General features: G+C 36.0%; 5 protein-coding genes across 10 annotated transcripts in view; 1 reads left to right on the top strand and 4 right to left on the bottom strand.

The window, feature by feature from the left end:
• LOC129269473 (large ribosomal subunit protein uL3-like) overlaps positions 1-9,073 on the top strand; it is a 12,206-nt gene extending 3,133 nt beyond the window's left edge. Inside the window, exons 2-9 of the mRNA XM_054906975.2 lie at positions 2,777-2,969; positions 3,409-3,577; positions 4,170-4,305; positions 5,398-5,584; positions 6,070-6,332; positions 6,739-6,834; positions 7,657-7,776; positions 8,710-9,073. Coding sequence (XP_054762950.2) covers positions 2,777-2,969; positions 3,409-3,577; positions 4,170-4,305; positions 5,398-5,584; positions 6,070-6,332; positions 6,739-6,834; positions 7,657-7,776; positions 8,710-8,757 — 1,212 coding nt within the window. The 3' untranslated portion in view covers positions 8,758-9,073. The remainder of the gene's footprint in view (positions 1-2,776; positions 2,970-3,408; positions 3,578-4,169; positions 4,306-5,397; positions 5,585-6,069; positions 6,333-6,738; positions 6,835-7,656; positions 7,777-8,709) is intronic.
• Positions 9,074-16,246: 7,173 nt separating this feature from the next.
• LOC129269472 (uncharacterized) lies at positions 16,247-24,936 on the bottom strand. 2 transcript variants are annotated; one of them, XM_064105815.1, is made up of 2 exons: positions 24,409-24,936; positions 16,247-21,508 (listed from the first exon to the last, which is right to left on the bottom strand). In XM_064105815.1, exon 2 carries the CDS (start codon positions 20,580-20,582, stop codon positions 19,116-19,118), a length of 1,467 nt encoding a protein of 488 aa, XP_063961885.1. In that variant the 5' UTR covers positions 20,583-21,508; positions 24,409-24,936; the 3' UTR covers positions 16,247-19,115. The 2 variants fall into 2 exon arrangements, with proteins under 2 accessions (XP_063961885.1, XP_063961886.1); XM_064105816.1 differs by lacking the exon at positions 24,409-24,936 and adding an exon at positions 22,746-22,956.
• A 1,702-nt stretch (positions 24,937-26,638) lies between these two features.
• On the bottom strand, positions 26,639-37,681 carry LOC129269471 (uncharacterized). The gene is made up of 2 exons (XM_054906973.2): positions 37,172-37,681; positions 26,639-29,504 (listed from the first exon to the last, which is right to left on the bottom strand). Exon 2 carries the CDS (start codon positions 29,419-29,421, stop codon positions 28,468-28,470), a length of 954 nt encoding a protein of 317 aa, XP_054762948.2. The 5' UTR covers positions 29,422-29,504; positions 37,172-37,681; the 3' UTR covers positions 26,639-28,467.
• Positions 37,682-42,446: 4,765 nt separating this feature from the next.
• Positions 42,447-60,747, bottom strand: LOC129269469 (testis-expressed protein 2-like). Of its 4 annotated transcripts, XM_064105811.1 has the most exons (7): positions 60,494-60,747; positions 58,773-58,802; positions 55,680-55,781; positions 52,095-52,211; positions 49,753-49,953; positions 48,847-48,967; positions 42,447-45,874 (listed from the first exon to the last, which is right to left on the bottom strand). In XM_064105811.1, the coding sequence occupies exons 1-7, from the start codon at positions 60,736-60,738 to the stop codon at positions 45,791-45,793; spliced, it is 900 nt and encodes a 299-aa protein (XP_063961881.1). In that variant the 5' UTR covers positions 60,739-60,747; the 3' UTR covers positions 42,447-45,790. The 4 variants fall into 4 exon arrangements, with proteins under 4 accessions (XP_063961881.1, XP_054762947.2, XP_063961882.1 ...); XM_054906972.2 differs by lacking the exon at positions 55,680-55,781; XM_064105812.1 differs by lacking the exon at positions 58,773-58,802.
• Positions 60,748-70,927: 10,180 nt separating this feature from the next.
• LOC135155735 (testis-expressed protein 2-like) overlaps positions 70,928-72,089 on the bottom strand; it is a 14,306-nt gene continuing 13,144 nt past the window's right edge. For both annotated transcript variants that reach the window (XM_064105807.1, XM_064105809.1), the window contains one exon: positions 70,928-71,839. In XM_064105807.1, the coding sequence (XP_063961877.1) occupies positions 70,931-71,839 (909 nt within the window). In that variant the 3' untranslated portion in view covers positions 70,928-70,930. The remainder of the gene's footprint in view (positions 71,840-72,089) is intronic.

Here is a 72,089-nt window from a genome sequence, read left to right as displayed (position 1 = left end):
CCCTTTATGATGATAGACATCTTCTCTTCAACCTCGTGGTGATAGCGGACCCCGCCGTGAACTTCAAATTGATTTGAAAACGCTAGCTACCCAAAACATTTAAATAACATATTTCAAATCATCGTGCGTGCTTGCGTCTTCTACTACATTTTAATTGCACTTGCGACTTTAAGATGATGCGTCGTAAGAGATCATTCCAATAATTCTAAATCGCTAGCACCTAAAAATACTTCTAAAAGATGTCCCGCCGATCGTTCATTAACCTGTGATCTATGAGAAATATTTTCATTTTATTTTCCTTTGCGCCTTTGCTCGGAAGATGCGTCTTTCGTTTATCTTTCTAATAAAAATCACTCGGTTTATTTTAAAGCAATAACACCTCAAAACCCCTGGCTTTAAAACATGTTCCAAACGATCGCGCATGTTGGCGACTTCCATTCCAATAATGCATTCGTCTTTGTGACTTTGTCAGGAAGATGCGCGCGACTGCGAACAACATTTTGATGTATTCCTTTGTTTTTAAACATCGCCGATTCGATTTTCGATTCGATTTCGATTTTAGAAGCTTAACTGCCGATCCGATTTTCGATCTGATTTTTGATCCGATTTACATTACATGGGATACAACTTCGTTTCCGACATTTCTACGATATTGATTTCATTTATAAACAAGAATTCATTCAAAAACCAAGAAAAATGTTATGAAAAGACAAGAAGAACTCACCACCGTGTTTACGTCGCCATCTTGATTTCATTGTCTTTCGCTTGGCGACAGCACGCAAATCGCTTGATTTGCGTGCCTTCATTTTTTATTTTTAAACAAGAATTCATTAAAAAAACAAGAAAATGTTATGAAAAGACGGGAAAAACTTGCCACTGTGTTTACGTCGCCGGCTTGATTTCATTGTCTTTCGCTTGGCGACAGCACGCAAATTGCGCGGTTTGCGTGCTGTCGCCAAGCGAAAGACAATGACATAACAATCAAGATCAGAACTAGTAATAGAAGCGTTGGTCAAAAAATTGGGATCGTGCCAGCTTACAGGGACTGTCTCAATTTTCAAAGATATCTCCATTCAAGAAATCTAGGAAAGTTCATTCTCTTGTCAAGCGCTGACACCAATCAAGTGCGCTAGTTAATGTAAACATATCAGGTTTCATAACAAGATTGGTAGATGGCAAGTCGTGAAAAGTAGACGGTGAACTGGGGGGGGAATTGAGGTCAATGAAATGACATTCTATTTTTTAGCACTCAATTCCCCGTAATTGCCGTCTAGATTTGTATCCCGCAGGGGTAAGTGTAAAAAAAGACTGTCCCATATAACATGTATAAACAACTAAAACAAGGACAATCTCAATTTATCAAGACATGATTTGTTTTGGTTTATGAGGATACCCTTGTTTTCTGGGACAATCCCAATTTTTGGACCAGCGCCTCTACTGATATGATGTAGACTATACAAAGACTAAAAAGCCTTTAGTAAAGGGAGTAGTTCTAACGTTAGGCAAAACTTTAGAATCCAATGTCATAATCGTTTATAAAAACATGGATAGGTTCTAACGGTAGTGTTGGGAGGCATCACACACACTACATTATTTCACATAGGGTCTAGATCTGTATATCAAACGTTACATCTAATCGATTTATGACATTGGATTCTTGTAAGCTGACTAATACCTTGGTCACATTTGCTCTACGGCGGCCGTACGGCGAGTCGAAAACAGCCGTTTTATTAATTTTGATTCAAACAACCTAAATGTAGGTGGACAAAAAATGTTAAAACGGCTGTTTTCGACTCGCCGTACGGCCGCCGTAGAGCAAATGTGACCATGGTATTAAGTGTGCTGCGTTCATTGTGTATCTTGTTTTATGATGGTTGGACCTAAAGATACGCACTTTGTTACAAACTATAAAAACTGCCAATTTTAATACTATTTTGAACAAATCATCTTTCACCAATTTGTGGTAAATAGATGTTATATAAAATTTTGTCATGTTTGTTAGTCTGCTTTGTAGCCAGTCCGAATTGCTCTCTTCAATCACATCTCATTTTCGCACTTTTTCCCCTCCATTTTAAGAAGATTATTATTATCTCAAGGCCCATACTCATTCTCCAATATCTAACTTCTAACTTTTGGCATTTAGATAATTGATCACCTGATTTTCAGCAATATCAGCTGAGGCTGGGCATATTATATTCATGGCTTTAATCTCGACACCAAACTTTATTAAACCTGTGTGCTTTAGTGAGGAAGAAGTTCGACAGAGAATTTGTAAGACAACATTGTGATCAAAGCCGAAATAATTTTGCTCCTTTTTTCATGAACTCTGAAATTGCTAATGAGAGAATTAGTGTTGCTATTTTTGTATGTTATTGTGTGAATTAGGCCCAGAGGTCTAGACTGTCCAATATTTTACAGCTTTTGCAGATTTGACAAGATTCTCAATCAAGTCACATTGACAATGATTTGAACAACAATGTTAAGTAAAGAATGAACTAAGTTTCACAATTATATTGAGGAAAAATATTTAAATATGGTATTTTTCATATGATAAAATAAAAAGTAATAGCAAGTGGGTGATATCACCAGTTCCCTCATTTGTATATTGATCAGGATGTGTATGTAAATGTATGGAATTTGAAATACCTTAACTTTTTTATTTGATATCCAGTATCCTAATTTGATGAAATTTTCAGCGTTGAGCTTTGACTTTTCCCTTGTTATTGTTAGTATGACTGAACTTCCACTTTAAAGAAAAGAAAACCTTTCTTTCCAGTCTCACAGAAAATTCTCAGCTCCCAGGCACGGTTCCTTGGGCTTCCTGCCCCGTAAGCGCAGCAGGCGCCACAGAGGCAAGGCCAAGGCTTTTCCTAAGGATGACAAAAGCAAGCCAGTACATCTTACCTGCTTCGTTGGATACAAGGCTGGAATGACCCATATTGTTCGAGATGTAGATAGACCTGGTTCAAGTAAGTCTGTTACCACATTATATTTGGGATGGGGTTGTTTAATGTCCAATGAGACCCTATTGTTTCTTTTTTTTTCTTTTTTTTTTTTTGAAAGAAAGGAAGAAAATGTTCTAAATATTTGATCAAGCCAAACCTGTGTACAGGTATGTAAGTTTGGCTTAGTCAAATAATTTGAGACCACTCTTGGCAACATTATGTATGTTTGCATATTCCGGTCTGAAAACACACTTGGACTTAGGTTATTATTTGCAGACTTGAACACATTCTACTGTATGCTAATGGGAAATGTATTTGTAAAAGAATGACATAGTTCCAGTAGATTAAGCCTGTTACTATTTTGATCGGGTTATATTTGATATTTAAATTTGATTGTCTTTGTCTCCATATCCCTTTCCCATCGTCTTTATCAAATAATCCACTTTGCTCTTTTGTTCTGCAGAGGTGAATAAGAAGGAAGTGGTTGAAGCCGTGTCCATTCTTGAGACACCTCCCATGATCATTGTCGGTCTTGTGGGTTACATCGAGACACCATCCGGTCTACGTGCTCTCAAGACTGTCTGGGCTGAACATCTCAGTGATGAGTGCAAACGACGATTCTACAAGAACTGGTGAGCTAAAGAAGTTCGATTAGTGAAAGACTCTAACTTGAATTATGTCAAAACTTATTATAATTTGGTCCACAAATTATGCAGTTACAAAACCATATGCTTTCAACAAAGTTTCAAGAATTAGTGATTAAATTTCCTTACTTTCTTGCAAGTAGCAGTACAAACTATTATGGCTATCAGTAGCTTGGATTTATATCTTTGATAAGTTGTGTTTGAAAAATTACAAGAAGCCCAGCACGTGTACTGGGCGATTAAAAAAAATTGATTTCCGATCATTTCTATTTTTTATGTTACATTAACCAGCCCACAACATGGCTCCGCTCTGTGCTCTATGGGCATTGATGAGCTGACCTTATGACCATTGATACTAGAAGACTCCTCTCATGGTCGCATTGATGAGTCTTTGCCCCCAACTTGTCCCTGTCCCCTATATGGCTCCGCTCTCTGTACCTTATGGTAGCAGTGATGAGCCACTTGTGGGCCTCCGCTCTTGCCATCAAGGCATGATGAGGCCCCTCCTATCTCCCCCATTTTGAGCCCCCTGTCTTTTCTTTTCTCTTGTGTGCGTGTGTTTGTGGGTGTCTGTCTGCAGGTACCGCTCCAAGAAGAAGGCCTTCACCAAGTCCTCCAAGAAGTGGGCTGATGAGATGGGCAAGAAGGAGATCGAGAAGGACCTCAACGTCATGAAGAAATACTGCACCGTCATCCGCGTCATTGCTCACACCCAGGTACCGTAAACCAAATGCAAATAAATCATATGCAAATAAATCATTTATTTCTCCCTCAAGTATGAAGTGTAACGTCCATCACAATATATTGATTGGTTTCTTTCAAAAGCTCAACAGGTTCATTTTAAAGTTATAGTCATCTTCTTTGAGAACATTTAACAGGTCAATGAGAATTACCAGTGAAGACATGTGACGATAAACCATGGGATGTGCTATTACAGCACTCTGACAAACTATGTTGAAATCCCATGCTGCCTTCCTTCTGATGTCATCACTTTAAATTTATCAGTTAACCCTATCTAGGCCGGGGTATTTTGGGAGTTCATATGGGGGGGGGGGGGGGGGGGGCTCCCAGGCCCCCCCTTGAGATCTCGGCCGTCAATCGCGCCGAAAATTGGCACGCGGGTTGCCTGGGACATAATCTACAAAATTGTATAGTAATTTCATCCGAATGGCTTTTAAGTGATTATGTTAATTTATGCGTAATTAGTATGCAAAATCATACTTTTCCCTCTAACTCCCTAAATAAAGCTCCAAATGTTCTAATATTTGGTTTAGAAACTCTTTGTGGTGTTCTTAGCAAGTGTAAATGAAAAAATTGCGATATCAAATCATTTTCTTATGTATTATATTGTTTTTTGCAATTTATGTATTTCTTTGTTTTTCATTGTTTTTTCAATGGCATTTGTTGGGGACTCTTCTGAGATCATAAAATAAATACATTTAGACCAGCAAAACTAAAAATCATACATTTATGAATTTTGGTTGAAAACACAATTTGTATTGACTTTGTACACAAAACCACGTTTTTGAGCAACATGCACATGGTGTGACATGCACTTACATAATGTTGCGTAATTTCGGAACCACGTACCCGGGTGACGCAAAATTGGTCTCAAAAGTTGCTCAAGACTGGAAAGTAAAAAGTCAGCGAGCGGCGCGGTCAAAAAAATATCGCTCGATTCGTTGAGGGGGGGGGGGGCTCCAAGCCCCCCCAGGCCTAGATAGGATTAAACTAGATATTCATTATTTAGTCCTTGAAATTGTGATTAGAGCTTGGAATTCTTATTATTTTGCTGCTCTTGGTTGCAGATGAAACTGATGAACCAGCGCCAAAAGAAGGCTCATGTCATGGAGATCCAGCTCAATGGTGGCAGCATTGGAGACAAGATTGAGTGGGCCAGGGAACGCCTGGAGAAGAACGTCCCTGTTTCTGAGGTCTTTGGACAGGACGAGTTGATCAATATCATTGGTGTTACCAAGGGACATGGATTCAAAGGTATGTTTTAAAACTTCTCTTTACTTGGTTATCACGTGTGATAGTTTGGTGAAGATGGTCTAGCAAATTTTGTTATTTATATACAACTTAATCGCCATTTTGATCATTGGTGCACATTGAATTCAGTTCAAAGTCTTGAATATAAGATTATGTTATGTACAAACAAGCTATAGGGCAGTGGATACTCTCATTGGAATTTTCCATTACAGCAAACAATTGGTTGAGAACAGGGCTGGTTTAAGAAAGGACACATGACGATAAACCATGGGATGTGCTATTGTAGCACTCTGACAAACTATGTTGAAATCCCATGCTGCCTTCCTTCTGATGTCCATGTCTTCCAAAAAAAACAGATTTCAGTCAAAATTTCATCCAATATCAATGCAAGAGAGTTGCTCAAAGTTTTAATAATCACTTTCATTTTAATATATATTTAAAGTGTCAACCCGCTTGCCTAATCTAAAGATCTTTGTTTGCCATTACAGGTGTAACATCCCGTTGGGGAACCAAGAAGCTGCCCCGTAAGACCCACAAGGGTCTACGCAAGGTTGCCTGTATTGGAGCCTGGCATCCAGCCCGTGTGGGCTATGGAGTTGCCCGTGCTGGTCAGAAGGGTTACCACCACCGTACCGAGATCAACAAGAAGATCTACCGTGTTGGCAAGGGCTATCATTTGGATGGAAACAAGTTGGTGAAGAACAACGGAAGCACAATTCAAGATATCACAGACAAGAGCATCAACCCCATGGTAAGTCCTTTGATAATATACATTGTTTGTAGGATGTGTGGGGGGGGGGGAGTAGAGAATCAATTAGTGAAACCAATTTGCCATCTATTAATGAAGAACTTTACCCAATAACATATAAACCACAAGACTTTGTTTTTCCATGTGAAATAAATTTGCACTGATATTTAAAATGAATGAATTAGTTTATCCTCTTGTAATGCTGTCATCAGTAATAAGTTGTTTGTTCCTATCGCTTACACAAAACACAACTCCTGCGTTACGAGCATTTGTTACATTGCAGTGACCATGTACAATACCTTGTTTAGACTATGTTGCTGGCATGTTTTTAGAATCAGACAGTAAAATACTTCCATCTTTTCAGTATTTATAGTGTTTTCTCTCATATCTTTATTTTGTGTGATGATAGGGTGGATTCCCTCACTATGGTGAAGTGAAGAATGACTTCCTGATGATCAAGGGCTGTGTCATCGGACCCAAGAAGAGGGTCCTTACCCTCCGCAAGGTAAGACGGTTAATTATGTTTCTTTCATAGCCTTTTATATTAGATGGGGAATTCCCATTGATGGATATCTCAGGGGGGGGGGGAATATTTTCTAGTCATAGGTCTCTTCTACAAAAAAAAACCAGTATTGCAATTAACAACATTTGACATCAATATATTTTTACCCTTGTTTCACATAACATTGATATCAATGCCTACTGAGCTTGTTCATGAGGTGTACACCTGGTATTGTGATACTAGTTTGTTTCTTTCAAGATGCCACTTTTTAGCTTGAAAAACGATGCAGATGTCCAGTGATACATAAATAAAGTTTGAGCTTTCAGTAAAAAAAAAATGCAGTTGGTGATTCCATCATTCCAAAACCTTGTATTTTGTGTGAATTTGTTTTTATCCTGACTGCCATAAGTTCTAAACTGAGATACAGTCGTACAATACAAATTGTGTACTAGTATATTCTAGTTCATTCAATGGTATGACCACAGCATCTGATTGATTTGGTTTTGCGTAATTACTTTGTATTGTACGATTAATTGTTGGACACTGCACTATTTATTCTGTCTTTTTATTTCCCTCTCGTTTCAGCCTGGGTGAAAGAACATTTTACAATTGCATTTGTCTTGTTCAGAGAAATGGTTACAGAGAAAGTAATGGGATCATATGGAATTTTGTCTCTCCTTGAAGTGATTCTGGTTCAGATTAAAAAGCAAGGAATGCCAGTCACATCTGCATTCTTCATGTTGAATCGTCCTTTTCATCTATTGCTTTACTAGAATTTTTAATTCACCCGTGTATGTTTTCTTCATTGTTTTCTGTCCGATGCAGTCTCTCCTTGTCCACACCAAGCGTGTTGCCCTGGAGAAGATCACCCTGAAGTTGATCGACACCACCTCCAAGTTTGGACACGGTCGCTTCCAGACTCACGCAGAGAAGAAGGCTTTCATGGTAAATATTCAAGTCAATTTCTTGACTCTAAATTAGTATGACGTACAAACTGCAGGTATTTGCCCAAGTTGAATCACTGTGGACCACAAGAATTGCTCTACTAAGGCAAATTTGACTCTTAGAAGAGGCAAATGCTTTGCATAATTTGGGACCACTTTTATAAAGACCTACATATTAACTTTGCTATTTTGGCAACTACTATGGTGACAGGTTTCAGCAGCTAATCTCCATGGAAGTTAAGTTACAAAAATGGCAGTTGCTAGAGTTTTAAGTCTCTATAAAAAAGGCCTGTGGTCTGCAAAATTGCTTTAAACTTGGGTGTTTATTTGACTATTAGAATGTCCATCTTATTCAGACCCAAACTGTACTTGTAATGGGCTATAAGGGAACATGAATGATTGTGACAAGTGACGATAAACCATGGGATGTGCTATTACAGCACTCTGACAAACTATGTTGAAATCCCATGCTGCCTTCCTTCTGATGTCCATATCATTAATTGAAATCTGGTTAAATGAATAAATTCTTGCAATTGTTTCTTGGTACAATCGTGAATGTGTTGCATTCACTTGAAAAAAAAATATATATGTTTAAAAAAAAAAACCACAACAGTTGCTTTTCATTTTTTTTGTCAATTTGAAGGGGGGGGGATTCTTCCATGCAGCATAAATTCTTACAATTGTTTCTTGGTACTATCTGCCAATCTTGAATGTGTTGCATTCACTTGACAAAAAAAAAACAGTTGCCTTTCAAAAAAATTTGGTCAATTTGAAGGGGGGGGGGGATTCTTCCATGCAGCAGCTTTGTAGAAAAGAATGTAACCCACTTTGAAAACAAGCCTCGTTAGTTCGACATTTACTATACTCTTGTCATTGTTTTATAAGTGCTTTATTCATTAACCTGATAATGTCTCTGTCTTATCTTCCTTTGTAGGGTCCACTGAAGAAGGATCTCATCGCTGCCGAGTCGGCTGCCAGCTAAGCAGAGTAACCCATCTCGGAATCTCAATACCCGTTCGCAAAATAATTCGAAATGCCCTCTTTCACCGAAGCCAAACATCTGGTCTATACTACATCAGTCGCTCATCTTGTATCAAAATGCCCAATATACCAATTATTATTTGTCTGTGAGACTCACTCTCGCATACCATAATGAAAATCTGATCTAGCTGCAGCTCTTCAGACAGAACTATACTAATATTTCAAATTATCATTTTTCTGTGACATCTCTGGTTCCCATCATCTGGACCAAGCATGTAAATCCTACATGAGAATAAATGGATATATGCTTACACAAATTACCTGGTGTTTGGAGTTATATTGCTTGTGCTTTGTTGAGCTGTGTGCTGTGGTCTTTGCGCCAAAGGGTGTGTTGGAATGGAAGAGGCGTTGTCTGTACTTTGATGCGAAGCTTATCTGGCGTTGTTTACTGAAAGAAGTTTGATACATTTATAACAATTTGTGACATCAAGGGAGCGTTTCATTAAAGGATTTGTCAGTGCTATTCAGTGACAGATGATGATGCTACTTCTAATCTTTGCATCTGATTGGCTATAAGAGAATAATCAATAGTATTAATTGAAAATCACTGACAAAAATGAAACACTCCCTTGCTCTTGTAGAAGGAGAACATTTGTGTAAGCCACCCCCCCCCCCCAAAGAAAAAGTCTTAAAGGTATTTTTCATCTATGTGGGTCCCACTTGTAGAACCTATTGATTTTGAGTATGGATAAGAATTAAGATGTGTTTGTGAAAAGGAGCAAGGTGGCAAAGTGCATTGAGGATTGATTGTCGATAGAGCAAGAGTTAAGTGACCATGATATATTTCTGAATGATCCTCGTGGGACGGGGGAGACGAAGATGGTAGTGTTTGTTTTGTGGCCACAATTAGCAGGGCATGAGAAACGGAATGACTGTTTACTACTACATAGGCAATTCCATGAAATAACCAATTGTACATTTGGTCCCACTTTTTTATTTCTCCATGAACTGCCCTGCCAAAATCATGATTCTTATGAAAGACTGCCATAAATTTCTTCTAGAACGAGGAAACGCAATATCAGGAAGGTCCCATATTTTTGGGTCGCTCATAGATGTTTTAATGGAATTGCCCACATAGTTCGACCAATTCTTCCTTTTTAACGCTCATCTTTGATCCTTTTTTTACTATGTGAATAGTAGTCTCCTCTACCCGCGCCCATAGAATTTTGAAAGGAATTGATTATATTTTTTCATTGAAACTCCATTATCACATGAATTCAGAAAGGTTAAATTCTCTTTCATGAACCCAGAATATAGACGACATCCCTTCCGCAGCAGATATCATATCATGATGTTGTCAGCATTGCTGAAAACTGGGTGAATTGTACAAGTTAAATTATAAGTATGAAATAGCAGGAATGGAATGCGACAGGAAGGAACATAAATTTAAAGAGGAAATATGTATGTCGGTTATTTTCGTTTTGAATTCGCAAAGATGTATTTCTTGTTTAAATGATAGGGTTACCTCGCCCCCCCCCCCCACACACACACACAATCTACACATATAGCTTCATAAAACTTAGATCCATCGTCAATATTGATGTGGAGCAGCAATCACGGAACTAGAATTCCGTGGCTGCAATCCACATTTTTATATGGCTCCCTCTACAGCTATAATGATGTACATGTATTCATTTTTACGAATCCATCAAATAAGTATATTATATATGCAGGAGTACAATGGAGCAAGACCGCAGGAGTGTCTTTTCTTCATTTGAATAACGGGTTTACCTTAGACTTATTTTTACACCTTTCGTTCCTCTTTCATTTTCTTCATCTTCCCCCTCCCTTTCTTGTTTTCTCTTGAGTCTTTTTTTTATTGATTTATGTCAAGTCCTCTCTTTCCTTTGGATGTGATAATGTGGTGGTATCCATGACTTCTTTTGTTGATGTTCTTATGTTGGCAATTAAAGGAGAATGAAACCCTTGAAACCAGCTGAATCCATATCAAAGAGAAAAATCAAAGAAACATATTGTTGAAAGTTTGAGGAAGATTGAATGAATAATAAGAAAGTTATGAGCATTCGAATATTGATATCACTAGTGCCATGTAGATCCTCCCAACGGCAATGCGACCAAGATCTGTGATATCACACACGTACAACTCCCTCATTACTTTAGTACTTATTTCACTTATATTCTCACTTTTATAGAGTCTATCACAAGGTGAGGTGTTCTCTTTATGAGATGACAAGTACAGAGGTTTCACAACATTATATCATTGATGAATCGTTTGTCATATGATTAGAATGAGCAAAAAGAGATGTTTTGGGGTATATTTTCAGTGTCCAAATGGGAGAGTTGTACGTGTGTGACATCACAGATCTTGGTCGCATTGCCAATGGGAGGATCTCCATAGCATTAGTGATCTCGACATTCAAATGCTCATAACTCTTTTATTACTAGTCCTATTTTACTCAAAGTTTTGTTGATCTTATTCTTTGATTTTTCTGCTTTCACAAAAGCTAACTTGCTCCAAGAGTTTCATTCTCCTTTAATGACGCTTTTAAAAATTTGTCCATAGTAATGTCATTTAGCGATCAATGTCCCTAGTTATTGATTTTCCCCATTTATGGGGGATGAGCATTGTTGGCAAACATATAATTGGAAAATTGTCATAACGATCGGTTGCAAACATTAATGTTACGGAGCCATGGGAGAATTTCATTAATTTTATTGTAAAGTAAAATGTATTATCGTGTTTTTTTTTAAATATCATTAAGGGTATGTTCACCCTGATGCTAAGTTTGTCATAACAAAAAGCAGGGGGGGGGGTATTGATAAATGCACGACGAAAATCCATGGGAGAAAAGGGTTCCGTGACATTTGCTCCGGCCAAAATTGATTCGCAGTAAATTCCACACACAAATGGAATTACCAATTAGCTATACCCTATCCTGAACCTAAAATAAAACTCTATTGTAACCCTAACCCTATATCTTAGACGAAGCAAAGCCCGGATCAATTGTCGCCGGAGAAAATGTCGTTTCACCAGAAAAAGAGAGTCAGTGATGATTTTTTTTTCAAGTTTTTTCAAAGTTTTGACTCGATCAGTTTCCTCATGCGTCAATTTCCACTAACTACCATATAGGCCTATATATTTAAATGCGGTTCATTTGATGTCTGAATATATATGTCTTTTGTACAAGCGTGTATGATCCAAGTTTCTAATGATGATAATACACATGTAAGATAAATGATGAATGAACATTTGAAAATCATTCAAAAATGTCTGAGAAAATCGCATTAATGGGGTGCTGCTTGCGTATGACCTCACAAAATTAAAAAAAAACATAATTCATATTTTTGGGGAAAATTTCATCAAACCTCAATCATAATTTTGTGTTTTAATTAAGAATATTACCGTCCTAATGGACGCCTCTTTATAATTTGGTTAATATACAGGGGCGGCACCAGGATACTTACTTATCTATTATGGGGGGACGACCAATTTAGTTTCTCAATTGAATTACAGGGGTAATGTAGAGTTATACTTCTTATACCTTACTTTTATATACTCTTCTTTCTTTTCCCCCTTGTTTTTTCCGCTTTTCATTCACTCTATACTACTTGAAATATCATATTATGGTGGTCGCCCCCTACCGTCCCCTACCCCGTAGCGCCGCCCTGTACAAACGTCACAAATGTGTTCCAAGTTTAGTTAAATTTCAATATCAAAAAGAAATATAAAATCTGCCATTCTCTTGATTTATTTTTGTACTGCTGAAACACCCCCCCCCCCCCCCACGAAGTGGATGAATGGAAAGTGACATATGAAGAAAAAATACCAAAATAATTCGAGACTTGAATTAACCTCACAGCAAGACGGATGCACCCTTTGTCAAATTCAAAATCCTTAAGAATTCTGGGTCTAATAAAAGGTCATATTCTACCCTGGATTAAGAGACAAACTTTTAGCAGGTGTTTCTGCATTTATTGATAGTGACAATAATGATTTTAAAAAACGTGACATGTACATTTTAGAATAACAATAGATAAGAAATTGTTCACAAACAAGCTCAAATAAAATTGGATGCAGTGGCCAGCTATCCTAAGTAAAAAAAAAAAAAAAAAAGCTTGAATGAATAGCAGCCAGGGGGGGTGAGGGCTACATGAAAACCATTTAAAAATAATGGGGGTCTATCTTAAAAGTGATGTCACTTATATTACTTAGGAAGTAGAAACAAGGGGAAAGGGGGAAGAACAAAAGTCGAGACTTCGAGGCTTATAACGGTGCCCGGGGCAAGTGCTAAAACTGCGCCCCTTTCAAGGTGTATATACACACCCATATAGGCCTACCATGTATACTACTACACTTAGTAAACACAAGATATAATTTCAATATTAAGATCTTAAGACTGAATATTCAAAGTACTTTTTTCATCACAAACAATTGAATGCAAGCGCGAGCTGAAAAATATTATATTTAGACCTGAAATCGGGACATTAAAGGTCAAGTCCACCCCAGAAAATGTTGATTTGAATAAATAGAGAAAAATCAAACAACCATAACGCTGAAAATTTCATCAAAATCGGATGTAAAATAAAAAAAATTATGGCATTTTGAAGTTTCTCTATTTTTCACAAAACAGCGATACGCACAACTCAGTGACATGCAAATGAGTCAGTCGATAATGTCCATCACTCACCATTTCTTTTATTTCTTTATTGTTTGATTTAGACAATATTTCAATTTTTACATATTTGACAATAAGGACCACCTTGACTGAACCATATAATATTAAACAATGCTTATTCCACATGTTCAGAAGGAATTAATCGTTGTTTCCCTTGACAATGAAGAGAAAATTAGAATATTTCATGTAATGAAATACAAAAGAAATAGTGAGTGGATGACGTCATCAGTCTCCTCATTTGCATACCGATCAGGATGTGCATATAACTGTTTTGTGAAATTAAGCGAAACTTTAAAATGTCAGAACTTTCTTTTGATAAAATTTTCAGTGTTATGCTTGTTGGATTTTTCTATTTTTATTCAAATCAACTTTTTGTTGGGGGTGGACTTTTCCTTTAAGGGAGAAGTAATCCCACAATGCGTATCTAACTAAGCAATTTATGCAAGCCCGAGAGGTTAGCTGAAATTTTTTATATACTTACCTGACTGGGGAAAATTTCAAGAACTATTTGTAGCAATTCATGAAAAGGACAGGTATCTCATCGGCGTAATGCGAGCGCGAAGCGCGGGCTGATTTTTATTTATAAAATATATCATCAACTAAAAGGGAAATTTTAATGATTTTAAAAATTGATGAAGAGGATTTATACCTTATCAAATTAGCGCATGACGAAAAGCTTTGACAATTAAACCAGACAAAATGTGAGAACCGTTTGTAAGAATTAATGAAGAGTAACGTATCAAAATGCAAACCCGCAGATAGAGATGAAAAGTTATGATAATTGCGTTTAATAATAAATATTTTAAGGACTGTTTGTTGGAATTCTTGAAGAGAATAAGTATAACACTAACCGTAGTTGGCAAGGATATTCATCCAAGGGTAAGGACTTGCAATTAAGATTCATTTTCTAAATGTGTTGGGAACAGCATTACCATGGTAATAACATAGGACGGGGGTATCAATCACCTTCAGTGGTATTCCTTTTATGTGCCTTTATTCCTTGCCTTTTCTCTTCATTTTTTGTCTTCATTTTCTTTATTTGCGCTTTGCGCCCCCCTGAAAGCGGCGCCAGGGGCACGTGCCCCCTTGCCCCCCCCCCGTAGACACACCACAGGTGAATGTGCGCGTCATTTGATAAATTAATTCTAACTGCCATTTGATAAATTAATTCAAACTGCCATATACAAAGTTTCAAAGTAAATTGATACGATAAGATCCTGACATTGAAGAATGTGCATGAAGACATTATAATACTTTTATTCCAAGCTAAACGCATCCCCCTGTCTGTCGGTCTCCCCCCTCTCTCTCTCTCTCCCTACCCCTCTCTCTTCAATATTACTTCCCTCCTCCCCTTCTCCTCTTTCTATCTCTCTTCTCTACCTCCCTCTCTCTTCCTCCCTCCCCCTCTCACTCCCTCTCCATCTATTCCCACCCTCTCCCCTATTTAGGATTTCTATGTCTTTCAGATACACTTTTTTCAGCCAACATTGTATAAACGCAATATAAAAATTTGTTTCGATCCTTGCTTTCGATGGAATTACTTTATAAATATTTGTTGAGTTCCCACCGAGCCCACTACCAATATTTATTTTATAATGAACGTACTGAATGATCATACATGCAGAGCAAATGAACGGAGAAAACAAACGAATGGCTTGATTCCAAAAGGCACTTAATGCACTTGATTAAAAAAAATGAACTTTTGATATAGGCCCTATGTCAGAAAAAATAAATAAAAGGCCACTAGCTATCAATTTCTTAATAATTTGATGACCATCAATGCATTTTCATTCAGTCGTTCACTTTATTGTGTAAAAACAGAATTGTAAAATCCTACGAAATGTTATGCAAGAAAATGTTTATTAGGAATTAAAAGGCAGTATTAATTATCAAATGTAAATGATGACGAAACCAATCACGAATAAATGGTGTTTTCTAACATTACTTTTCCATGGACGCCTGTCCAAATCCCTATGGATTTTTTTTTACTACAGATATAAATATGGATTTAATGCCTTTTAGAAACACACTCTTCAAATCCACTTTTGCAAATAAAACATGATTTTACTGTGCAACGAAAATTCTTCTCGCCTAATTGAAAAGTCGCTTGCGAGCATTCTAGTCTGAGAAGAAGGCAAACTATCTATTTGCACAACAAATAAGACAATATTTGGTGAGGAGGATGCTCGATTTAAGTCTTAATTATCGAGTTAAAGAATTTAAGTGCTTTTCATTTCACAGTACGAGACTTGGAACACAAGGTGTATTGATTTGATAAACAATCAACTTTAAGGGTCTAGCCGACCATTGCTATATCCATTTTGGGGTAATGGGTAATGGAGAAACCCACGAACAGGAGGAAATCAGGCATTTTATTAACATTAACATTCATAAAAAGTGTATACACCCTACAGAGATTTTTATTTTGAAATTTGCTAAAGGTGCTGTTACTTTTTTTTTTCTCTCGAGGGGTATTAGAGTCAAACACCCAGACCTCTCCCTTTTTCACTTCTATCTCTCTTTTCTTCCTACTCTTCCTTCTTTTATTTCTTATAACTGAAAAGTCACGGGGCAGGGGCGCTACCCCTGTTCTCTTTTATTATCATTTTAATTTAAAAATAAGGAGAAAGTATATTACAAAATGAGAGGTTTGACTTGTTATCCTTATTAATTAATTTAAATATTTAATCATTATTTATCATTCGGTAAATATGGTAACATCATGACACAGAGCCCCTTATACAACAAAATAAAACACGGATGTTAAATCACAGAATAATCGAATTAACACAGTAATTAATTTCTATTGAAGGCACATCTTTCATTTAATTAACGATCTCTCACAAGAATACAATGATGTTAAATAGGCCATATACATGATGATAGCTATCGTCTCATCGGAATAATAATAATATCAAATTATCATTATATTTCATATCACTAATAAACAAGTCGAATCAATATCAGATACTTATATTTCACATACGATTGCAGCCACCTCCCAGCAAAAGTATACGTGGGAAATATCAATCCAATTCCACAACCCAATTCTAAATTCTCATAGTAGCTACATGGTGAAACTTTATAATAAAAAAAACATTGTATATCACTCTTATATTGTGAACCAAATCAAGTATTTTTGTAGCCTATCAAAAAGTTTAATGTCCGCAAAATACACAACATTATTCTAAGCAAGCTGGTGAAGGAAATAATTTTTATGTACTTCGAAGAAAAATCTTATGTTCGTCGTACCTTAGTTCTAAAGAAGGCTAAAGGCAATTTTAATATTTCAGTTGTTTCAGTCTATACATGTAAGTTTACTTCATACTAAACGACGAAAGTAGGTCTATAATATATATTTCATTACATTTCTGAAATCAGGCACTGCATGTCATACTCATTTGAAGGTGAAATCAATTCAAAATAATTCAGTAGTCACCCGAGTGTTTTTTGTATACCCAGTTCGAAAAGTTATAAACACTTTTAAAAGCTAATCTAAAGACAGATAGAATTCCTGAGGCACGTTCTTTTCTGGTACTAGAAAGATGTGAATGAAACGATCAATAATACTCGATATATATAGGTCGTAAAGCAGGTAAGAGTTTAACTTTTATCCTTTGTGCAAATACACCTGTCTGGGATAAAATAAAATTGAAGAGTCTCTATATAATGCAACTTGTTTATAGTGTAGTGCATGGTAATAGAATGTATGAAAATGGCATAAATGTCCTTCAGTGGCGAAATGAGCCAAAAATTGGAGGGAACCAGACATATGGGCAAAATTTATCGAAAAGTTGCTCACGAGCTAGCAAATTTTTTTAAATTTTTATAACAAAAATTCAATTTCGTGATAGATTTTGACATAAAATATTTAAAAAATACTGTCATATTTCATCCTCCTTTCTTTCCTTTTCTTTCCATTTCTCTTTTTTTTCTTGGTCGTGAAATATGGGGGGCAAGCGCCCTCAAGCCCGCCCCTCCCATCTTTACGCCACTGATGTCCTTAAGAAGGTTCGCTTCTAGAACGTGTTTCAGCATGCCTATATACTATACAAGCAGATGAAAATTATAGATGTATGTTTCAAGTGATTTATTTTTTTATCAAGTGATTTTTTTTTTATCACGTAAAAAAAATAAATGAACCAAACCATTAAAATCAACTTGCATCGGCTTAAGTTTTTTTAAATTTGATTCTGAAATAAAATCAGTCATTCCGTTTTAATCCAAATATCATATCTCAATTGCAGTTAATATCTCCTTCCATATATATTACACCATCTGGTTTTCGACACACAAATTTAGAATAAATTTTTTCAATTCTGCCTGACCCGAAATGGTATCAACTGTATGAGTCAATGTTATTCCAGAAGCGAATATAACGATTTTACTCTTGCACGGTATTCTGTGATCTGACTTAATTTCAGTTAAAGAAATCAAGAAAAGTATTTGTTCTGAAAAGATAACCAATATATCTGAGGAAATATGTCAAAGCACATGATTTTTACATTAGTGTACACTTTATTCTTTAATCGAGGGTAGACCAGCTGAAATGCGGAGTCAAAGGTTTCTTGAACATGTTTTAGTTGAAAAATCAATGGGTACAGAATTATAAGATGTATTTCGAAGCAATAACAATAATAGAAGGAAATAAATTTCAATGAGGAAAAGGGCGGATTGCAAGTTTTCTGGAGTTTAAATGTAAAGTGCAAAATTGAATTGATGTTACACTTACAATATACATGATGTATATAGAGCTCTTTGGAAATACGGAGAACATTTTTGACATTAGCAGTATTATGATCTACACATATGATTACATTAAAAACATGATTTTTTACAAGTCTTCGATATTTGAGGGCCACATGACACTTCACCTAAATCTGACTTGCACGAAAATCAAATATTAAAAATAGAAAATAATTCTTTATTGTGATGTGTGAAACTTATAAAGACATTTTGTTCAACGGGATCATTCTTTCAAACATTGGTCAGTCATATTCCGTTATTCGAAAAATCAAACTATTTTTATGCAGTAATTCAAATACGACTACTGGAGAAATTCTGACTATGACATGGCAATAGTCACACTGGCAAGTATAAGGTAAGCAAATTATAAGGCCATTAAAAGGCACTGTTATACCTAAACCCTTTCATCAAATTATCAAACTACCAAGTGGTTTCTCATCAGGGGCCATGGGGCGGGGGGAAAGGATGAGACAATAATGGAAGCGAAAGGAAAAAGATAATTTCAAAAAGATATGAATTAAAGAGGTCAAAACCAATAAACCTCTATTGGGGAATTAATGACGGCACTGATTAGGTCGTTTTGCACCCCTGAAATTAAAACTTGGCGACACCCCCGGGAACTACATCATGGTAATACTACTAAACGGCCAATCAAGATATAAAAAAAACGTGGGAGCGGTCCTTTCAAATTATGATGCCCGATATATTATAAGGGCCGCTCTGCGCTATATATTATTTTAAGTCAATATAGCCGCGGCTCTCGTAGACTGCGAGCTTGATTCCAGTCATAAAACCATATAATATAAATACATGTACATTATACGAAATACAACATTTCATATCATAACTCAGTATCATTATAAAACATCATTATTAACAATTGTATTTTGAGAAGGCGTATACTTTCTGAAAAGGATCATGACACGGATATTTTTGGCAACGGCTCATTCTTGTGAGATGAATTTTGTCTGTCTTTTTTCTTCTTGTTCTTAGAACCCCATTCGGTTTCATCTTCTTGCAAAGAAGACATGATCTCTGTAGATTTTCCATCCGGACGCACAGACGATGTCGAAAGCGTTGACGTCTTACGTCGAGAAAGCTTCCCTCTGTGCTCGTGATCGCCATCGTCTTTGGACTCAGAAATGCTTTTTAATTTGTGTTTTCCATTTTTCATTTTGCCTTTCCCTACTCCTCGCGTCGCTCGCATGATAATCGCAAGCGTCGACATTTTTGTCCGTTGGCCCGATGCGTCCATGTCGGCGTTTATATCGGGAAGACTTGGCGCTTTGGCGGGCTTTCGAAAATTTGCTGTATTTTGGACCGAGTACGCATCCATCACCGTCGCCCATGTTCTCTGCAATTGACGATTGCTGCTCTTGCTCTGCGCATGTCCGACAGGCCTGTGTTGACTGCTTGATACAAACGATTGCGCGTATTGCTTGTCGTCTGCTGTTTGTGACGCAAGTCCAAGCAGTGTGATGGCGGAGTCAATGGACTTTGTTCGAAAATCGACGTCGTTGCCGTTGGCGAAGGGATGTCGAGAGTGTTTGTTCGACTGAGATAAGCTTGGCAATCGCAAGGGTTGGCTGTCGATCGTCGAGGCACTATTCGGCAAGGATGATGACATCGAAGACGAGACTGAAGTGCTGATGTTCAAATTTTTCGTGGTAAGATTTGGCATGGAAATTGTTTTCGCTTTCATCTTTGCGATCCTTTCATTCCTTTTCGTGGCATGGTCTATAGGAGGAAAGATCATGTAACGTTCTCGCGCCAATTTCTTGGCATGGGCTTGCTCTTCTTCTTCCTTGCGTCTCGCTGCTTCAGCCCACTCCTCTGCGTTCATGTGCATCTGTCGGTCGCATATTCGTGGGTTGGCCTTGCCTCTCTTAATGAGCAAGTCAGCGATGTTCGTCAACCCCAGACGCCTGGCGAACAGAAGCGGCGTCAAGCCGTCATTGTCGGGCACGTCAACGCTCTGCTGTCTCAAATCAATATGATCCAGGACCTTGTTGACTATAATTTCATCCTCGCTGGCCACTGCATGGTACAAAGCATTTCTACCATGTTTATCACGTCCCATCATATTGACGGCACTCACCCCGGCCTTCTTTAGGATTATCTCCATCAGATCCAGGAACCCCAGACGACAGCAATGTTGAAATATTGTGACGTCATCACTGTCCGATTCCAGCATCTCGGCACCATGGTGTACGAGAAACCTGAACATATGCCTTCGCTTTTCGTCATCGGGCACATCGAGGGTAACCATCAGTGGGGTTCGACCATCGTCCAGCTTATTGTTGATATTGACCCCCTGGTCTAGCAAAGCTTTTATCTGGCGGTAACGAAGCCGAACGATGGCTTCGGTCAGCCTCTGGGTCATCGTCTCGAATTCAAAGGACTGGCCGATCAGAAATCATATTTTGTTCAGCATTATCATTGTCACAGATCCCTTTCCATTGATTGCATACAAACAAAACTTTGTCATCTATATAGATTTGGGATCCATCGATGAGACAATTTGGTTGAAAACAACGGATCAGGCTAAGCTTTTCTGATATATGAGTACATTGCACACGTTTTGGTTTCATTGAATCATAACAATCTTTAATGAAAATCACGATGGGCGCAGTTTTATTAGCTCAGTAAGTACTTTCAGTGTCACTGATTAATTTTGATGCATTCCGACTCTGGGCGTATTATTACAATAGCACATCTCCAGAACACTCTGCGAGGTTTTTTTGTGACAAATTGAAATTATCAATTTGCAGGGCGAAATCGCTAATAATACTGCCGTCGCTCTTCTTTCCCCAGCTCATTAACATAACAGAATCAGATTGTTACAAACAGCAGTCTGCAGACTTCAGTTCCGTGATAAACTCCATTCCCATGTATCCACATTCAAAAACAAAACTTGGCAAAAAGTGACTGAACAAAATACTAATGCTTTCCTGCACAGACTGTATTTCGATGTCCACGTTTTGTTGTCAAATCTTTGAAAGCAAATCACAATAGAACATTGGTCGTAGAACACTTGTTATTTCCTCCCAGTCTTCGCGCACAATACCAATCTATTATTTCTCCTCGCTCTGATCTGAAGTACACTTCTGAGCAGAATGGTGGACGGTGCACTTGTAGAATATACAAGGTCAAAAGTCATTCATATCAAGTTCGTTCGTCTCTCTCTTTCTCTTCCAGCCATCAACTCAGAGACTCTTTTTTCTTCTCTCCCCGCCGCAGCCGTGGTGTTTGACCGGTTGCCATGGTGATGCCTCAAATCACTCTATTATTCAAAAGTGACGTGACGATCTAAAGCAATATACAAAGATACAAGAGAAATGAGAAGTGTCATGATTGTTACGCATGATGAGTATCAGTCAATATATCTTTACATGGATGAAATACGTCTGAAATGTGTAGCATTATGTAGACTTATTCAACAACCAAGTGTTCATCACTCAGCAGCGCTGATCGAGTTTGATTAGTTGTCATAGTTGCATTACAAAATATTCGTGCGATAGTCATTTTGGACAACCGTATAAATTAAACTTCACAAATCAATATTAGGAATAACTCAGGGCCCTGGGGCGACTTTTTGACTGGGGTGCTGAAGTAAATTTGACAAGTAAAAAAAAAAGAAACAATTTCACCACAAAGTGAACGCCGTTTTGGTGCCAAGAAATTGGCAAGCCAAAAAAAAAGTTTCAGTACAAAATGTTGGTCATTTTCCTTATATTTTTTTGATTTGCCACACCTACCAGAGATTCCTGGGGGTACTGCCTATGGATAATAATACACGCAGCACCCCCTGGGAAAATCTTCCTATGGCCATGGAATCACTGGAAAGTCCAATTATTATCTACTTTTGACAGAATATCGTTCAGAAATAATTACCAGAAGTAGACACACACTGATTTTTTTTTTTAGGTTTTTTTTTTTTTTTGCAAGGTTTTCACTGACAATGTGTTAGATAAGTCGTTAAGACTCGGGCAATATTTAGTTAGTCCCGGAGTCAGTCAACTGTTTCTAGATAATTTGTTTTTACTATCTTAGTTTGGCATCAACTTGGTTTTAATATTTTCAAACGGAAAACGTTATTTTATAAATGAAATTTTAGCAAAAAGTCACATATATAACCACGATAACATAGTTGTGACAGCTGCCCTTATGCGATATATTAACCTCCTTAAAATATTATGTTAATGATTTAATGATGACTGAACAAATCTATCCGATGGAAATATTTGTCAAATAGAGAGACCGGTGATACAGCACAAGTATTTTTTTTTTGGGGGGGGCAGCATTTTATGGAATTTATATTGTATGATTTGTAGGTGGGCGAGCTGCACGCTTGTGACGTCTCACAATTTAAAAAATGTTATCATAAAAGAAATACTTCATCTTTAACATGCAGCAACATAATAAATAAAGATGTATACAAACAAGTTTTGAATGCCGTACACATTACATTGTCCCAAAAGGAGTCGAGAAAGCACTGAATGGAACGAATTTAAAAGCTAGAAGTTCCTTACGTTTTATGACTTACCAAACAAGTAAACTGCAAAATAGATGTGCTTATTTCCTTATGAAGTCTATCATATTGATCAATAAAGCTCCAAGGAAGCGCATAAACTGGAATTAAAGCTACCACAGTCTTTTATTTCTTAACGTCTTTATGCTTGCCATTAAGTTTCACATCATGATAAACATGTCGCCATTGCTAAGTGCATTATACCCAGTATTGTCATGATTGTGGTGGATGACATAGACTCACGGTGGTTTTTTAAAAACCTAACCTTGCTTTACAGATCAACACTGATCTTTGTGGGATAGTTTTACAAGAGAGGACACAGGCAAAGATAATACAATATTGATTTGCTTCGTTCATTTGAGTTTGCAAACCAGTTGTACTGGCCCGCCGCAATTGTGTTCATTCGCCTTTTAGTCAAAAAGAAAATAGTTACTGTACATAGAAATAAAGGATAAATATCGATTCAAATACAGTACAGGTTCAAAATGATCGATCAAAAGATATTTAAGAGAAAAATAACGTAACGCAATGCAAAATTGTACAAATATTCCAAACAAAGCCACGTTTTATATCATCCTATTGATTAATGTAGTCTTTATAATATAAAGACTACATTAATCAATAGGATGATATATAAAGTATTATTATTCTTTCTATCATTGCATCAACTTCATGAGCGTGATGAATAAGTTTGATTAACACTGAAATACGTCATTGCTTTTGTGTTTATTTGACGTCAAAATAAGTTCATGGCAACATTGTAACAAGTATCCATATCGATGTTCAAGTATCATGAGTATCATCACATACCTGCCAATTTTTTTATTGGACACAGAGCTCTTTGAATTTAACGTTTACAATACTTATCAAAAATAACATGTTATACGAAAACTAATATAGAATCTTTAAAAGAAAAAGATGATGACGAAACATTATTGAGACCTTTGCACGTGATATCTTGTTCTGTTGTTGTGCTTTCGTTTTTAATTATAACTAATCTTGGAATGTCGCAAAAAAATACGGTTTAGTACACCATACACCGACATATCGATTTTGTAATTGCAATAATACATATATTATTTACAGGAGTCTATTCCTAATATTATGAAAAATATATATTTTTATCAATACCCCTCTATATTTTAATATATTTTCACGAATTCATCACCTGCTCTGATTCAGCAATGATTAAAACAATAATCTGATATATCCAATATTGTCATTCTTTTATATTGCCGCCATGATTTTCTTAAAAACTTCTTTTTGTGAAACCTACCTGAGTGTTTTTATTTTCTTTGATAGTGGCAAAATGCATCTCAAACGGGTCTGATAAAAATTTTCTTCTTGATTATAAATTGTTGTGATAAATTGCGAATGGAACACAGTGACATATATACAGAATGAAGTTTTACATACTACGTATTCTTGTTTAGGGTGTCATATTTTACTACACACGTTTCTTGAACTCGGGATCGAACTGAACAGTAATAAATAAAGGCTTGATTCCAAGATACATCAGAATATTATTATACTTTGGAGTTTACACCCTTCTTGTGTATAATAGTTAGGACTTTACAACTTTTATGGATTCTGTTCCAACAAAAGATACGTAATCAATCACTAATAGTTATCGAAGCTTACACTAAAGTTTATTCTGAAATTTCGAAGCTCTGCTTACCTTATAAACAGCAGCGTCCAATGATTTATGAAGTTGGTTTGAGCAAATTTGTATTAATTTATAGCACATGCATGTGCATTGGAGAGAAAATGCCATTAAAACCAGGTTTCTTCGTGGGGTATTGATCGTGACGAGCGGTTGCTAAGTGCCTGAGCCTTGGGGCCGAGCGGCCGGCATGGTAGCAAAGTCGAACCCCCTCGTCCTACAGATGGTTGCACTTAGTGAATACGGGATTAAAAACCCAACAAAGCGACATGAGATCACTTGGAAGCACGATCATTGGTGATTGAAGCCTCTCGATAAAATATAACTGTATAGCATTCAGAAATACTACATCAAAAATTAACAGGCGCACCTCTCATTGCGATCGCTACTTTGGACCATGTAAATACTCCAACCTTCCCTCTATTCGTATTTTATTTCGTTTCATTCTCTAATTTAAAACAATATATTTTCTTCACCTTAATATTGGTTCATCAAATTAAAACATTAGAATTCGTGGTTCAGTTGTCCTAAACTTCTCAATTCACCAGCTCCCCCAATATGGTGGCGACAGGGCAATTTGATAGGGGCAATTAAGTCAAGGTGACGTCATTTTTTCTGAATTGAATAAAAGGGGTTGACGATATCTAAAATCTTTAAATTATCTCCTGTCTTCGTTTTCCCCCTTATTTCTTTCATTTTCCACCTCTCGAAAGTATAGGCAGGGTGGCCCCTTGTAGTGTCATCCCAACCCCCTTCAAAATGTCACTTTATTATGTAATCTAATTTGTTTTCATTGGTCATTTCATTCTTTATTCATGCAGGCATATGGTTCTAAACCGAACCAGGAAGCCTGGACCACATGAAAAGGCACACCCCAGTGGTTCTTAATTAGGCCCATGGCCGTACGCGGCGGGGGAGCAGGGGGAGCGCCCCCCCCCCCCCCCCAAAGTTTTGAAAAATTCTATTTGTTCAATTTCACTTTACAAATGCAAAAGCGGCGAAATTACAAACTCGGTCGCTTCGCTCCCTCGCTTTCGATTTTTTTTTTTAATTTTACGTGCCCTGCCCCGCCCCCTCAGCAAAAAAATGAAATAAATAAATCTGCGTACGGCCATGAATTGGCCTTAAGGACGAGCGCATTGAACAGTAAGAACAAACGGTTTTTGTGTTAGCTGCGTCGTTTCTTGTTCAAAATACTATAAATATAATCAGATTTCTAAAAGTATATAATCTCATTATATTCTACTGAAGAGCGGAGCGAGCGACCAACTAATAAACTGTTCTTGTAATAATTTTATTCCTCACTCTCAAATTTTAATTTTAGTGTTAGTCTCTATCTATAGATTTCAAATCAACATGACTCTGATAGAAATTGCAAGATTAAATCAATTGAGATTATTCAGGGGAGATTTTACCACACTATTTGTGAGAAACACATGATCATCTTCCTTTTTTTTTTTGGGGGGGGGGGCTAAAGCCTCCGAAGCGCCCATCCCCGTACGACATTGTCTGTCTAAATGGATGTAAAATGCATTTTTTCGAGAGTACCCCGTGTACATCAAATATGCTGTCGAGGAGGGCGTAATTTACTTTAACCAAATGGAGTGATTGATCGTGGAGTTTGTATGTTTATTTGTATTTAAAAGAGTAATATGTATACATGTTCAAATTCAACATTATCATATAAATCATATAAACACAACGACAAAGCCACCACCATCATCATCGTCATCATCATCTTCATCCTCATCATCATCATCATCCTCATCCTCCTCATCATCATTATCATCATCATCATTATCATCATCATCTTCATCATCGTCATCATCATCATCACCATCATTCTCACCGTCATCATCATCATCGTCATCATCATCATTATCATCATCATCTTCATCATCGTCATCATCATCGTCATCATCATCATCACCATCACCATCATCCTCACCATCATCATCATCGTCATCATCATCATTATCATCACCATACGCCACCACCACTACCATCATCACGATTTCTGTTAAGGAGTGGAGAGTTTTTTTTAACTAAATAATGTCATGGGAATATTCTTGTCTCCACCGTTTGCAGTCAATACCATCATCATCAAAATCATCGCTATTCAACCCCCCCCCCCTCCCCCAAATAAAACCATTGACAAGATAACCTGATAAACGTCATCACCATCATCTTCGCTTCTTCGACCACGACACAGTACAATGAATAACAGGACTAATACATACACGCATATTAACTCAGTATTATTGGTGTAGTTTAATATCTTATACAAGGATCGTAACAGTGAATATCAATTTCATAGAGTCTCTCATTTACATTAAACAATAACAAAAATAAACAATTAATTCAGTTTCTATAAATGGCACTGGTAAATCGTAGAGTACATACAGTAACTGTATATGTACAGTACACAAAACCTTTGCAGGAGAATGTTCATGAGCATGGTTATAAAGTGACTTTACTTCACACAATATTCAGATAAAACTTACCATTTTAACTAATTAAATGAACTTGAATTTCTCCGATGAAATATTTCAAACAATACTCCTTGATCATGATCGCATTAAAGAATGCCACTTTTATCGTAGTAGTTCAACACAAAGTGACATGACTATAATAGACTGAAATGATTTTAAACTTTTTTAAATCCTTACTATGTCCGAGGCAAGATCAGCAGGGAATTTCTCAAATACCCGATTTTTCTTTTATATATCATTTATGATGCACGTGATTATGTTAATTATTTAGAGCAATCAGTTTGCACTGTTTTAGAGAATTTACATTTATTTGTAAGTTGTTTATATCTATCATATCAATTAAAAAAGTTTTGAATCGGAGTGTAATCAATCAATTTTATATTCCCTGAGCAACAATACATGCCTTGCTTGGTTAGGGTTATTTAATTATATTCAAAATTATCTTTCTCCTGATAACATGTGGTAAGGTCCATTTTTCCAAAGATTTAAATAGTCAATGAAGAGATCGTTAATATAAAGTCGTTCTTTCTCAATGTGAAACATCGAATGGTTTGTCAATGTCATGTTATTTAGCAACTTTTCAATATTGACCTACTTCCACATTTCATAACCAAGCATCTCCATCATGTCCGTGTAAAGCTATGAGCACATCTCCGATGCAGTTTCAAATGGAATGATAATCCTCCCTATAAAACTAGGCATGTACAGGTTAATTAATATTCAAACAAATTAAGATTTGCAATACAAAAATTATTAGTTCATAATTTAAGTTTTTCATAAAGAGCATTCTTAAGCTAGCTGCATATGTCTCTTCAAGTGGGATTATTATTTTTTTTTTACTAAATCAAGATTTATCTCGATGACATCATGTCGAAAATTATACCCTGCATAAAAAAGTTTCATTTTAAGAGCATTAATTTTAATGATAATATTTTACCTCCTTTTAAAAATACACAATCCGATTTCTCATCATACAATAATTGTTCCGAGGGTCATGCATAATCATACGAACAGTTTTATTAAACCTAGTTTTAATCAGAATGTTTATTCAAAGTATGTAAAAATGATTCACGGTGCTAATGCACACATTTAATGTTCATGATTTTTTGAGGGTGGCACACACACATTTAAAAAAAAACATATATCATATATCCCAATACAATCCCGAAACATATACCACACTTCAAACGGATAATCAAAGTCACTATTGGGAATGAATATTTTGTCTTTCAGTGCAAGAAGTGAAGGTCATCCATAAACACAAAATTTCGCGGATAATTATAATCCCTGAGATACCAGCGAAAATCCCATCTCTCTTTCTTTAGCGCACCCTCAATTTATATCGGATACCAAGTAGACTCCGCTTATACAATACTCATGTCATACAAAACTTGCCAACAACACAACATTGATCGATCATGCGATGTCACTCTGATACTCGGAAACAAGTATTCATCTGTTTCAAGACAGTATTCTTCTCCGAGTTTATATTGGATTATCATCACATCATATTGTGACTGAGAGACTCGAATCAATAAAAAAGCAGCAAATCTATTTTTATTTCATAATGTTTTTTTTTTTACTATAAAGCAACGGACATACTACGTGGTAACCCACTGAGAATGTTTTCGATGCTAGGACCACCCTTTCCGTCATAACTCGCTGACAGTGACCGTTCAAGTCCTTTAAACCTCCCGTCGTAAACCGAGCGGTATTTCAAATAACGAGGAATGTGTTCTGATGATAGATTTAACATGCCGTTGTCACGATTGTCTCGGCTACTGCGCCCTGGAGCGGTTGTCAGGCCCGCTCTCATTCCGACCGCGTCTGGTAAGCGATTTGTCCCATTACCGCGGCTTGTACCGCGGCGCGTATTGTTCGGAGGTACACTCGGCTGCCGGGTCTTTTCCGGCGGTTGAATCGCGGGGAACATCGTCGGATTTTGTGATGCTCGCCGCCTGCCTCCTTCAAAAACACTTCGCTTCTTGCTCCTCGCGCTGAACGTCGGTTCGGTTTTGTACAACGGATCGTCATAGGTTCCCGGTATAATTGGCTTGATTTCTTCCGGATCTGGCGCGCACGTTTGCAGTTCCTTCTTGCGTTGTTCACTGTATGTCTTACGAACTAGATCGCGGTAAGTTTCGAGTTTCTCGTTTAACCGACTTCGCTGATTCTTTCCCTTCTGTACAGCCGGCGAATTCGGATCCACAGTTTCTACGTTTTGGAGCAAGTCTTTCATAACACTAGTCTTGTATCTCTGCTTGTCCATGAACGCTTTCCTCTGCCATGCGACATGAACTATAAACTTATACCTCTCCTTGGATAAATCAAGCAATCTACTTTCAAGGAGTCTTTGCTCTGTGATGTTGTCTTTGATCTGGGAACCGATAATACGTCCCTGATCGCCACCCTCTTCATCATCGTCATCGTCAGTTCGTCTGCTAGGTTTTGCCCAGTCACGTATGTCTTTCCACACATCATCTCGACTTGATACCCGTGAAGGAGCGCTGACAGGCTTGGCCCTATCGTCATTCATATTGTTCCTGTTTTTCTCTTGACCATGTGCATTAAGAATCGATCCTAGTATCTCGTCATTCGTTGGATGTCACCATCAAAACTCTGTAAAGACAAACATAAATAATGACGATAAAAATTGTGTATTCGAAATCCTAAAAGTATCAAAAATCACATAAATCAAAATTTCAATATCCTTCAAAGAAATAATTTTTATTTCAGTTATAATGAATGATATTAAGGACATCAATATATACAATGAAAGAGAGCATGACGAGGTTGTTCATATTTCGTCACCCCCGCCGGTTGGCAGACGCGTAACTGTCTCGACATTTCTTTAGAGGGCGCTATACGAGAATCCGAACTGTGTTCCTGGATTAATCCAGGAACACTAATCCGAACCGGAGCCACGCATTGAACCAATTCATTCATCTAAATACACAATCGCACCTTTCTGTTTCCTTTATTTGTTTTCCGAATGGTCTTTCACACAGAAACAGTCAAGATAACAGTAAATGCCGAAATAGTCCGCGCTGATTTGTTTCGCCACACATCAAATTTTACCAAATGAAAAATACAGACACGGAGAATTTGAGGAGAAACTGTTCTCGCCTTGATTCGGTTTCGTTGTACTTTTTTGTTGAATATAACAAACAAACAAAATCGATGGAGCTGAAACACAATTAAAATAATTCTTTTTAATGGCATTTGATATGAATGACAGCCCACCGTCGACCCCCGCCGCGCAAAAAGGGCCTCCCGCACAGCCCAATGCATTTTTAAATATAATTATGGATGATTCATAATTGTATTTCAAAGCACAGTTTGAGCATACATAACTTAAAAAAGAGTTACCCTTTTAACACATCCAGTGCATATCAAACACACACCTTGACAATTGTGTGATGGATACACTTTTCAAAACCTGATAATAAAAACGTAAATATTAAAGAAATCTGATATTTATGAGTATTTCATACAATGAATATTTTCAATTTAGAACTGGGCTGAATCTGATGTAAAAAAAAAAAGAAGAGAATTTCCTTTAAAAATCAGTCAATGGAAAAATAACACATTGGTAAAGAGCCTTTAGTAAGATTTGAAGTTTGGAATAGCATTTCCATCAATTTGACCTCATTCAAATTTTACCAAAGCTTTGGAAAGGTGTTAGTGTTTTGAACTATTGTATCCATCATTCACGACAGATTTTTCAAAATAACTTTTAGTTTGCAATTTTTTACTGATGAATTTAATATCTACAGTTTGGGCTAGGGGACACACTTAATGGTTACACACCGTGCCAATTGCAGGCTCATAGGTTTAAAAATTTGAACCATGATCAAAGTTACTCAACTTGAGTTTAAGAATATGAGCCTTATAGTAGCAGTATAAAATGTGGACAGAGTTTTTCAAAATATGCATCGGGATGGATTCTGGTCAAATACAACTTTCCCTGAGGAATAAAATCCGGTAAAAGAGCAAAGAATACTCAGTCTTTCCTTGATATTGCATGTGTCAAAGTTTCAGGGACCTTTTATATATCAGCATGTCATTCTGTCTTTCACTGAGAAGTGTATATTGTAACATAAACATTTAATTCAAGGATCGTACATGAGACTACAAAGGTGGCAAAGTTCATCTGGTTACGTGTCTCTCGAAATATCACAGGCTTCCTGTTGTCATGTCAACGAAATGGTGTCGATTTCTATTCTCGATTTCTTTTCAGTATGTGTACTTCAGACGAAATTTGAACGCAATAAAGTATTTTTAAAAACATTTTATATCAAAATGTCATATTCACCTATGGAGCAGAAGTGGAAAGAGAAGAAGAAGAAGAAGATTAAGAAGAAGAAGGAGATTAAGAAGAAGAAGAAGATGAAGAAGAAGTAGAAGAAGCAGAAGAAGAAGAAGTAGAAGAAGAAAGAAGAAAAAAAAAAAAAAGAAGAAGAAGAACAAAGAGGACGAGGACGACAATAAAAAAAAAACATGGATTTAAAAAAAAGTAATCAGTATTTTCAAAACGTCTCTATACTAATGATAAAAAGTATAATTATTGAACTATTTAGTAATATGCCATTGTATCAAATATCCTATAGCCACTTATCATGTTAATTTGAAGGAAAAAAAATACATTTTGCCACAATACATCTAAAACGAACATGTTTAACGTTTTTCAATAATTACGCTAAATTGCCGCAGGCAGTGATGAGACCAAGACCATAACAAAGAACAAAATAATTATAAATAATTTTGAAGGAAAATCCTTTCTGAAGAGATGATCTATGCTCACACACTTTAAATCACTGCTTTATTTCTATCTTCATGGAAGTATGACGTACGGGTTCTTCAGAAAGTATTTCACAAGCTTCAACAAATGAATGAAAGTCGAACAAACCATTCTCTGAAACCGAAGATAAGTATGGCCATAGGCATGATAGGGACAAAAGTGTGTCATTTGACAGGACGCCATGATGAAGAAATTTGTGAAGTCGACCACAAAAAATATAGTGCTCTCCATGAAACATTAAGTTCCATCCATTATATTCCCATAATTATAGGAACCACGACCGTTGAAATTGACAAGGGAGGAATGATTTGTTTATTCCATCTCTCCTATTCGTTTTCAATTTTCTAGGAAAGATAAATTACATAAAAATAGCTTTACTGGCTTTATTGCACTGTCATGGTTCACTGGACATTCAATATTCTTAAATATTAATATTTTTGCTGGTGGAGCAACGCTACCTCAATGTAAATCAAGTTTCGCGATTCATCATCAATACCAATAAAGTGATGTTTGGAAATCAAGTAAAACAAATGTAATTACCTAAAATCCCGAAGGGTAAGAGATTAAAAACCTGATCAGATATTTGTTGGTATCTCAAAAAGGGAGCCCTCGCCCCTCCCATAGACAATATCAACATGATTAAGGTTTCGATATAACATGTATAACTCAACAATGATAATTGGGGAAAAAAGTGTCAGAAATAATCAAAGCGTGAAAAGAAACCCCAATTTCCCCCAAAGATCTGCCAAATCTTCCTCAAAGGACATCGACTGGCGAGTCAATTATCAATACTTTAATGACAAACTGATTTCTTTATAAACTATGAATCTCATGTATATGAAATGGTTCCGCCAAACAGCTAATGATTAAAATCAACAAAGGGTTGACACTTTGTCCCGTTTAGAGCTTCCTTTAACATCAGCTGAACATTGCTAAGGTTTCTGTTTTCCAAAAACAACATGTCTGACCCCTCTCGCCGTCTTCAATAAATGTTCTGTTTAACACACCGACAAGAAAGACAATTTTACAAAAAAAGGATCACCCCATGGGCAAGAATTGATTAGTTTGAGGTCGCTTTTTTACATAAGTATCTGTATTTTGTTCGGTTGAAAATGAAATAGAGCAAATCGAAAAAAAAAAGGTATCTGGTATCAACATAACGCAATGCTTACTCGTTTTCTTCCTACCAAAGTTTAGCAATCCTGTGTTTTGTTTTAATTTCTTTCTTTTCTTTTCAATGACACTTATACTTTAATTATTCATGTATGATAAATTTTGATTTTATTCCTGTATTATCATGATCATGTTTGTATCGTTAAAAAATGCGTAATAATTAGAGCATTCGATTCAATAAAGATTAGTTTCGTGATGCTTGGGAAATGGGGGCACTTTTCCACACTGCCCCTACCCCCGTGATGTCTCACTAATAAATATTATGATTAGCAATATCAAAGATGGAATAGGGCACTGAGAAATACTACTAGGAAAAAACATAAACATGTTTTAGTGGGGCTTCCTTAATTTTGATCAATTGTGGCATACTTCAAATAATGTTAGGTAAAAGCAGGAATGTTTATCAGAAAATTCGAAAGCCATTTTAAGACAAAAAATGCGCATTATCCATTAAAAAAATGTACTAATCAGGTATGAAAAGGGGTATTTTGAAAAAAAGAAGTACGATATTGCCCAGTAGGCGACACCTGTCTGGATCGTAGCGATCATCATGTTGTAATTGAGATGAAATCATTTGCAAACAGCGTATTGGGGCCAATTGTGACCCATTTAACCCCAACCAATTAACAACCACCACTCTCTTTATTAAACGAAAAGCTTTCAGGATGTTTTTTTTTATGACGATGTATATCGATTTTAAGCAATAAAGTCTAACCAATACTGGAATAAAATGGGTCATTCTTCGGTGAGGTCGATCTATTGAAAATAGAGAAAGGAATTCAAAATGGCTGCTAAGTATCGAGGATGGCAACACTGCTTGAGACAGTGAAAGCTCCCCTTGAGAAAAACATACACACGAGGAAAGTTACAAATCGATTAAATGAAGAAACAATGCACCATGTCCATTCGGATCGTGTCTGATATTACATAATATTCGGCCTAGCAAAACGTTATCAATCGATCACATTGAGAAATGTCGAAACAATTTGGATGATATTGAACGCATGAAATATTACATTTCGCCTTAGATTGCATTCTATATACCGAATTATTATTTTTTAATTGAAAAATTCAATAAAATATTGCTGTTGCTTTGTCTTCGTCGTCACGGTAGTTTTAGTCGAATTGGAGTTGTTGTAGTGGTGTTTGTTGTGGGAGAAGGCTTAGTTTTTATGTTGTTGTAGCCAAAGTCTTATTCGTAGTAGTATTAGTATAGTAGGAGTACTAGTAGAAGTAGGAGTAGTAGTAGTAGGAGTAGTTGTAGTTGTTGTTGTGGTGGTGGTGGTGGTAGTGGCATTAGTAGTAGTAGTAGTAGTAGTAGTAGTAGAGTAATAGTAATAGTCGTAGTAGTATATTGTCCTCATGCCAAATGTTTAAGAAAATGGATCGGGTGATTTTGATATACAATTTGAAAATGCATATGATGCTATTTGCGCTATACACATTAATAATAAGGGGGCGGGGTAATTGAAATAAGTATTTGACAATATGAGCAACGGATATAAAACGTCAATGCCCCTTTCTTTATAATGAGCGATATAAAGTATTGATATTGCATCCTTTAATGTAGAAAATGAAATGTTGACACATTTCCATATAATTATGAAGTAATTAAAAATGGTCATTATATTTTAAGTGGCTCCTCCCTTCATGCTCTTACAAAAGATTCCATAATAAATCAGGTTGGCTATACAAAATGCTGTATTTGACAATAATGGTTTATTTTTGCTATTTTAAAACTTAGGTGGAAATTAGTTTCCAATTGTGTCACGTTTGCGGCAAACCTCATCTCCTTCCTATATCATGTATATATTGAACTTTTCTCCGGGACTTCTCTTTACAAAAACATCCCTTATCCTTTGACTTAAACCCTTTAGAGTTTCTAATTTGAGCGTCACTTTCTTGCCTAAGATAATACATTGTAAAGAAACACCTCTTGATCTTAATCTTTTAAGGTGAATAAGAAATAATTAGGGCTGTTGAGTCAGTTTGAATACCAGTTTGCCAACCCAATGATTCATTTCAAGCCAAAGTACCTGTACTTGGAATTAAGCCCGGAAAACAAAAATAAGCTTACGAACTTGGTCCCAAAATAGAATTTTTAATTGAAAAAGATTAAACCCAAGTTAAGACTTGGCCATAAGGGGGCACTCATAAATAATCAGGGCTTGTGACTCAGTTTGAATGCCACTTTTTCAACTTATTGATTCATTTTGGATGTACTTTGGATTAGGTTCGGAAAACAGAAATAAGCTATAAAAAGCAGTACGAACTTGGTCCCAAAATAGAATTTTTAAATTGAAAAAGGCTTACCCAAGTTAATACTTGATTATAAGGGGGCATTCAGAATATCGCGGTGTTATAGAAATAATTAGGGCTTTTGAATCAGTTTGAATGCCAGTTTGCTAACCCATTGATTTATTTCAAGACAGAGTACCTGTACTTTGGATTAGGCTCGGAAAACAGGAATAAGCTTTGAAAATCAGTACGAACTTGGTCCCAAAATAGATTTTGTTTTTACTGAGAAAGGCACAATTAACACAAATTAAGACCTGACCATAAGGGGGCATTCAGAATATCGTGGTGGTATAGAAATAATTAAGGCTATTAAATCAGTATGAATGCCACTTTTACAACTTATTGGTTCATTTGAAGACAAAGTACCTGTACATTGGATAGGCTCGGAAAACAGAAATAAGCTTTCAAATCAGTACGAACTTAGTTCCAAAAGATAATTTTTAAATTGAAAAAGACTGAACCCAAGTTAAGACTTGACCATCAAGGGGGCACTCAAGTATATCGTTGAGCAAAATGTGCCACCAGAACAAGGCACCCCCTCTTCCCGTAAAAAAAACTTAAATGGTTAAGATGAATTGAGTTGAATTTATTGGAACATCATCGGCATCTGCCAATATTCTGTTCGAAACAAATATACAAAGCAGTACAAAATATATATACAATTTGAGGGACATGTGAGGAAAAGCAAAATAACAAGGTAAAACAATGTACAACAAAATAATCATTAAATACAAGTAATTTTGAATGGGTAAGATGTGATGTGCGCGTAGCTCATTAAGGATGTGGAAAAAGGTATGTTAGTATAGTCATGGACCTATACTAGAATATATTCAATTGCGTTTATAGGGATTTTCTTTTCTCCCATATTGGGCTGAACTTTCTGGACTATATAGCGACCTGATATTCTTTGATAAACGGTATAATATCATTTTGCAAAGTAAAATATGAGTCTATAGGGGTGGTTTAAAAAAAACTTGTGTTATTGTTTTATCATTATTATCATTATGGTGGTTGGTGTTACATTTTATATCAATTTTCGTTGCTTGGCGTTGACATTGTCTCCTTCAATAAATATTCGAAATATAAATCAAAGGGGTCAGCCTTGTGGTCAGACGGGTATATAGCGATATAGTTTTGTACCCCACCCCCCCCCCCACACACACACACTCAAAGGATTCAATTCAAGAACACGGAATAAATCATTTAATAACAAATTCCTAGTTTGATATAGAAACATCTTAAAATCAAATTTATAATCACTAAACTGGGGTGACGTGACATTCAGGTCATTAAATGTTCACCAACAAGAGGGATTCAAGCCCTTTTCAAATTCATTTTCATTTTCTGTCGTCCAATGTGTGAGGTATGTGATTGTCTATATATTGTAAATTGATTATGACATATCCTATTTAATCAATGATACTATGATATTGGAATTCCGATTATACATGGTCGATATGAATCATAATTATTATTGTATGATTTTCTTTAAAAATGTATCCCAACTTAATTGTGATGCTAATGGACTGTATGGTGAACAGAATAAACCCTTAACCGAACTGAATTTCATTCAATATGAAACAATCTTTCAATATATTGTTTTACTTATGCGCCTTAAAATGTTAATCACAAATATTTGGGGGGTTTTGCTGATATTTGACAATTTCTTTGTTTATTGGCAAATTAACGCTAAGCATGATTAACGTGGTGACTGCTTGAAGGAGGTCACCAATGCAAAACACCTTTTCTTCTTGATTGAAGAGAATATACTGTCATTAAATACCATGAGTTGTCATATTTCCATTTTCATTTTCATTGCATTTTCTATTAATACATTATTACTCTTACAAATATACTGGTCCTGCTATATCACCAAGCTCCTTTACATATTTTTGTCATTTATTACATCAGTTGTTTTTTTTTGTTGCTTTTATTTATGCAATTTATCAGGCGAAAGAAAACAAGAGAAAGATATTTTCAATTTTTTTCGAGGTTCATATGCTGGGTAACTCACCGATTTCAATGTTGAGCCGCACTGAACGATTCTCGTCACCTAAAACTTGACCGCATTTCAAAGATTTCTGCTCTCTCGTGTCTCATATTAAAGTCAGTACCAAGATGCGATGAGATTTCGGAATTTAATGAAATAATCGGCCAAATAATCTATGCTTGCGAGCATAATGAATCAATTCCGTCTGCTAGCTGCCATCTCCTTGAATTCACAAACTCCTTTGATCGTACTCAAGTTGTTGGGGTCTATAGCCACTCAGAGGAATTAAAAACCTCTTTCATCGGCCGGTTTACGGTTCCGCAGGCGAATAAAGTTATTCCAAACAAATATTGTGTATAGGGGTCCCGAGAACTCTGCACTTTGTATCGATTTATCACGACCATTGAAAGGAGTAGAAAAGAGACGATGATAAAGAAAGAAGAAAAGAGCTGTTTGGATGAAAAGATTTTGGAGTTGTTAGTGGTGGGGGCTGTTTTTGTTCGCGCGCACTGCTGCGATACGGCCAGGCGACACAGGGGTGATGAGGGAACGGAGGGCGGGGATCGCTGTCGATTATTTAGATCCGCTGCTGTTGCTAGGCAACAAGACTTGATTTTAGGGTCGAGGGCACGGGGCCCTGATTCGCGCAGGATCGTGAGGGTTTAGTGAGGTGAAAGGTCATAGGGTCAGGATGTGACGTCAGAGAAAGACAACTGAACTTGACAGCATGAACAAACTAAGAAAAGTGAGAAATACAATGCTACTCGAAATCAAGGATTCTCGATTGTAGATAATGACATTGATACCAACAACCGCAATAGAGGATAGAGGTTTGATTTAGACACTGGTGAAAACTGAGGGAATAAAGATGAATAAATGTGAGAGTCGAAACCAGTTTTCCTCGGAAGATACTATTGTCAATAATGTTTGTTTAATGGAAATACCCTCCCTACATAGGCATGTAAAGTACACGCTAAAAGTTAGATTTAGTTATTCAACAAAGAGGTGGGGTTAAAACTTATACGTTATAATTCTTAGAATTTGAAAAAAAATCCATTGTTTACTGATCGATCAAAATAATTATTGTGTGTTGGTATGTTGGGATATAGATGATAATATTTACGAAAACTCCCAAGAAAGAGGTATAGACAGAGAAGGGGCGGAAACAATATACGAGTACCCTCTTGTATAACACCGTACCGGTAGGCATATTTATACAGAAGTATGCCTATGTTTAAATGGAAATACTACGTGATCTAATAACAATTGAACTCTTATACATGTTATAGGTCAGGTGGTTGTTTCATAAAGCTATTTGTAAGTTATAAGAGCGACTTTAAGAACGACTGGTGAACCTTTTTCCTGTGGTATATGATATACACCAAAATGTTCACTGGCGATGGTTTAGCTCGTAAGAAATGTTCACCAGTCGTTCTTAAAGTCGCTCTTAACTTACGATCAGCTTTATGAAACGACCCCCTGATATGACAAATAATCTTATATCCGTGATGAATATATCACGATAAGAAACTAGAATCATTTGCCATTACGCAACAATTAAACTCGAGTAACCTTTGACCGCAATCATTGTCACATTATAAGAAAGAAACAATCAATAGAAATGTTTGGCCTGACAACATTGGTTCCGTTATCAAGGTGAAATGCTTTGATTAAGGTGACAAATAAATAAAAGGGGGGACCAGACTTGATCGAATTCATCGAGGAAAACAAGAGGTCAATTCATTGTTGGACAAATGTGGAGTTTTAAGAATGAGATTAAACATAATCATTGGATTATGTGATAAAATCACTCTATTTGTCAGGCTATCACTAGTTTCAATAGTTAAAGGATGGACAGATTAAGAATCAGATGAATACAATAAAAAGTAGGTGTTAAGAAGAGGAGTAAAAGGGATAGGATTTGGAATATTTACGCATATTTTCCATTTTAATGAATAACTCAATTTTAGAGGGAAAACCCGGTATTCTCCCTTGTTTCTGGGTAATAAGTTTTGATAGGGAATGTTATATTACATATAAGTAATATATGGCAAGATATATATTTTTAAGACAATTGTTGTGTGTGTGTGTGGGGGGGGGGTAGGAGCATTAATCAAATCGCTGTATTGACGATCTTTAGTTATTCAACAGTGGTCCACAATGGCCACATTATAACCCCAAATTAAAAATATAGAAAGTGTTTGCATCAAGCCAATTTAATATGAAATACCACATGATAAAGATTTATCTAATTAACTTGGAATATTTACTCTTAATTAAAAAATACTCTCAAATGAAAGAACTTGGAGACAACATGTAAGTTTTGCTGAGATTTAATTCAATCAATCATAAACATATTTTTATTATTGCATTACGATTACTTCAATTTGATGATAATGGTTAAACTGAACCAAGAAACAATATATAATAACTCTTAAAGAATTTATTTCTATAACTATATTTTAATGTTTAACCTTTATTTTGCTATAATTGCACTATCCACCGGACCTTCTACATTATCTAGTACAATAAAATCAACAAAATCACATCTCTAAAGGAAAAACTAGACTGAAGATGTTATGTTTACAAAAGCTCTACATGTATGAAGATTCATTGCAATCACATGTTTACTGCAGTGTAGCATAACAAAAATGACTGTAAATGATGTGGACATAATGCCCACTAGCTTACTAGATAAACATATTTATGACTGATCTTTATTTACTGACCAATTTTATAGGCCTATTTTGATTTCGGAGATTTTTAGGGCAAGATGAATGAGGTCAGTTGGAGGGTTGCACCTCTTTTTATTATCTCAAAAAGAAAATATTTATGAGTAAATTTAAGAATGTATCAGATTATACTAGATGGATTCTTAATAGAATGCCAGTAACCAATGCCTCTGCCAGTGGGGTCAATTAAGCAGGTCAAGCTAGCCATATTTACACTTTTCATGACAAAAGACTCTAATTAATCTAAATTATAACAATAAAGGTCGCCATTAACCTTCCAGACATGGTGGTATGAAGTGGGGGGGGGGCAGTTGTCCCCTTAGAAATTTTGAAAACTTAGCATTTTCTACTGACAATTTTCACAAAATTCATCAGTTTGTATAAAATTCAATATCACTTTAGAAAAATGCAAAGCCACCCCCATGACAAGCTCAGTCACTATGCTCCCTTGCTTAAAAGTTTCTTTAAAAAATTGTCTTACTCCAAACACCCCCCCCCCCCCCCCGGAAAAAAAAATTGTGCATACAGCCATCCTCCGGTGCCAATTAAACCATTCAGAAAGAACTTAGATACAGTGCATATTACAAATAGGACTCTTTCATAATTAGCTGGATTCAAGTCATGTCAGATAATAGGTAGATGACAGAATTGGAACATCTTAAGGTTGGTCTGATGTGCAAATTTGAGAAAAGTGTTTGAGTAAGCAACACAGTCACAGGTTATCTTAGAGAAATTACATTCAAGTATTACTACTGAACCATATTAAGACTAACAGTGTTGGTGTAGTTGGTTTAAACGATGAAATCCTAAGTTTCCTAAAAATAATAATTCTTTACCATCATAAACCTGGTTTTACTGGAACTGTTCTAGTGTGAAATTAAGTAAGAGATTCAAAATCAATGCTTATCAATGCATGGAAAACAAATACATAACCAAATGAGGCACAAAATGAATTAACAAACCAAAGAATGATGACATACAATGTACATTACAACAACAATTACAAAATGACAGATCTCAATAAAGCTTTCATGATCGTAAAGTTACGTTTCACAACAAAATGACAAAACGGCAATTCAAGTGACATGGGTAAATTATAGAGACATGAAGTACTGTAGAGCAAGTGCAAATAAATTCCAAGAGATAGATTTAACTTTAAGAGATATGATTGGTACACAGCTTCTTAAAATTGATATTATCCATTGGTGAATCCCTTCCCCTGGGATGTATTATATTTTCTCTTTACTAAATTATGAATCACTACATTAAATGATCTCTGAATCATTCTAAACGTAAATATAGAGAAAACATATTCTTAACTCCCCCCCCCCTATTTCAAACTACGTTATACATCTTAACAATTCAATGAAACATTTATAATAGACCCATATTAATCTTCAATCAATAACATATAATTTTCTACACACAATAGATTTTTTTATCAGGACTTTGTTTCAAAAAGCTAGCTGGCAATGATTAGTGACAAGCTACTGGGATCTTACCATTCACTTGGCTGATGAAGTTGTAGACATCTATCACTTATTGTATGACACGTTTCATGAAAACAAAGTAGATAACATAGCTTGTGAAGGATTACTTTTTTTTCTTATTTTTCTGCAGCATGATAAATTGAAGAATGTTTTCAAAATGAAACAAAAAGGCACAAAAGCTAATGAGTTGTAGCATATATATATATTTTTTTACAAAACTCAAACAATGTTACAAATGGAAGAAAATGGCATATGATGAAGTAATAAAATATACAAACATACTGTTAAAAAGTATCTATATGTGATACACGCGAATGATTCTATTATACATTATGACATTTTTTTCACACAAACTACTTTTGAGAAAAAAAATTATGATAAATAAATGAGTTACTTTGAAATGTCTCTGTAGAAACATATATCTGATTTTCCAACAAAATAAGAAACATCTGATGATATTAGGTTACTCTGAAAACAGAAAAAAAAGGGTTGCTTTATGGCAATATTGCGATCTGATGGTGACTTTTGTCGAATCCTTGATTTTTTTTATTTTGGTAGCTGTTGAGCATCATTTACCACTGGTAGTTGCCATTGGATGGCAATGTTACCTTAAAAGAAACTTTTACAAAATTGGGGCTTGATACCTCATTTAATATGTTTGAATTTTAGATTCAAAAGACATCTTTAAAAAAAATACATATTTATCATTCTCATAAGTGCTTAAAAACACAAGGATTTGGGAGACAATTTCAAAGTTTTGATGCTACTGCAAAAAATGGTTTGAGCATGAACTCATTGAAAATTGGCCTCACACACCTCAGAAAATTGAGGGATGCTATTTTTAGAGAGAGTTACAAATTATCAAAATGCCCTCAAATGGACCAGTTTATCTTCTTATATAAATATATTTCTGGATATTTCTTTCCTGGGTTAGTCTCCATTTAAATACTGAAATCAGAAAATTAAACATGTTAATTTACCCTTAAGTTTGTTAATTAATTTTTGAATTTTGCTTTAGTACTTTGAAGGTAAACCCAGATATTTCAGAATTCTTCACTGGCAGGCAATTTTTTTTAAATTTATTTAAAAGCTAGGGAGCTGAGCTATTACTTGCACCCGTCTTTTTTTTTGACAAATGATAATACTGTATCAGTTTTCAGTAACAATTCTGGCTTGAATTACTTCAGTAAAGTTGCTAATATCGCTGCAGTCACATTTCCCCTCCTGTGTCAGAACGGTGAGTCAATAACAGAATATTTACGGATTTCTATATGAACCACTCACAGGAAGCAGGTATAAAAATAATAAAAACGCCTGCTTTTGAATCGCCATATGGCCATCGTAGGCGAAATGTGACTGCACTATAAGCAATGAATTGAATAGAAAAGTTAACTACTTAGTAAAAGTTTTTCCTCGTCTCGAGTTGAAATGTGTTGAACTGACAGTTGAACTGAAAACTGACCCTATGGCCTGTGGCAGGAAAAGCTGCAATCAACCTCAACTCTTAAATCACATGCAGCTAGGATTGCAACCAGCCAGGGCCCCCAAACACAGAGATTAGCAATTATTTAGCGATTAATCGCTAACCTTTGTGTTACAGGGGCCATAGGCATGTATTCAGACACTACTTGCACTTGATTTTTTTGTTGCATTTGATTTTCTGCAACAACCTCTGGTGACTGACCCAAGAGTTAGGAGGTAAAACCACCATTGTGCATCATTAATTTATAAACAATGCTTGTCCATTGGGTTAGGAATCAGAGGACCTATCTAATGTCTCAAAATATCGCACGAGATTTACAGAATCGTTTACAGTCAAGTAACGTGCAACTGGTATTACACTAGGAAACAAATTTTTCTTCAAAGAATGTGCATGAATCTTAATGACTGTCCTAGGTAACTACATCGATTTCACGAACACAAACTAGTCTACAGGTAGAGCTTTCAACATTGAATCAACCACACATGAATTCAACTTGCAATACTGATGCAAAAGATTGAATGTACAGAAACATTACTCCATACAGACTAAAAATTAATCATGAAGAGTGAAAAGCAAATCCCCAGATCCACTAGAAGACAGATCACATAGCAAGGCATTTTCGTTTACTTTATTTTTTCGATGTACACATATACATAATCCCACACTGATATCTTAGGTGCTCAGGAAAAAAAATCAAATTCATATATCATATATTTTTCACTCAAGTACACTTTGCTTTTTTAAAATGTAATTAAATAGACTTTTATTTTATACATATATATTCAGTTTTCAATCATAAATTACTGCACAAATATGCTGATGTTGACAAGAAATGATTTTGGTACTTTTGACAAAGAACACACAAGAACATTAGGAAGTCATATCCTCAGAATGTAATTACTCCATAGAAAGATACTATACTCATTTATAGCTTTCATAGGAAGTGGGTCACAATTTAGTGAAACAAGAATTTGAAATAGCTGTTATTGAGTTACCTCTTTGACGCAGCTAACCTGCTATTCCATCGGCTTCAGGCAGATGGCCAGGGAAAGTGTGAAATGACTTTAACATACAGCGGAAATGTATGGAATGAACAACGTGTAATAGCTTTGGTGTAGTGGTTCCGACTCTCACCTTGTAATATGAGGGTCATATGTTCGAAACCCACCACGGCCTAACGTCCTTTGGCAAGGCGTTAATCCACACTTTCTCACTCTCCACCCAGGTGCCAATTGGTACCCGGTAGGACGTGATGGTTTTACCTTGTCCAGCATTGTGTGCGCATTGGCGACTGACTAGAATACTCCCAAGGGAGTGGAGGATGTGCATACATCTTCCCACCCTGGATGACAGATGACATCTGTTACTGAATAAACACTTGGAGGACATGAAATCCCCCATGAAAGATATAATAATATGGCTTTAAAGCCTAATCATTCCATGATTGCTTTGTTATCTATGCTCTGATAACAATACTCTTGCTGACAACTGCTCCATCAAAGAATACTCCAATGACAATATTCTGAACTTCCACTGAAGCAACTGGCTTTGTTTAGTGGTTAGAGGTTCTTGTGCGATAGAAATTTGGATGCAGGATGAAGTGTTTTGCCACATGCAACTACTTCAAAATGATACTGTGGAACACTTGGCATATTTCCATTGGTTGATGAACATGCATAGACCTACAAGCATTGTTGGATTAAATCATGGAGCAATCTTCAAAAGTGATTCTGCCGCTGAAGCAAAGTTTCGAGAGCAATCGTCATATTCCAAGGAGCCATTCTCACAAAGTAATGAGTTGCACAACCAGAAGAACAGCAACAACTTGGCCCTAACAAAGGTTGTGACTTAGGCTACTATAGGCCACACGCACATAATGGTAATATTATTACAAATGGTAATATTAATCAGATGATTGGCCCCATACCACCAGATAGGATGATACTGCTACAATCTATCTGATTTAGAAGGTGTTCAATAGAGCACCTTTCCAATGCTGATACAAAAGCGCTGCAATTTTATCTAATATACAATACAAAACACTTCATCACTCCTCATGATTCAATCATTAGGTTTATAGAAAAGTACTGATCAGATTTAGATTTCAATCAAGTACAATGAGTTGTATCTATACAAAATAAGAGAATGGTGTGACTGGCAGTTTAAAGGCAATGCCCGTTGTATATTTTAAACAGACATTCTTTATTTTCATGTACCTTTACCGGCTCTTCTTTTTTATCATCTATTTTTCAGACGAAAAGGTTTTGTAATTCACTAGCAGTGATTGCAATTTTATGTGGTTTCTTTATTCAAATATCCAGGATCTCTTATTCCCTGTCAATTTTCCATTTTAATTCCCCTGAATTATATCCTCCTACAATTCAGACGTTCATTATTTGAGCACTAAGCAGCACATCCTCTCAATATTCAATTCCTCACAATCTTTTATACACAGTGACTGCAGTATTCACAAAAGCAGATTGCTATTGTGGAAGCAGCACACCAGACTAGATCAAAATCAGCTAGTTTTGAAAACATAAATAAACCAATCATATGAGTGTAACAAGTACCTCAATAACAGCTTGTATTTGTGCGAAACCAGTAATTCCATACATAGTAGTCTCTGCAGGTTTCACAATGTCACACTCCCTCTCGTCAATTCACTATTACATGACACACATTCAATTTTGTTTACAAGGGTGAAAGAATCAATCCTTTCTACCCATGGCTATTTTCTGTAAACATGAATACTTTGACAACTTTAACTGATAATAGTTGATTGGAGCAGCAGACTTCAATCCTACTCCAATGTACATGAAACATTAACATTAAGCTGATCATTGACTGGAATCACTGACAAATGCGACTTGGATACTAGAGTGACACGCAGATCACCCTGGGGGCGCTGTTCAAGGGATAGTCGAGGCAGGGTGATTTATCATCTGGCAAAGCGATGCTCCTCAATGTCAAAGTTCATGATTGGCACAGGGATATCGTCCATGTTGGGCAGTACAAATACTCTCTGCAAGGAAAAAAAAGGGGAAAGAAAGAAAAGGATTACAATGGCATCCCTCAAACATGGTTGTGAGTAGGTCTAAAGGCTTTGCTTGAATGTCATGAAGAGTGGAAGCTTGGTTGGTAGAGTTGTGATCTTATTATCCAGTTACAAGGGTTCAAATATGTTAAGGGTTGGTGACCACTGGTAAGGCTGTCAGATCACTTTTCCTAACCAGGTCCCTCAGAGAGGACCTAAAACCATTAGTTCTTGCATTGCTAACCTTCAATGATTCATGTTTTCATATTTAATACATTAACCATCATCAAATTTCAATACTATTAGTATCTATGGTCTTTTGCCCTATCGCGTCCCGTCGAATTGGCCCAAATTGTGAACTAGTTGAACCTTATAATATTAATGCAAAGTTTCTTGATGTCCTAGTGGATATTCGCATATTGCCAAATTCCTCACTCGATATACATCTGGATCAAAGATCAATGTTATTATATAATCTTATTCTTGATATCAAGTAACTGGTCTATTAAAGGAAACCATAACCCAAGAAGAAAAGCAATCTTATTGGAAAGAGTAAAATAAGAGGAACAATTTAAAACAAGTTTCATCAAAATCGGTTGTGAAATAAGCAAGTTATGGACGTTTAAAAAGTCTTGTTGTACTTCCTATGGGGATCCTCAAATTGGCCACCATGCTTCAGAATCACAGATTTTGTGGACAACTCTCCATTTGTTTTGTAGACAAATTTTTAGATTTTCCCCATTATCTTTCCAATTGCATCTTGCCTCCTGATGAGCATAACATATGTCACGAGAAAATATATATTTCACACCACATGTCAAGGTCAGGAGGAAATAATGTGAAATATGTAAAATAAAGAGGTAAATTTGTGTACAAAACAAATGGAGAGTTGTCCACAAAATCAGCCATTTTGAAGCATGTTTGCCAATTTGAAGATCCCCACAGAAAGTACAACAAGACTTTTCAAACTTCCATAACTCGCTTATTCTGTAACCGATTTTGATGAAATAAGTTTTAGACTGCTCCTCTCATTTTATTGTTTCTGATAAGCTGGATTGTCTCCTTGTATTTTGGTTTCCTTTAAATGTACAATGAAGTAACTGAATATGCAATGGGAGAAACGATCCATCCTTGATACATAAAATAGGCAGGGGTGGTATTTGACAAAAGTTATAAGACTTCATGAATGAATGGGATATGGAATTAATAACAAGTTGTGTGCGCTGCCAGAGTTGTATAGACAAACTCATGACATCATAGTAAAATCATTATTATCTAATGATTTTGTCCATGCGACTTCGGACAATGATTTTGAAGTTGAGCATAATGTATAGGGGAAGGCGGGGTAAGTTGTGACACTTTTTGCTTTTTGCATGTTAGAATTGATATGACGAATGATCTTGAGGGAATAAGTACCTTGCCTTAAAATTAAGTTCTTGGGAAATATTTTTCACCTATATATAACTTTCTACCCCCGCACTGAAAGTCATTGTCACCTTTGAAAAAACAATGTCAAATGGCTCAACTTGCCCCATCTGTGGGGTAAGTTGAGCCACAAAAACTATGTACAAAACATATGGGGGAAGAACCAGCATGTCAAATTTTTATTTAAAGTCTTTTCACTCGTTAATTCTCTATAAATACTAACATCCTCTAAAAGTAAAAGAACTGTCATGTAAAATTGCTCCTTTCTCTCTGCATATCGATGACTTTTTAAGGTTTGTTTGTTTTTTATATACATTACCATAAGAATTACTATGGCTCAACTTGCCCCAAGTTGGCTGGCTCAAATTACCACAGTCCGAACTTAAAGGAGAATGAAACTCTTGGAGCAAGTTAGCTTTTGTGAAAGCAGAAAAATCAAAGAATAAGATCAACAAAAGTTTGAGTAAAATAGGACTAGCAATAAAAGAGTTATGAGCATTTGAATGTCGAGATCACTAATGCTATGGAGATCCTCCCATTGACAATGCGACCAAGATCTATGATGTCACAGATGAACAACTCTCCCCTTTTGGACACTGAAAATATACCCCAAAACATATCTTTTTGCTCATTATAATCATATGACAAACGATTCATCAATGGTATAATGTTGTGAAACCTCTGTACTTGTCCTCTCATAAAGAGAACACCTCACCTTGTGATAGACTCTATAAAAGTGAGAATATAAGTGAAATAAGTACTAAAGTAATGAGGGAGTTGTACGTGTGTGACATCACAGATCTTGGTCGCATTGCCAATGGGAGGATCTACATGGCATTAGTGATCTCAATATTCAAATGCTCATAACTTTCTTATTATTCATTCAATCTTCCTCAAACTTTCAACAATATGTTTCTTTGATTTTTCTCTTTGATATGGATTCAGCTGGTTTCAAGGGTTTCATTCTCCTTTAATACGATATTTTCACATCCACACATTTCTTATGCATCCATCATGTAAAAGACTATGACAAGAATGAGGATCCATACCTGGACTAACAATGTTGTTCCAATGTCTTTATTATATTTAAAGACTAAAGACGCATGTGGGTAAAAAGCACTTATCTATTTCACACACTATTTTACTTTTTGGCTGAAATTTGTATTTTTCCATCTAAAAAAGTACTTTTTGTTTCAAAGTTGAAAACAATGTGGTGGGGTCAGGGGTTATGCAATGGGTCATCAATACACGACACCACCACAATGTCTGACTCATTCATTATTGGCCTGTGGGTAGTGGCTCAACTTATCCCTATGCTCAACTTACCCCGCCTTCCCCCAATGTACATTTATGAACACAAGTGGGACGGATCGTTTCACCATGTCTTAAAACTATCAAAAAATATCTTGGCTTGTCGTACATATCTGGATCAGGCTTAACTTTCCCAACGGCTTAAAGGAAGATCCCCAAGGGACCTTACAACCCAAGTGATGAATCACTCCTCTCTATAACCATGACCAAAGAGGTTCATTTACCTGAAACTCTTTCTCTAGTTTCTTCTCAATGTACTCTGTGATGTGGGTTATCGTGACCTGTCTTGTCCCTAGCTTAGGCTTGGCCGATAACCACAGGTGAGGTTTCCCTCGGAATCCATACCTGAAAGAATAAAAAAGAAAATACTCAAATTAAGGGAGGATTCTTTTTAATCAAACTATACCATTATCACACAATGGAGAGAGTTTAAAGCGGTGGATACACAATAATATTGATAAACAAAGTATAAAAAAAAGGAAAACAAAATATTTCAAAAACAACAATTGCATTTTTCCTGAGCATATATTGTTTTTCTAGTTCATAGCCATAGTATAGAATCATTTCTTATCTCAACTTGTAAAAAGACCGATTACATCGGTAATGGCCAAAGTAAATATGGCAAGCCAATCCACCTCTAATACTTTCCAGCCATTTGAGATAATTTTCTTGATCCATGATTTTGAAATAGATGCTACTCTACAAGGGAAAGTATCTAATATCATGACAATCACACCCGCCCCTTCAATAAATGTATGTCTTATAACTTCTGAAGGTTTCCATGGCGAAGAAGAATAGTGTAGTAGGTTTCACAGTACACCATGTATCTTTCTTGGGCATTCTCCTGAGGACGACAAGAACACACTTGTCGAAACGTCGAGATTGGGTGGTCCTTTTCAGGACCAACATCTGCCCAAGAAAGATACATGGTGTACCGTGAAACCTACTACACTAAATGTATGTCTTATTTTTGCATGTTGTACAGGCATTACGAAAGTCAAATGCTTGAAAATAGTGTTCCAGTATACTGAATGATGTTTAACTCCTACCAATATGTGCCCTGAATTATTGATGATAATCCAACATCCCAACCCCCACCTACTGTGAACTGCCCCTTCACTCATCCCTACCATATTCTATCAGAAGGCGGTGGTGGAATGTTCACAGTGAGCACACCTCTCAGTTCCTTCACTTCCACTGTGAGTTCCACTGCCGTGTTGGATACCTCGTTGAAGGCTCTCTTCACGTATTTATTCTGCGTGGCCCTCTGGAAGTAGTTTGAGTTGGCAACCTTGTTCACAAACCTCAAGATCTTACTGGAGCTACGTGCTCTGTGAGGAGAAAGGATTTGATTGGTTAACAGCATCTTATAATTGATTCTAACTGTTGGGAAATTGGTATTAATGAAAAACTGTGGAGGTGCATTGGCCGAGTGGTATAAGACACCTAACAACACATATGAAACCAACTACTGCATTTATGTCCCTAAGTGAGGCATTCTCTCTGCATTGTTCTTACTTGTCTTGATGACATTAAAGGACAGTGATTCCAAGACTTTAATGATTATATACACATCTGTAAAAACCAAACACACTATGTGTACTCACTTGCTAAGTGCTTTGTCTTTTCCATGCATTAATTCCATGCACCTAATATTGCATAATTGGTTACCAAGACAAATTAAGAGAGGGGCAGAATGTATGGTCATTCCACTTTTGGACTATATGCATGCAAGTAAGAGAAAGGTTTTTTAGGGAAGACTATGCCGTATTTGTTCTTCATCAACACACACATTATTAAGTACTTTTTCATTTGATACTTAGCCAGTTCAAGGTAGTACTGAAACATTACTTTTAAAATCCCTTGGGTTAGGGTTTGGCTAATCCAAACCTTAAAGAAGAAGACTGATTTGTTTAATCTTGGTGGGGTTTTGTTGATATTGATTTCAATATAATAATATCCAATATCACTCTGAAGAAAGGGAAAAAATTAACATATCTTGCAAACAAGTTCATCAAATCCTTTGTGGTATGCCAAACATTCCAACAAATATTTCAGATAAAAATATCCAGTTTTATATTCCGAGCACGACTCAGCAACCCAACATGAACTGATTCGATTAGAGCAGGCTGTACTACTCCTGAATGCAATATCAGTGTATTCATTATGCAGAACAACATTCTAAATGTCATGTGCAGTGAAATAGCAGCACAGCATCATATCAATTACACAAATTTGGCTAATTTCAAAGGGTACTCCAGACTGGTAATAACATGATATGAACAAGTAGGGTAGAGTTAAACAAGCAAAAGCAGTGGAAGTTTATCCGCATCAGATTAAAAGAATACAATTTTGGCATTTTGAAAATTTGAATTTTGCAGAAATGGTCCTACGCATGTAATAATATGTCATCTTCCCATTTTTTCTTAATAGTATTTTTATGACATGAAATAACAAATTTCAGAATTATTGTTCCAAGCACATAAAACTAAGAATGACTACTACTGATGCAATGAGTGAGATCATAATGGCATATTCCATCAAAGAATTTTACATATTCATACTCATGGAGATATTTCTATTTATACACTTGTTTTTGTTTATAATACAAAATATAAATGTAATTAAAGAGAGGAAATTCACAAAGTGACATCATCACTTCACTCACGGCATATTCATAACTACATTCATTAAACTGTTTAAAGGGGAATCCAACCCAAGTAAAAACTTGTTTTTATAAGAAAAAGAAAAATCAGACAAGTTGAGAGGTGAAAGTTTGAACAATATTGGACAAACAACAAGAAAGTTATGAATTTTTAAAAGTTGTAAATATTGGTAATCACTATACTCATGGAGACTTCAAATTGGCCGCATATGGGATGTCATAGTGATGTAAGGCAAGGACTACTCTTCCATGTACTCCAATACATATTATGGCTAAAATGTAATTTTTCCCAAAAGTTTTATTTCAAATTATATTTTTCTTTCATGAGGACATAAAACAATATACTACCTGGGTTATATTTAGATTACTGCCCCAGGGGAATGGGTACTTAGGAGAAAACCACAAATCCCTGATAATAAAGTACATGGCCTATGGGAAAGTTGTCCTTGCCCCTTGTCATAATTTACTTACCTAGTTGCCAATTTGAAATCTACATACTATTAGTGATCTCAATTTTAAAGCAGCTGTAACTTTCTTATTGCTTGTCCGATTTCTTTCAAACTTTCACCATTCTGTTTAAATTATTTTTCTCCTTCCCAACACAATATTTTATGGCCAAGGCTGGATTCCCCTTTAATAGAAATCATGCAAAACTTTTGAATTTCCACTTCATTATTCTCCGTCTGATGTTGATGAAATTTTAAGTGTTTATCTTACGTACATCTACTCTATATTGTGAAATCACATTTATATTATCTATAGAATAATTCCAATTATTTATCATGATTTCTTATTTTCGGCACTTACCCATCTTCTAGTAGACTTTCATTACTGGTAGTACTGTTAGTTTCTTCAGCCACCTCATCATCAGATGACTCTGCACTGTCCTCCTCATCACTATCGAGGGCAGCAGACATTTGTCTCCTGCAAATAAAGAATAATATAGTAATACATACATAGAATATCAATGTAATCATATTGTCATCATAGTTCATACATGTCAAATCAAATAGAAATTATGACTAATCTAATCATTCATTCAAATTACAAAATTTAAAAATCAAATCTTAATTTGTTTTAAAATCATTTATAAAAACTTACATCTCACATCACATAATAAATTACATGTATGCATGTACATTAAAATAATATATACATATACATTAAAAATAATACAAAATTCATTTTCACATCTAATAGCAAAGAAAAAGAAGGGAAATTTAAACTTTTAAAAAGGAAGAAGCTGGTAGGATAAAAAAAGTTCCCTAAAATGTACTCCATACACATATCAAATTATTTCAGATGTACAATATCAAAATAATACTTTTCATTTGAATGAGATACAAATAGCTGAAAAGGGCATGATCATTCACATTTAATGCAGAAAGGGGCACATAACGATGAATAGATATTCTAAACAAAAATTGCAAGACACAATGGCAGGATTTGGGTATATACAACTTGTACTCTGAGAAATGTCATGAGTCTCATGAATATAATTATTGATGTTATGTTTCATTTGTTTTTCTAATGAATATATTACAACGTAGATTCATTCATGGGCACATGTAAGGTGACATGTAATATTCAACACAAATGAGGCTTTGATGAAATGAAACAAGAGCTAATGTACAGTCAGAACCATTTTCTTTAACCTAGATTCATAATTTTAGAGCAAATCTATCAATAACTAGATGTTGAGAAATAATCATTATCACACTACAGCATTCTCTTGGTATTCTATTATACAACATGAGTGACACCAGACATTAGTCAAGGTTTGAATAAAAAGACGTTCTAATTTTGATAAGCTATAAATTAAAACTATATCCTTTTTTATGTGGTAATTACTAATTCTAATTATTGTTCTGTTAATAGAAGTTGGACCCTTTGTTTCATTAAATGCTTTCATTTATTTTACATGAGCCTCCAGCCATGGGCTTCTTGGTTCTTTCACAAACTGGGATGAATACACATTGCAAGCAATGTAATACCAGTGTGTCAGATAACGAAATCATCAAGGAGGACATATATGCCACTTCTTGAATTAAAACATGATGTACTATAAAATTCGTACATCTGATGTGATGACACACATAGGCCGGAATTCTCAAAGGTAGTTTTGAAAACCAATGGTTGAACCATGGAGCTGTGTTTAATAGCTCCATGGTTGAACCCATGGTTTATGCAGATTCCTGTATAAATTACGCTTGTTACAGCGTATATCAAAATATGTCCAATGCTGATGCATGCTTTTGTCAAAGTGTGCCAAATTGTTGCCATGGTTGAGTTGAGGACACTATTTTATTCACGAGTCCACTATTTTGAACAGTGGACTCATGAATAAAATAGCATGCTCAACCATGGTAACATGCGTATTTTGATAAAAGCGTGCATTAGCACTGGACATTTTGTAATGTATGCGGTAAATTAAGAGTAATTTATAAAGAAAATCTGCATAGACCATGGGTTCAACCAATGGTTTTCAAAATCACCTATGTGGATTCAGGCCATACTGTTTGTTGTTTGTTAGTTCATACACGTTTCATCCTGTATCATTCATACAGCCTATCTCCATATTTTGTTATGGATATGAATGTAACTCAGGAAAAGAATTGGATTAATAATGTCTTATTATATTTCCTCGCGGCCTTTGAGTCATTAAATCATGTAGCATGTATGGCATGAGCAAGAAACAAACACAAGCCCCTTTTACACTGTTGATTTCTCATCTTTACTGAAACTTGCATTATACTACTATATGGGGAAAAATTACTAAAAAAAATAAAAGGAAATTGAAAAGCAGTTGGGTTTTCCAGATTTGAAAGTGTACTTTGGTTATTGTTATTATTTCAATAGAAGACATTTAATAATGATAATTATTTCTTGGGAGTTGGGACTGTATAAATTGGCCAACATCACAAAACCTGAGGCATAAAAACATATTCATGAACTGTAGACTTTATTAACGTTGTTTCTCTGGCTCTGAAATACAGTGAAATGAATCTGATATTTTAAACAACATGACCAGGAAATACTTGTCACGTTGTTTCATGTTATGGATTTTCCAGATTTTTTTTAAAAAGAGAGGATGATTTGGAAGAAAACCCCCAAAAGAAAAAAAGAGAGTATTCTGCTTTCTGTGAATGGAGAGTGTACATATTTCTTAAAATTCATAATATCACAAAACAACAAATAAATCAAGAACAAAGTGAGGAAGAAAAACAGGAAGTGAAATATACACAACAGAAGAAACCACTTTCACAGACAGCTTGGAGTATTTCCACTTAAGACCATAATCAAGTCATTGAAATGGAGCCTTTTAAAAAACTGAAATGATGACTTGAGTACATTTTAAATGATAAACACACAAACAGATTTTTTGCCATTATTATAGAATATATAAAAGTGAAACTGAAAGAATCTCATAATACTTCTACGAATGATAGGATAGAGTAAGTTCACAATGTCAATGTGAACGATATTTTTGGTCGAAGAGGCCTGTATTTCTAGCCTTATTGATTAATCCTTGTCCATATAAGGGGAGGAGATATACAGTGTCCTCTCTCTTCTGCTTGTGTGTTTTTCACACTGACCATTCGTGAACATAATCAAATTATTTGATTTCGTGCTGCTCTGTAACACAGCTGCGATTCCCTTCCTGCACCAAAATTTCACACATGAGCGAATTCAATTACGCACCCATGGTCACTCTCCCACCAAACGCTGCCCCCTACCCCCTTGATCTAGAGGTACAAGAGGTCTCAACGATCATTCAGATAACAAGATTGGAGAGAAACTGCCTTAAATGCAGGGAATTCCCCCCTCCCCCCCCCCCCCCGTACTAATATGAATGCAATGCTTATGAAAATTGAACAGTGTTGTTTTTACAAAGTTACAGGTATGAAGTGGTGATGATAAAGTTTATACCATTGAAACAATGGTCTCAAATGTTCTTGAAAATATCCATGAGCAAATGATAGAGACAGTGCTGTATAATTGTAACCCTCGTTTTACTTTTGGCCAAATATTTTTTTTTCAATGAAGTGGTTCACCTCATACCTTTTGCCTGATTAATAGTAACATGTCATTAATCATTATACTAAACTTTATTTTTGCACAAATTTCTTGTATATGAATTCCCTATGACACTTGACCCTCTGCCAGTAAAAGTTTGATCCAGCTGTTTCCTGGCAAATTCAATTTTGACCAATCAAATTTTACAATTTCAGTAGCCTATATAACAGTGATTGTTACTTTTTATTGCCAAAATGCATGTTTGTTGACGCAGGGTCTTGGAAGAAATATGACTGAATGGATGGAAGCAAAACAGTGTGACAGTGAGTGAAATCCATATATGAGAAAATGATAAAAGGAAAACCATATTTTTACCTTGATTTTCCATGCATAGTATTGGGTGAGGTATCGGGATAGTACATGCTGGCTTTGTCTACAGCAGATTTTTTGTAAGAAATGCCCTTACTGCCTTTTTTGCTATTTAAATGCAGCACAATGTAGTTTTGTTTATTGACACAAAGATTAGAGTTAAAGGGGAAGATGTGCAAGAAAGCAAAGAGAGGGAAATGTGGAATAATAAAAAAGAAAGGGAAAACAAAGTCGGGTTAAAATATTAAATCATGATGCAAATGTATACTATACCAATAAAGAAAGAAAGGTCAGCAATTGACAATACATATATCAGTTTATTTTATACCAATACAATAATCTTATAAGTTATATATCATGGAAGCAAAAAAAAATTATAACAAATGTACACACACAAAAATAATTAAAGAAGTAAAACAATTCAAGACAGCACAATATTGATAATATGAGAAGAGGTCCACTGTAATAAGAGGAATGATACTGTAGAGGTGCCATGGTCAAGTGGTCTAAGGACTCTGGCTAGACGCATGAAAGTCAGGGGTTCAATCCCCCGCCATGGCACTTTGGAAAGCTATTTCTATGCATTTTTTTTTCATACATTGAATAATGTAGGCATTGTTAGTACATATATGTTCATGTGTTTAAAACAGAGGGGTGGCATATGACTTTCATTAATGCATTGTTTCATTCAATATTACTATGCTGCAATTTTGGCATCAAATACTTTTTAATAATAATTTGCAATACAATTCAGAGCTGTAATCTACCATGATTGACCAATTATCAACCAGTTTTGAAAACCAAAATCCTTCAAGCAGACACAATTGGATTAAAATAATAACTAATGATTAATGCAAAAACATTGATTTATATAATGATAATTTGATGTATTAAAGATTATCATATAAATGCTAATTACAAAAGAGCTAAAACATCAATCTATTAAACATCAGATTAGAATATCCACTGTCCACACTAGGGTCATATCGCTGGACATATAAACTGCAACATTCTAAACTACATGCTCAAAAATGGGGTATTCTACAGTATAGAATGGCTTTAGGATTAAAACAAGAAAAAGCACAATAATATCATGACTACAATATGAGATCAAATATTAGATCAAACCAACATTGATTTGTTAAGTTCCACAAATAACTTCACTCTCAGCCACAAGGGTAAGACTGTATTACATGTAAGTGCTGGTTATGTGTTTAATAGGGCAAATATCACATACAATCTAAATTCCAAGGATTTAAAATAAATCCACATGGGCTGTGAATAGGATGACCAGTCAAATTTTGGATTTATCTTTACTCTCAAGGATTAACTCTTCAATCTCAAATGACTTATATTCAAATCTTTTAGTTTTAAATATTTAAATCCACAATGTTTAAATCTAAATCTAATATTCACAGCTAATCAAGATTTATTTTAAATCCTTGCAATTTAGAGTGTGCTCTTCAAAATTAGCATCATTAATTATGTATCTGTAGCAGTATATACTTATTTCATAATAGAACAATACCAGACTAAGGGGGTCAAAAGAAGGGTGGTAAGAAATGACTTAAAATTTTCCAATCAATAAACCACGATAAGGATTAATTTCTAAATTAATCCTTATTTTGCCCTTTTCTCCAAAGTGTCAGGTTGAAAGGTACCATCCATACATGTACATGCATGTTGTTGGTTAACACATTATACTCTGTTACCAACTACCAATACTCTGTTAATAGATGCTAGCATTTGTAACTTTTTGGGGGGTCTTTGAACTGTACTTCAAGTACAAAAATAGACAATCCAGAATGATTGCATGAAAGGATTGTCAACATATCGGCAATGCCCTTGTGATGTAACAGACTCGTACTGAGTACACCAGCATGAAATGGGATAAATTATAAAGCTCCTAGTCATATAGAGTGAGCCAGAAACAATGGATGCATATTTTCTTGCATGGGATTTTCCTGCAAAAATTGTCATAATTTTTATTGTGGCTATATTTCTCCTTTTTTAATGATATTTTTTCACATTGGCACAAATACTTGAAATACTTGGTATTTTCTGATCAGGGTAGAATTCAGAATTTTTTTGTTTTGTAAATGAGTGGATATGACAGCATTTATTGTATAAAGTTGAAAGTATAATCATGCCAGTTCTACTTGGAAAGGGTTGACTAATTAAGGTTAATATTATCAACACTAAAGTCTAACACTCAAAGGGTGAACTAGCAAAACAAAGCATTGTTGCAAAAAAATACTGGCAAATTTCAGACATTCACACCCCATACATAAGAGGTTACTAGCATCCGTCTGTTCCAAAATATATATGGTGATTGACCAGTCACATGTACATATCTATTATTGGAGCATCCAATATACATGTACTTCTTATTAGTAAAGGAACTTAATGGTAAATATATGCAATTATTATGTTGAAATTTTGCCAGTTTTATGCAACAAGGGTTATAGATATACAAAACCTCTTGCAAACTGAGTAATTACTTTAAATTCTTATTTGAAACAGGAGTAAAAATCCCATTCATGTTTGGTTTTAAAAATATCACTTTTATGATGATCCATTTTTCATAAATTGTCAAAGCTGACAAAAAAGGAAAATAGAAAAGAAATAAATAAGGCCTGAAACACCTGCAAATTAGCAGGATAATTCGTAAAATGGCACGCTATTTTGCAAATAATCCAAAGTTGACTTGGGATTGCAATCTCGATGATTATTCATACAAACTAATGCGATAATTGTGTCTCCATTACAAATATTCTCGAGATTGTTCAGATCGGGATAATTTGCCAGATCAGAAATAGCGCGCTAATTTGAAAACTCGGGCTGGTGCAGACGGCCCAAGTGTAAGAGAGTAAAGGGGGTAGGGGTCGGGAGGGTGAGAGACACACACATATCAGAGAGCAAAGAGAGAACAGAGGGAGAAAAGATTAATATTCTGAAATCTAAAAACAAAATACATCAGAAATATCAGACTGAATACTTAAATATAGTGACTTAGTTTGCAATATCAGAGTTACTCAATCTGCAAGAAGTTCATAAATCAGATTCTTTGAAAAAAATAAAACAAATTTGCAACCCAACCTGAGAGATGGTTCTGACGGGGGAGCACGTCTGAAAGAAAATTTAAAAATGCGCCTGAATCATCAACAACCGTTACAATCAATATTGACAATAATGGATGGTGCACAAATCTAATTACATGAAGACCTTTCAAAATGCTTCATTCATGGCAAAAATTTTATAGAATACATCAAGAAAGAAATTATGATAATTTGAGTTTTTTTAGGAGAATTGGAAAGAGGGAAGACAAACAGAAGTACCGAGAAGGTACAAACTCAGAGATAAAAAAGAGAAATGGAAAGAGAGAAAAGGAGGAAGAGAGATTGAAAGATGCAGGTAGAAGAAACAGAGAGAGAAAGTCTGATAAAGAGATAGATGGAAAGGAAGAAATTAATCACATGCCTCGAGGTAAGTATGGAGAATCAAATTTTCAGGATGGAGATCAAACAAATTTCATATTAATGCACGAACACCGTGCAACGAATAGATATTCTGCCTTGGAATTTGAGAATCAAATTTTCAGAATGGAGATCAAATGAATTTCATATATATGCATGAATACTGTGCACCGTATTTGGAATTTTCTCCCTTATTAAAAAGACCTGAAAGTACAGATAGAGAATTTCAAACCATTTTGAAATATAATACATGCAGGCCTTGGTGTCTCAAATGTATAATGGAACAAAATAATAAGTCAAATTCAAAAACTTGGATTGAATAGTTTAAAGAATAAAAATATAATATATATAGTTGGCTCAAAATCCAATATACACTAGTATTCCAAGTTTGTATGTAAATCAGTGCTGTAAGAAACTTGATTGCACATGACAACTCATGATAAAAGAATCGCCAAGTACGTGCCAGGATTGATGTGTTATGAAGCAAAATTGTGAAAATTTGCTGAACTGGTCAACAAAATATTGTCAGCAAGTCAAGATACAACATGCCAAAGGCTCTCACATTTTGAGATTTAAATGTGAAACAAAAATGAATTACATGTATAAATAAACTTGCTTTTGATAAGCAATCCAGTGTTTGCTTGTTTGTTTGTTTGTTTTTTTTTTTTTTGGGGGGGGGGCAAAACTGCTTTACAGACTGATTAAACAGTGAGCGCATGTCTACAAGGCAATGGTGTTCATTTTCAAACTCATATTGATCAAAATTGTGTGAAAACTGGTGAATTCATTACTGTTGCATTGTGGGGGCATGCAATGGACAAAGCATCCAGGCAGACTTAATTTTTATAAACTGTCTCTTGACTCTCTTAGCATTGCAAGCACCATTTTTATAAGAATCAGCTTTTCTTTAAGGCACTTTCACAACAGAATTCGAACAAGATTGTTTTACCCATGCAAACACAATGGAGAATGGCAAAAGGTAGACACATTTTTGATAAATTCACATCCTTTTTATACATATGGATGGCAGACATCATACGTCGGAGAATCAGAAAATGCTCAAAAAGTGATCAACCTGGGGGCGCTTCATCATTTGATCTCACAGGTGACTCCAAATTATTCAATAGTGATAATTCAAGTATCTTTAAAGACAATCAGTGGAAGTGCTGTGGCCAAGTTGTCTTAAGCACCTGACTGGGCACATGAAAGTCTGGGGTTCAATCCCCGGCCAAGGCACTTATGCCCGTGAGCAAGGCATTCTAATCAACAGTGCTCTTTCATCCTCCATTGCATTCCTAGTATTAAACTATATGTGCTCTTTGCGGGGGGGGGGGGGGGAATTACCTTTCCAGCTTCTCGATGCCCTCCTTCTTGCCAGTCATGAGATCCTCCATCTCTCTCTCCATGCGGGTATCCTTGCCCAGCTTCCAGAGGTTGAACTTGGTGGTGAGGGTCATCCAGCAGGAGCCACCGTAGTGCATCTCCAGGTCGATCCACATCCCCCTGGAGTCAACGATAGGCTTGGATGCCTTGCGTATCGTGGGAGCGTTCAGGCCCAGGTCCGTCTCCGTGATGGTCAAGGCTTCCATGAAGTGGGGTATCTGGGGGAGTGGTATCAAGAGATGGATTCCTACATTTTCATGCTGGGCTCACTTTTTTATTTCCTATATTGAAATAGTACATCTTAGGCTGTCCAATGATACGGTACAAAAATTATTTTGAAATTTCATGTAAAACTCAAACTATCAGCAAATTAAAAAGGGTATAACAAAAAATGATCCTAGAAATTACCGCTTTAAGTCCCTTCTTGCAGGAAGCTGGGGGGTGACTTTTTTTTACTTTTGACAAATCCACAGCAAGAAGGGTCTAAAGAAGAAGGCATTCATAAACACAGTAATAAACTGGAATGGTGACCAACATTTCTGGGATTTTATGCCAAAGCTAAATTCACAGAAATTTTGTTGTCATATTCTTCTTTCTTTATTATCCAAATATTACACTTATCCCACATTGCATACATTAGAACAATGTGTGGAATATGATCTATCAAGTATTCTCGCCAACATGTACCAGTAAATTTTACAAAATATTATTCATAGATGACATTTTTCTCTGTACAGTGTATACTTATTCATTGCAAAAAGTACAAGGTTACATTTTTACACATCTTCATACAAGCTTGCATCATGTCTTATTTTATGTCAAACTAGTTAATATGTCTCTTGTTTGATTGGTTTAAATAAAACTTGAACTTTATACTATAAAATTAGAAAAACATAAGGAGGAACATACACATTAGACAGTAAGATAAAAAACAATTCAAATCTAAAAATAAGTGATGATTTCTTGTTGTGCAATTTATAGGCATGAATATCGAGTATGCCATTGGAATTGAGAGCAATGTCTTGATAACAAATATTTCTAACTGATGTTTGAGTTCTACAATTCAAATTGTAATTTGCTTTATTGGAATATCACCATTTTTAAATATAAGAGCTTGAGAATGATGCTAAAAATACCTGAATTGAAATTGAAATAGCCGTGAGCTAAGCTGCTAAAAGCAATTCAATTTATTGCAGCTACATGCATAGCCATAGTCAGTAAATAAACGTGTCCATAACGCCATAAACATTTGAAGTGCCTGCTTTGGTAATAGCCAGTGTAGGAGATGAAATTGAAATCCATGTAGAAAATTTATGGAGCAAACTCAAGTCTCAAAGCCATTTCATATTTTTATCACTCATACACTCCATAAAAGTGAGAAATTATTCACCGTTAAAAAGACAACAACTTACACGTAATCTTTAGTGCCTCTGAATTCTATGTACAATGTAATGTACATGTATATCAATTTTCAGAATCATAATGTAAGCTCTAAAAAAAAATAATAAACCAAGATAAAGGGTAATAGTGTGAGGCATATTTGACTTGAAGTATAGTTTGAGAAAGACATATGATTTTATATATGAAATATATTTTGTTTTTATTATGCTCAATATTCTAGCCTTTAGTGTGTAGTGGTGTTTTACGTGGGGGGGCAAGGTTACTGCGCATTTTGGCCTTTCAAAAAATTAGCTTTATGAATCAAAAGGAAATCAAATGAACACATCATTAATGTTACTCCTGAATGCCAGACAGCTACAACACCTGCTCACATAGACTCTCTAGCTACATGTAGGCCAATATTCATACAGATCTTGAAGCCAAGTGGAAAAATATGGTCTTTGCAATTTGTTGAATTATGAATCAGCCTCCATATGGAAGTTCCTTGATATATTGATCCTCACCTTGCTTTTGTACTGACGCATGCATTGTACTGAGTGTACATATTGAGTGTATGAAAAAAGGTAAAATGGAACCCTGATACAGAGGAGGGCAGGAGCTGCGGAAACAGGGGGGTGGCGGGTTTGACTAGGTGGGCTTCAGCTCTCCCCCTACTTTTTTCCAAAACCGTGTACAAAAAACGTAAAAACATCTGATTGTGATTTTTTATATGGTCAACCCCCCCCCCCGCCCTCCACTTTTGGCTCAGGTCCCCCCCCCCCCACTTTCAAAACCATTCCACGGCCCCTGGAAGCGATGTTAACATAAAATTAATGTACAAGATTGAAAATGTGATTGCATTATTCATGGCATAATTTAAACATGTCTTGTCCAGCACTTGATATTGTCATTCTCTCTCCATTATCATTTCATGAAAATTATATACAAAACTGCATTTTCAACTTGGATCATTCAAAAGGGCAATTCTGGTGGAAAAGTTGTCACTTGGGCACAACCTTAAGTAGCATGATTAGGAAGAAAAGGAGGCCCAAAGATAGCATATGGAAGAGCTGATGAATATCTTCACTTCCTTGGTCCATCTGTATAAAAATCAATCTCCTTGATTGGTTTGGAGAATTTATACCATGCTACACAGCGTTGCAGACCTAGCCGAGTCCATCCCAAACAAACAAAAATCGATTTAAAAAAAAAAGGAAAATATATTGAAGGGCATAATGATGAAAAATTCATCAAGATTGGATGTAAAATAGGAATGTTCAATGTACATATTTTGAAGTTTTGCAAAATTTTTGCAGGGGCCGCGGAACGGTTTTCAAAGTGGGGGGGGGGGGCTGACCATGCAAAAAATCACAATCATATGGTAATTTTTACGTTTTTGTACACGGTTTTTGAAAAAAGTGGGGGCTGAAGCCACCCCCCGCGGCCCCTGTTTTGAAACAGTTACACATTTTATGCAAAACACAGGCTTTGAATCAATATAAAAACAAGACGAAAGATAAGTGTACTTAAATGTACTTAAACATAACAAGGAAAATCATGAATTCACTTCAGCGAGAAATCATGTCAGCAGAACAGTTCATTTGTATTGTACCCTTCTCATTGCATACACTGTTGTATGGCTTCAGCTTTTCCTCCACATGAAACTTATTTCATGTACATTACTGTATGTTGTTATGTAACAGTTAGCCATCCGTTCCCCTTTTCACATCCGTGGCCCCACAATTAGTCAATTGATCTAATGATGATGGGGGCTGGATGCTGTTTGCAGTTTAGCATCATGCAAAGTGTAATTAATTGAGTCTTGTTAATACATGCATAATAATATACATGTAGTTGTCCATATTAGCACAGGTGGTACATGAAACCACATGATTGTGCAATGCTGCAGTGATACAAAACCAACTGCAAACTGATTGAACTACTGGGGCCCGTCTTACAAAGAGTTACGATTGGTCCGATCAATCTCAAGTATATGGAAATCCATCAATGTCATAATTTTTTGTACAGGAAATTTGCAATATGTCCTTTGTTAGCAAAGAGAAGTCCATTTAATTGACAATAAAACAGTGAATGTATGAATACACGTCATTTCTAGAAAATATTTTGAACAAATATGTATTTTAAATGTTGACGTTGCTGGATTCCCATAGTTGTGGTTGATCGGATCAAGGAGATATCACTCTCGCCCTGGTATGTCATTGGAAATAACATACATGTACTTAATAGCTTTTATAGTTTTGGAGTCGGTTTTGGCATTGTGACTGCACAAAGTACTTGTGTATTTTCTCCTGGTACAACATGTAGGAAGGGATTTTTAAAAATTATGTGCAAAAAATGGCATTCAAGAAAAAAGTTCAGTTATCTCAACAAGGCTTGAAATGAAAGGAAATCCGTTCCAGGAAAAGGAAAATTATGAGGCTATATGTACTACAAGTACATGTCATGATGTGCATAATCATGTAATTTACATGTACATGTATGTTTATGTATGAAATTGACGCATAATATAAATTACTATCTACTAAAACAATACTGCCAAATATATTTTCCAATACAAAATAGAGGTGGTTCTAGGACAACTACCCCCTGGACAATCACCCCCCGGACAACTACCCCCCGGACAATTACCCCCCGAGGACAATTACCCCCCGGACAATTACCCCCCGGACAATTACCCCCCGAGGACAACTACCCCCCGAGGACAACTACCCCCCGGACAATTACCCCCCGGACAACTACCCCCCGGACAACTACCCCCGGATAACTACCCCCCGGACAACTACCCCCGGACAATTACCCCCCAGACAATTACCCCCCAGACAACTACCCCCCGGACAACTACCCCCCGGACAACTACCCCCCGGACAAATACCCCCCGGACAACTACCCCCGGACAACTACCCCCGGATAACTACCCCCCGGACAATTCCCCCCGGACAATTACCCCCCGGACAATTACCCCCCAGACAATTACCTTCAGAAAATCCCCCCTTCTCTCCAGCATCAATGTTAGAATTAAGCGGGACCCATTGTAAGTTTTGGTCGGTGGCACAGGTTTCCGAAATATTTTCTACTTTATCTTACGTTAATAACTTTTTCTTTCTCTTTTATATTGCTCTTTCTCCTGTTTTCTCACTTTCTTCTTTTTTCCTTTTTTGTTTTTGTTTAGCGGCGCCTTCTGCATCATGAAAAATGGGGGGGGGGGCTTGCACCCGAAACCTCCCGTTTGGCTATGCATATATACATCAGAAAATTTGTAAACTGGCCCTCATTCTAAGTTTTCATAGAACAATTGAACACGATTAGTCATAATAATCACAAATGCTGAATATCTCTGATTCCAACTGATCTGATTTTTAAAAATATTTATTTTGGGTTTAATTTCAGGTAAGAAATCAGGCAAATAGATAAAACGTAAAAAAGACACCTTTATAGGTAGAAATATTGAAAGTCGATAACGCAACTATGAACACTAACACTGTCAAGTAGACCTATAAATCTGTTTTTTTTTAACAGTTCAACTAACAAGAAGCTAAGAATTATGAAACAATTGGTGCACATTCCAGATTAAGATGTGGCTTTATAACTTAATACAGTAAGCTAAAAAACTTTATGCAAAGATAATACACACAAGAACACCTTGTAAATTACAAGGTGTTTTTGTGTGTATTATTCTTGGGTGAAAGAAATTAAACATTAAAGAAGGAAATTAAGTACCAAATTTACTAAATTATAAACAATATGACATAATCAAATACAGTGTTTTTTCTATACAAATCGGCAATCATGATAGTATACAATTCGTTTAAAGTGCATTTTAAGGACGGTTTGTAAGAATTTATAAAGAAGTAGGCTTATGCAAATCAAATAATGCGACCGAGCACCGTGAGCTGAAAATATTAATATTTAGACCATAAAACTGACATTTTACAAAGCACTTGAAAAATCAATTTGTAAATTTAAAAATAATGAATGCTGGATATCCGAGATGAAATATGTTTTGTATACTGACTTCGAAACTTGATATTTTAAGCTCCATATCAGCCTATATTAAGCAAGATATTAATCTCATCGAAAAAGCAATGCGAGCGCGAAGCGCGAGCGGAAAATACTTGATATTCCGGTATGAAAATGGTGAATTTGAGCACTATCTAAAGCATTGTGTATGGAAATTGTGAAGTGGATGTGGAAAACACTTAATAAATGATGCGAGTGTGAAGCGCGAGCTGATATCTTCATTATTATTCTGACCTAGGACCTGGACATTCAAGGTCTAAGGACATTTTGTCATCATATGAAAATGATGACAACTTTCTTATTCCTCTTCCTGAGCGCGATATGAAACATATGAAACTGTGATATTGTCGATATTCTTTTCTGAAAAGGGACAATTTAGTCATTAAGAATTCATGAACATTTTATTATCATATTTATTAATGTAATAAGCCTAAATGAGTGAGTAAAATGTGTTGACACTGAGGCCTGAAAACTGGATATTTTAAGCACTTTTGTAATCATGAATAGGATTTGTGAGTTGATATATTTTTAACAAAAATGCGAGCGCAAATCGTGAGACGAAATTTTTGGTAAACTGTCATAAATGGGGGGTTTTAAGTAGTTTGTTATATAATTTGGCAAATCAAATAATGCGAGCGCATAGCGCAAGCTGCAAGTTATATATTGTATATTGTCACACCATTAAACAGAGCACTTAAAAATCAGTTTGTAAATCAAACAAAATTATGAATAATGTCCGAGCTGAAATATGCTTTGTAATATCGACTTCAAAACTTGACATTTTAAGCTACATATCAGCCTATTTAGCAAGATGTGTATCTCATCGAACAGGCTATGCGAGCCCGAAGCGCGAGCGAAAAAATTTATATAGTGACATGAAATATATCTTTTAATCATTTCCCAAGTCATCCCCTGACCTTTTTTTTCACTCGTCTCCTCTTATTTTAACTCTTATTTTTCCTCCTTTCTTTCCCCTTCTTTTTCTTTTTTTCTTTCTTTCCCCCTTTTTTTTCTTCATTTTTTTGCTCTGCCAATAAAGGGGGGGGCGGGCCCCTCGCCCCCCCCCTGGATCCGCCTATGGATGGAGCTCAATTTTACAGCTTTCTTACGGCGTACGTTTGATTCCAAGATACTCGAGAATGCCTTGAGTACTTCTTACGTCAAACGTACGGCCGACGTATGACTCTGTGCACTCCCTTTGTCTAGGGGGTAATTGTCCGGGGGGTAGTTGTCCGGGGGGTAGTTGTCCGGGGGGTAATTGTCCAGGGGGTAATTGTCCGGGGGGTAAATGTCCGGGGGTAATTGTCCGGGGGGTAATTGTCCGGGGGGTAATTGTCCTCGGGGGGGTAGTTGTCCTCAGGGGGTAATTGTCCGGGGGGTAATTGTCCGGGGGGTAATTGTCCTCGGGGGTAATTGTCCGGGGGGTAGTTGTCCGGGGGGTGATTGTCCAGGGGGTAGTTGTCCTGATACCAATAGAGGTTGTAATGTACATGTATTTGTACACTGCACAATGGCTTCACTCAGTGTGACGATTAAGTTTAGATCAATATGCGAATAGAAAATGAAACAAATGAATGAAATTTCAATGATTTTATTGAGTTTTTCAACTAACTAGTAGAAAACAATTGCTCTATAGTTTCTCTATTTCATCTTGAGTTCTCAAAGGATTCTTTGTCTCAAAGAGTGAAAGTGAAAGTGTGATTTTTTTATCAGATAAAAATTAAGTTATGTGTTTTATGATAAGAATAATCTTTATGCAATGATTGCTATTAAAGGAAATGAAACAGGATTCAACAAGTTTATTATTCATCTTTGATCCTACTATTTATTAATCTAAACAAATAAAAACTTGGATTATAGACACAGAGTACTTACATGTACATGAGATTGATGAGAAATAGTTTTATTTAGTAAAATGTAGATAAGGCAATTTTAAGGGATATAAAAAATATCAATCAAATGATATAATGAAAATGTCCCTTTGTACATAGATACCTGTACATCATGCAGATGTATACATGTTTTAAAGGAGCTTTATTTCATGGACAGTACTAATGCAGGGAATAAGTTTCCTGGTATCGCATAGCAATTTGCTCCGGCCCCTGGACTGTACATTACTTAGTTGAGAGCTTTGCTCTTATGACCAAAAATGCTATTCAAATTTGTAAAGCAAAATTATTCCCTAATATGTAATGAGCTTTTACATGTTAACTTTATTCTATTTCAATAATCTTACATAGAGCTTTTCATGAAAGTCATATTATCAAAGAAATGAGTAGAATTGACATAGTACAGTATGACTTTTTCATTCTCTGATGTGATGACTGAATTTCAGAAAGCACTGATTATAAATAAATTTGATCCATTGGTCTTCCGGTATACTCTTCTAAAAAAGTCTTCCTGTAATAATCTTCTGCTTCAGCTTCAAAGGGGAAATCCCCTACTACGAAATCAGGTTGGTGTTCAGACAAATAAACAAAACATTACATTGGGTATAACTTACCAGTAGCTGGTAATCAATGCAATATATCTTTAATGCAGGAAGCCAACTGGTGTAATTTGCTCTAGGTTATCTTAAGTTTCATTATCAAATTTTGGATTTCTTTGAGGATTTTATGGATTTGATTTCAGGAAGACTCTACCAAAAACTGAACACATCAATGTGTGATATTATTACAACAGCGTGTAGCCATGTACCAATTATTTCTGTGGCTCATGATGCAGAATAGTAAAAATGATGAAAAATTACCTGTTGTTTAAAAGTCATCAACTATTCTCTGATTTACTAAGGAATCATAGTCCAAGCACAAGTATACTGACTACAAGGTTTTTTTTTAATCAAGAATGTGTACTATTCCAAAATTTCCAATCCCTATTGAAGTTTCATCACATCCATTTTACATCATTGCCTTTATACCTACATGTACATGCTGTATATAATCAATTTATTTTCTAACCGTGGTATCACTGATGCAAAGATTTCAATTAATCATCTACATATCCCCTCTGGCTCCAACACAAATATCAATTATTAACCAAGGAGGCAGCCTGGTGAAATATTGTTTCATCCCTGACGTTTTAGGATTTGTCATCTTAAATTAATTTGGCTAATCATTGGTTTGTGCCTGTCCATCTGTCCTACATGTAGGGTTGCAAAGGGCTGGAAACTTTCCGAAAATTTTGGAAAATTTCCATGGAAAGTTTCGGGAATTTTGGGGAATTTTCATTTTTTTCACAAAAAACTGATCAATTGCGTTTTTAGATACAAATTTATAAACTGATTTCCTCAAATATTATATTTTCCATTTATATAAAACTATTATTCATTCTTTAAATTGCCCAAGGTATAAAGTATTAATCAAACTGTAAATACATGTACACATGTATGTATCCATTACTATAAACTTGTGTAACATGATGGAGCACTATGTACAAAATGAAGCTTCTTGTCAAATCAACATGAACAATTAAAAAATCACATTACACTATTTTTCATTTTTCTGTAAATGTCAAGGGTTTTACATGTAAGAACATACCTCTCATTTACTATTACATAATAACCTGTAAATAGATCAATGCCCCCTACTGTGTAGTCTGCAAGCACAGACCCGTATTGAATCTTTACACAAGTGGGACTGCACACAAAACTAACACAAATAAACTAGGCTATGTATTAATACTCTGACGCCTAATGAGGCAATGTATAGGCCGAAAAATAAAGCATATAGCCTTCATTTCTGTTCCATAGTTTGTTTTATTTTAGTAAATGAACACTGTCAACAGCACCAAGTTCTCATTTCTGCATAGCAGAAATAGCAGAAATGAGAACTTGGTGCTGTTGACAGTGAGAAATAGAATGAAATCATAATAATAATAACAACAGCAACAATAATTAATAATGATTCCCATTAGCTGCAGCAAGATCAGAATATCCATTATCCAATAGGCATCATTCCATGAACACTGTATTTCCCTTGTGTAAAACTTAGCATTCAGCCACTGATAGAGTTAATCAACTTTTACATGGAATTCCTCAAATTTTTGTCTTGTCAAATTGTTTTAGCATAATTTCTGGCTTGAAATTTGCTGAAAAAGCACAATCGAGCATCATTTGCCAAGGTGCGCCTTTCAATTCCTGTATATGAATATCAGAAAATTGTTACTTTTTGATAATTGCTGAAATTCCCAAAATTCCCAATAAATTCCTGTTTATTCCCATGGAAAATTTCCCCCACAAAAATTCAAAGGAATTTTGCAACCCTAATCTGTCCATCTTTTCTTTCCTCTAAACTTGCCCCCAAATCACCTTGAAAATGTTGAAATTACTAAAGCTGCATACAATGACGTGGGATTTTGTTTCACATAACCGTATCACACGTACATGTGCATTTAACCACAACCATCATATCACAGACCTTATGATCACCAATTTCCAGCACATTCAGAAATGAGCTTATTATTAGTATTGTTTAGCATCACCTGTGCCTGGGGGGCAAAGAGCGAGCTGAATCTCTATGACCCGCAGGTCTCTCCTCCCCATATAACTGATTAGGGTGGATGTACTGTAGGTGGACCACTACACTAGGGTTCCCCCTTCTCTTATACGAATAGTGCAGTGGGTTCTCAACATGCAAAGGTGAGAACTCTCCTCTACACGGGGCCTCGATTTAGCGTCCTCTCTGAGGGACGGGGCTGTAACATAGCCTGAATCTATGGAACAGGGGAGGGACACGTTTACACACAACCCAGGCTTCAGTCATCTGCCCGGGTTGGACTTGAACCCACGACCTTTGGTTCGACAGGCAGACGCTTTACCAACTGAGCCAACTCACTCCTTTATCACTAAAACAAATGATGGATGTCACTAGTCAACTTGAAGCAAGGACATTTTTTCCTAACTAAAGATTCTTACTGAAATACATCAAGGAAATATGACATTTAATGAGGATTCAACTGAATGGGAAACATGGGATCAACATATTATAACATAAAGCAAATTTCATTTACCTTTAATTTGGAAAGCTTCTTTTGTAGCTTGGTCTGGATGAGGTCTGCCCACTGCTGTTCCCTCAAGAAGTCCCAGAAGAATCTCCCTATGACAGCGTTGACCCAAGCAACAGGGGCATCATTGCTGATTGCACCTGGAATGCTACTCGGTTCCCGCTCTGACCCACTTTTGCCAGGTCTACGACCGGGACTGGCATAGGTTACCCCTCCTGCTTTGGCTTTTACGTCCTGGACTATGAGTTCCTTGACATCCTTCTCCTTGGGCATTACCTTGGCAAGAAACTTGAAGAAGTCCACCATGGATTTGCGGGATGTCATGTCATCAGGGTCACCCCTGTACACCGGGTTCCCATCTTCCCCGATGAAGTCATTACCCACAAGAAACACCTTCTTGTGGAGTGTTTGGATTGGACGGACTCGGTTAGCGACTGCAGCTGCCTCAAATTTCCAAAACCATTCCTCTTTCTCGCGACCTGTCCTTGCGAACAACACCAAGACCTTGTCGTCGCATTCGTCTTTCTTGACGACATCAAAGCCCATACCCTGAGCTGTCCCATCATCAGGGGGTGAAACGTCCTTCTTCTCAACAGATAATCCCTTCTTTGGTAGCTCTATAAATAATGGATATTTCTTGCTCCACAACCTCTTCTTCACGAGACCCTCTGGTTGCAGGTAAACGTGGCTTCCCCGTATGTCGTAGATACGTTGGTGAATGAATTCTGGACGGGGTGTAGGCTCATCGAACATTGCCCTTCGAGCAATATTCTGCTTTGGCTTGGACAGTCTCAGGGTGTGGCCTTCGAGACGCACAAAGATGGAATGTGTTTGATTGACGTGATATGTTTCAGGATCATATGGAGTGGATAATTCATTCATCCAGCCCTGAGGATAAAAAGATAATGAAATCAATCATTCAAAAATCAAAATGATATCATTACAAATTCAAATATCTGTGCATTATTTTTTCATTAACACATCCATTGGGCATCTACATGTAGTGACAATGTTGACTTCATTTAAAGGTACCAGTACCTACATACGGTGTACATACGTGTAGGATTCTTTTTTAAACTTCTGTGATGGATATATCATTGAATCATGTATAATCCAAAATAAATAAACCATTTCCTTA

Source organism: Lytechinus pictus, chromosome 10, assembly GCF_037042905.1.
Source record: "Lytechinus pictus isolate F3 Inbred chromosome 10, Lp3.0, whole genome shotgun sequence".
Taxonomy (NCBI): Eukaryota; Metazoa; Echinodermata; class Echinoidea; order Temnopleuroida; family Toxopneustidae; genus Lytechinus; species Lytechinus pictus.
Note: the sequence above shows the minus strand (reverse complement) of the source record. Positions and strands in the feature narration are given on the sequence as shown.

Coding starts and splice junctions, on each gene's coding strand:
- LOC129269469 (XM_064105811.1), bottom strand. CDS start 60,738: ATGGAAGCCTTGACCATCACGGAGACGGACCTGGGCCTGAACGCTCCC. Junction 55,782..58,772: donor CCGTCAGAACCATCTCTCAG/GTTGGGTTGCAA, acceptor GCATTTAAATAG/CAAAAAAGGCAGTAAGGGCA. Junction 49,954..52,094: donor GAAAGTCTACTAGAAGATGG/GTAAGTGCCGAA, acceptor TTCTCCTCACAG/AGCACGTAGCTCCAGTAAGA.
- LOC129269471 (XM_054906973.2), bottom strand. CDS start 29,421: ATGAATGACGATAGGGCCAAGCCTGTCAGCGCTCCTTCACGGGTATCA.
- LOC129269472 (XM_064105815.1), bottom strand. CDS start 20,582: ATGACCCAGAGGCTGACCGAAGCCATCGTTCGGCTTCGTTACCGCCAG.